Raw genomic sequence first — 71,338 nt, forward strand, 5'->3', positions numbered from 1 at the left:
CTGAAAAAAAAAAAAATGGTGCTTTTGTTTTTGTGTATTGTAAACGTTTTAATTTCAGTTTCATTGATTTAGTTGACTTTGTATTCGGTTTTGAATACCGACACATTTGCACGGGTGATGAGGCATGCCGTTTAAACCGGTACACACTATGTCATGCATGTTTAATTTACAGTTTTACTCAGCATTCTCACATACTCATTTTTTGCACAGCTTTTTGTACTTTGCAGGAGAATTTTTTTTTATGGGGTCACTGTACTGTTAAAAAAAAAAGGATAAAATCCAATGGAAACAATTCTGCTTGCTGTTCATTTGTTTGTTTGTGGGGGGGGGGGGTGTGTGAATGTTTAGTCACGAAGGATTGTACTTTTCCTCTTCGTTAACAGCCTCACGTTGACTTCTTCAAACATGCACTTTGCTGCTAGGCCATCTCACACACACACACACACACACACACACACACACACACCGCAAGAGCCCACCCGCTTTGGGTGATAGGTCAATGCAAAAATGAGGCTTCTGTGCGTATGGTTGTGAAACAGTGGCAGAGAGATTATGAAGATGGATTTTTAGGAGTCGCTGAGGGGGGAAGCGCTCATCCATCGCGAAGGATGAACAGAGGCAATTTATAAACATCAGTGGGAATTTCTTAATGAGATGCTTTCAGATCTTGAGTTCCCCTCTCAAACCAAAAACAACATAACAGGACTGCACAAAATCGTGTGATTTTCTTTAACCCTGTGATATATATTGCAATGTTTAAAAAAAAAAACACCCAAAAAGATACAGGATAACTTACTCTTAAAGTGAAAACCAGCACAAGTTTCTCTTTTTCCCCTCCATAGAAAAACTATGCTCAGTAGAGCCCAAAAGCCGACGGACGCGTTTGTGCGAAGCGTAGCTGTATTGAAAGGCGCGGTAGTATTGAGCGCTCGTCCGGCCGGGCATGAAGTTCAAATCATTTCTTTTCACGTCCACTTATGCTGCCGTTGGAGCTTTCCTAACACTATTCATTTGTTCTTCATCAATCTGTTATTTTACACCTACGTTTTAACACATTTGTTTGTATTTCTATGTTTGAGTGCAGTAGCTCAAGCAAAACACATTGTAGGTGTACAAGCTGAGGTTTGTCCCCTCGATCAAGTGTCATCTGTCACAAGGCGCATTCATTCGTTACATTCTCAAGAGAGATACTTTAAATGCAGACGTACCATTGTGTCCTGTGTCCGCGATAATTCTAATCAAGAAAAATAAGTATCTAACACTCTGGGCTGCTCCATGTGTCGACGGATGGGTGTGTTGTTTACAGTAACGTCGGTGCTCCTCTTATTAGCGTGGCCAAGCTGGTCCCTCTGCCGGTTACATAATATTACAATTTATTGACTGCATATCAATACACCAACATTGCACAAGACGCTGCAATGTGACTATTGTGCACACATACATTGCGATGCTCAAACGATATATTGTGCAGCCCTAATATATACAAACACACGAGTCACTGATGTTGTAGTGGCACACTCGCCTGACTTCGGTGCAGGCAACGTGGATTCAGTTCCCACTCAGTGACGGTGTGACTGTGACTGCGAACGGTTGTCTGGGTCTATATGTGCCCTGCGACTGACTGGTGACCAGTTGCGGGCGTAGTCTACCTTTTGCCCCAAGTCAGCTGGGATAGGCTCCAGCGACCCCAACCAGGATAAGAGGAGTTGAAAATGGATGGAAGGAAATATATATATATATATATACATACAATACAGTGGGTATGGAAAGCTTTCAGACCCCCTTAAACGTTTCACTCTTTGTTATATTACAGCCATTTCTTAAAATCATGTAAGTTCATTTTTTTCCTCATGAATGTACACAAAGCACCCCATATTGACAGAAAAGAAAAACGGAATTGTTGAAATTTCTGCTGATTTATTAAAAAAGAAACACTGAAATATCACACAGCTACAAGTATTCAGAGCCTTTCCTGTGACACTCATATATTTAACTTTTTCCATTTCTTCGGATCATCCTTGAGATGGTTCGACACCTTCATTGGAGTCCAGCTGTGTTTGATGATACTGATTGGATTTCATTAGGAAAGCCACACACCTCACAGCTCACAGTGCATGTCAGAGCAAATGAAGAATCACGAAGGTCAAAGGAACTGCCTGAAGAGAATTGTGGCAAGGCACAGATCTGGCCAAGGTTACAAAAACATTTCTGCTGCACTTAAGGTCCCTAAGAGCACAGAGGCCTCCATAATCCTGAAATGGAAGCCGTTTGGGACCACCAGAACCCTTCCCAGAGCTGGCCGTCCGGCAAACTCAGCAATCGGGGGAGAAGAGCCTTGGTGAGAGAGGTCAAGAAGAACCCAAAGATCATTGTGGCTGAGCTCCAGAGAAGCAGTCGGGAGATGGGAGAAAGTTCTAGAAAGTCAACCATCACGGCAGCCATCCACCAGTCGGGGCTTTATGGCAGAGTGGCCCGACGGAAGCCTCTCCTCGGTGCGAGACACATGAAAGCCCGTGTGGAGTTTGCTAAAAAACACCTGAGGGACTCCGAGATGGTGAGAAATAAGATTCTCTGGTCTGATGAGACCAAGATAGAAATTGTTGGCCTTAATTCTAAGCGACATGTGTGGAGAAAACCGGGCACTGCTCATCACCTGTCCAATACAATCCCAACAGTGAAGCACGGTGGTGGCAGCATCACTCTGTGGGGGTGTTTTTCAGCTGCAGGGACAGGACGACCGGTTGCAATCGAAGAAAAGATGAATGCGGCCAAGTACGTGGATATCCTGGACCAAAACCTTCTCCAGAGCGCTCAAAACCGAAGACCGGTCCGAAGGTTCACCTTCCAACAAGACAATGACCCTAAGCACACAACTAAAATGACAAAGGAGTGGCTTCAGAACAACTCCGTGACTGTTCTTGAATGGCCCGGCCAGAGCCCTGACTTCAACCCAATTGAGCATCTCTGGAAAGACCTGAAAATGGCTGCCCACCAACGTTCACCATCCAACCTGACAGAATTGGAGAGGATCTGCGAGGGTGAATGGCAGATGATCCCCAAATCCAGGTGTGAAAAGCTCGTTGCATCGTTCCCGAAAAGACTCATGGCTGTATTAGCTCAAAAGGGTGCGTCTACTAAATACTGAACAAAGGGTCTGAATACTTTTGGCTGTGTGATTAGTTCAGTTTTTCCTTTTTAATAAATCCGCAAAAATTTCAACAATTCTATTTTTTTTCTGTCAATATGCATTAATTGGAGACTCTAAATTGCCCATAGGCATGACTGTGAGTGCGAATGGTTGTCTGTATGTGCCCTGCGATTGGCTGGCAACCAGTTCAGGGTGTACCCCGCCTCCTGCCCGATGACAGCTGGGATTGGCTCCGGCACGCCCGCGAGAGGAGAAGCGGCTCAGAAAATGGATGCATGGATGTGTATATATATATATATATATATATTTATATGTGTGTGTGTATATCTAAATATATATATATATATATTTATATATATGTGTATATATAAATATATATATATATATATATGTGTGTGTGTGTGTGCATATATATATATATATATATATATATATATATATATATATATATATATATAAGAAAAACAGTGCGGTCTGGTGGATTTGCTGCCCTTGCAGAGTCGCCAGTTGTTTACGTTCCTCCTCCTGCTCAGACAAATTCACATGTTCTGAAATCAATGTTGGACTTAACTTGCTGATGGTGGGTCACGGTTATCGTAATCTTTCCTCACTAAACACTCAAGGCCAACCAGCACTGATAAAAATAAATCTAAACATGACTTAGGCTGTGTTGAATTTATCTTGAGGTTTATGCCACTGAGTGTTTCACAACTGATGCTCGTGTTGTGTCCTCACTCCTCTTTGCTGACTGCAAACTGTTCGACTTTTGGACTAAATCCCGTTCGTAGAGTTTGTGTTGACCGATCCTCTTCCTCCTCCTCCTCCTCCTCGTCATTCTTTTTCATCTCCTGTGGACGAACGCTAGCTGTCGGGTCGGAGTTCAAACAGTGCGAAACCGCTCCAAGATCCATGGCGACGTGCTCCGACCTCCATCTTTTAACTGCTGTCTTGGTTCCTCAGAGGTCAGAGGTCGCCGGAAGAGGGATTCTTTTTCCGCATTTGGCCCAAATTATTGGAACGCTCTTTTTGATGAATCCGTTCATCGCGAAGATGTTGCCTTCGAGTTTTCAAACTTTTACAGCATGTTCCACCTGAAAAATACAGTAGCGCGGTGGGCCCAAGTTTTCATGCAAAAACCAGACAGATATTTGGATTCCTAAAAAGTAGCTTTGATATTATTGTCATCCACCGTAACATTCAATTAAAACGAAAGCATTCAAATTGTGCTTTAATGTAGGACTATCAAAAATTGTGCTTGAACAATGATTCATTTCAAATGTATTGCACATGAATTGAATGCAACGTGAGCAAGGATCAAGAAGCAAACTTTGGCCGAGTCGCCGAAGTCGGAGGCGCTCCGAAACCGCGGTCAGCCTCCCGAACGGGCACGCTCAACGTCGCGCGAGACCTCTCGTGGGCGCGGGGGCCTCGCTGGGCCTCGCTGGGCCTCGCTGGGCCTCGCTGGGCCTTTCTCCCCGCCCGCCGTGGACCTGCGCCCGTCCTCGGGGTCAGGGGGAGGAAGAGGAGGAGGATTTCCTCGAGCCGTTTGAAATCTAACAACTGTCCAATATTAACTGCAGCGCAAACAGACGAGCGATAAACAAAAGGCAAAGTAAACAAACTCCCAAGGTTTTGTCACAACAAACACGTGCGCACACGCAGTCAATAATTAGCAGAGCTCGTGCGTAAAAGCTTCCAGAAATCCATCTGCTTGACTATTTGTTTAAAAGGGGATATATATATATATATATATATATATATATATATATATATATATATATATATATATATATATACACACATATATATTTGCTATGTTTTAACACATACTAATGACAGATTTATGAATCGGTAATAACAGAGTTACAGTTGATAAATTGAATGACACGCAGATGTTTTTTTTCAAAAGTATGTTTATTAGGAGGTAATACATATGTACAGATAAGTATAAGAACGCACTTCGATAATATGTAATGGTAATGTATGTGTACAATAACGTCATTGCCAATTTATCGAACAGCCAAAACATTTTCAAGCGCACACGTAGCAAGGCTTCTTTGTCAAAGCCAGAAAAAAAAAATCAACATTTCTGAAACCTTCGATACCATTTTCACCAAAAGATTTTCTATAAGGAGAAAGCATGCATCAATATTCAGAAATACATAAACCGATGCACGTATACAGACACACACGTACACGCACACTATAAAAAGATGCAGGCAAACACACACACACGCACACACGTTCGACATCCGTCGTGATGTTGCCGACAAGGTCAAAGTTCACCATGTTTCCCTCCAATGTGGACATGTTCTGATCTCTGAAGTCGCAGTCAGTCCCAGCTGTTTGGATCCCAGTGGCATCCCAAGTCCTTCCTGGGTGTCCCCTGTCCGCCTTTTGGTCTTAACCTCTGGGGGGCCGGATTCGGACCTCGTCCAGCGCATCATCTATCACAGAACCCAACAAGCCTCAGCTGGACTTTTCCTCTCCGCTTTAAAAAGGACCGCTAAGAGACCTGCTCCTGGGGGATTGTGGAATGTTATTATTCCCCCCGCCCGCCTCCCCCACCCCCCCTCAGCCTCCCCAACTTCCCAGATACTTGATGAAACTTGACGTGTGTGTGGGGATTGTTGCCTGAGTTGTGTCACTCTTGATGATTTTGTGTGCGTTAGAGCAGTCGCAGTCTCGGCTTCCGATGAGAGAGTGGATCGACTCGGACATGAACTTCTCAGCGGGAGGTTTTCTCGCCTCCTCGGACGCTTACTGCTCCGCGGAGCAGTTTCAGTTCTACGGTGAGTCGAAAACCAAATGTTCTTCTTGTGGGGACGCATACAAGAAGGAAGCTTCGATTTTTCGGGAATTGGAAAAGTCAAAGAGACAAATTGCATTCTGGCACTGACTTGAACGCTTCGGCCTTGTGGAAGTGTAACGTGAAGGCGAGGGTCGCACTGGAGTTTTGTTTCTCCAAAACCTCCGGGAACTTAAATATTATTTTGGAGATGTGGGTTGATGAAGAGATTTGATGCTGTAAGTTCAATGCTATTCTTTCCCAGGTTTGAATTGGTGATTTTGTAGCAGTCCTTTAAACGGTGTGATGTCGTTTTCCGAATATCATGAATATTAATGCTAAAATTGCTGCGCTCTACTGAATGGCGTTCAGGTCAATGTATTCAACCGGTAGCCACGCAGATCAATTGTGTTGTATTCTACGCTTTTTGGGGTCAAACAAATAGTTTATACACCTTGTATCAGCGATTGCTATCACAGTCGCTGCCAGTGCAAACACAGTAACGGCGCAGACCTCCGCCAAAGCACCAGAAATCCTAAACACGTCCATCTAAATTGTCTGACAAAATCAAAATCGATTTTTATTTTACCGTCACAGATGCGTCTGCTGGATCTGGTTAGTCTTGTTTGTCTCTTGGCCTCGATGCAAACAGAGCGTCACAGCCAAAAGGGAAATCAAATTCCTGGACTGGCACCTTTATCCTGAAAATTATTATTACCGTGATCGCTTGTGTATAATACTCCCGAGTATCATATGCACCCCCAAAATCACTCTTGATCTATTCAACTGGATTTTTCTCGTAACCTATGTCTAATACGTAGATTTATCCGCGTAGTCATTTCTATTTTATTAGGATTTTCAAAGACGTTGTCATCATGAGAAACACGCAGCCGGTGCAACGTGGCGAAGAGGTGAGTGTAGCCATTGTTTTCCCCTTCGGAGTGCACGGCGCTAGCTTTAGAATTGAGAGCTAGTTGCGGTAGTAGTAGCGGTGAATGTCCGGCAGCGCACTTGCGCGTGAGGCCCACGGCGTTGGATGAGTCGAGTCGTCGGTGTGTAGTCCACTAGGCGTTGTTAATTCGCCGGCCGGTGTTGTTCCGCGAGTCTGGAGAGGCTGGCGGCTGCGAGCGCTAGCGGCAGGAGCTAGCGGAGTAGCGATCCAAGAAGGGCTACGTTTCCTGAGCGAAATGTTTAAAAGTAGCCAACTGGAGATGGCATTGCGATGGAAAGTAGGGGGAATCATCTGATGAATAGGAAAAGATATGATATGATGACAAATATCAAACATGGCCGCGCCCACAACACTGCTGTGTTTCTTGGCGAGCAGTGAAATTGATCTTATTATATATATGAATTTGTAACATGAGACATATCATGTTGGAATCAAAGTACACTTTTTTCCACAACCTCTAGGTAACCTACCTGCACGAGTCTCTTCAGTGTGACATTTTTTTTCCATTTTCTTTGTACCCATGTATAATACACACCCTCAATTTTTAAGAACATTTTTAGCAAAGAAATGCAAATTGACAGTGCGAAAGAACCACACGCGTTTTATTACATGGACTTGTGAGTTTTCGCTCCAGGGAAGCAGCTCGTATTAATCATATTAATGGAGCCGTATGAATCACATGCACTGCAGGCTGTAAATTAACAATACAGTCCAGTCAGGAGCACATTACATCATTTGATGAATTGTATTTATTTGCTCGCTCATGAGGGTCCGACATGCAGGAAAGCAACACCCCCACCCCCAAGCATTCAGGGTGATGTGGGCGGGGACCGGGGGCAGATTGTTGTTGGCTCCCAAACGTGTGGGATGGAAGGGATGCTGAGGGGTGTTTAGACAGTTTTCTAATGGTTTATAAACACTTTGGTCACATGATACGAGCCCCCCCCCCCCCCCCACACACATACACAAGCACGGTCCGATAATGACAAGAAACATCTGGTAGGAAAGCGAAAGTGAATTGGACAAAGGGAGGTGGTAAGAAGGCTACTGGTACTGTAAATCCGTTGATTTATCAAATGAAAAGCACCGACTGGTGAAACACATCAACGTTATTGATCTTTTTCATCCGTCCATCCACCCAACTATCCGCACATGCCGGAGATCAAGCGGATGGAAGCATACCGGACGCGATATCCTTCCATCTGCTTCAAGTCCAGCATCTGTCTATTCTCCCACCAAATATCTCTCTGTCCATCTGTCAGTCATTGAAATCAATCCATCAAAGTTTAAACAATAAAAGGGAAGAATCTCAAGATGTGTCTCAATCTCTGCTCATTGTCCCACCAAAGGTAGTCACCCATCCATCTGCCATATAGGTCTATCCTTCCATAAAACTATTCATCCATCCATCCATCCATCCATCAGTTTTAAATCCAGCATCTTCCCATTCTTCCACTAAATACGCTAGATCCGTCCTTTCATCCATACTTCATCGTTAAAATAGATCCAACAAACCCTCCATCCGTCTCTCCAATATCTGGCGATTTCTCCACCAAATGTAGTTACCCGTCCATTCGCTCGTCAATCCACCGCTCAGATCCAACCCACAACAAACCTTTCACCCGTCCAATATCATACGTCACTTTGAAGTCCGATATCTGACCATTGTTGCATCCATCCATCCAACTATATACCCATTCAATATCCATCCGTCTGCTTGACGTCCAGCATCTGTCCATTCTTCCTTTCTTCCGCGCATCGGCCAATGAAATGTCGCTGGCCCCTTTCAATGACCGCCTCCCCCATCGGTCCCAGTCGAGATGTTCCAGCTGCACTTCGGGAGGCTGCCAACGGACACAAACGTTTCCTCACCGGAGACAACACTTGAGACGTCTTTAGAATGAGCGTCGCGTCGAACCTAAACGACAAAGGCAGACGCGAAAATGCGGCCGACGTCACTGGGACCTCCTCGGCTGCATCCTGTCTTTGTCACGTTCACAAGCTTTCAGCTTTACAGTGAAGGCGCAGTGAGCCGTGACACAGGAAGAACAACACATTCCGACGACAAATTGTTCTTCATTTGCTAATTACTGTGGAGGCGAAGATGTCTTCACATAGCTATAATGTAGAAATGAATCGTAGAATACCGAGTGACAGCGATGTTATATTTCTCTCACTAGTCAAATGTTCTTTTTCAATCAGACATGTTGGCTGACCCTCTGGGCTACCCACTGCCGGACCCTGACCTCCAGCTGCTCCCTTACAGCCCACAGCAGTACAACCTCGCCGGTCTGTCCTTCCCGCCCTACGGCTCCCCGTCGTCCTCCACGTCCACGTCCTCGTCCTCGTCGCAGCCCCGCCACGCTCTGTATCACTTCGGCTCCGACTTCCCGGAGGGCCCCTGCGATCCCGTCCCCCCCGTGCCCCACTGCGCGGGCCTGCCTCAGGGCCTCGACTTAGCGTGTCTTCCTGCGGTACGCAGACCACGCGTGGCGTCTGTCGGGAGGATCCGGGGTCACGACGAGCTGTGCGTGGTGTGCGGCGATAAAGCGTCGGGGTACCACTACAACGCTCTCACCTGCGAGGGGTGCAAAGGTGACGTCACAGCTCGCGCAATTCCGCCGCCGCCGTTGTCAAGCTATCGAGTCTTTCCTATTTCTCACCTAAATGTCGCAGGTTTCTTCAGGCGGAGCGTCACCAAAAAGGCAGTCTACCAGTGCAAGAGAGGCGGCGGCTGTGAGATGGACATGTACATGCGGAGGAAATGTCAAGACTGTCGCCTCAGGAAATGTCGCGCCGTGGGAATGCTGGCCGAGTGTGAGTGGAGACCGTGCGAAATGATTGTTTCGCTGAAGCCGCACAATGCAACTATAAGACAACGGTTCGATTCCTAAAAGTTATTGTAACATCATGCCGTTTGAACATCCAACCGAAAGACAAGGAAACGAAGAAAGTGCACTGACGTAATGATTCAATTCCAATGTATTGCACATAACAACAAAAACCGTACCGAAATAAAAGTTTAGAAACAAACATTTCCTCAAGATTAAAGGGACATTTATTGCACTTCAAAGTGAAATACAACGGAACTGTACTTATGAGGTGATACATTCACCTACCACTAGAGGGGGCCCACGTCCCACACTTTCCGAATCACCGACGTAGGTCAACCAACGACTTCATGTGGACGACACATAGCGGAAAGGTTTTTATCATTTTTAGGAAGGAGGGAAGGAGAGATGACCTGAAATGTTCTTTATGTCAGTGTCTGTTGGTGAATGTAGGAGAATGTTCCAGACTGATAATTGGAGAAGCGTGTTGGGGAGTTTTGGAAAATGTGTGGGAAAGTTGCCGAGTGTTGAAGAATGCCCTTTAGTTTTTGGGAGAATATCGTAAAATTATGAAGCGTGTCACCAGATTGCAGAATTCTTGACTATGTTAAAAAACACTGCAGAATGTTTAAAATGTTGGTGGACATTGAAAAAGGTTACAGTTGGAGAAAGATTGGACAATGTTGAAGAATACAACAGAATGTTTAAAGTGGTTTGTAGAATATGAAAGAACGTTGACAACTGTTGAAGAATGTTCGATAAAGTCGCACAATTTGAGAAAATATGGTAGAATGTACGACAACGTTTTAAAATGAACACACATTTGTAGAATTTTGGAGAGCGTTGGCGAATGTTGCCGAATTTTGGACAAATGCTGTAGAATGGTGCGGCTTGTTGAAAATGTTGGGGAACCTTGAAGAACGTGACAGTTAGAGAATGTTTGCAAATGTTCTAGAAGTATGGGGAATGTTAAAGAATGTTGTCAAGTAGAAGAAAGTTCATGCAACATAAAGGTGGCCATTTTTTGGGAATATTGTAAAATGATGTACAATTTACTTTGGACAACGTTGCGAATGTAGGAAAACGTTACAGAATTCTATACATTTGTAGAAATTTGGAATGTCGAACATGGTTGAGAGCGTAGAATTTTGGAGGATCTTTAAAATGATGATAGATGTTGGTAAACATTGAGGGATTTTGACAATTTTGGTCACTGTTGAAGAATGTTGGCCAAAAATATTAGACAGTGTTGAAGCACGCCGGAGAACGTCGAAGAACATTATGGAATTCTGGAGTCTGTTGTGGCGGTCGGGTCGAAGAATGCTTAAGAAGGTTAGAGAATGTTGGCAAGTTGAAGAACATTGAAAATGTTTGCAGAATGTTAGATATCATTCTGCAATTAAAACAATATTGTACAATGTCAAAGAAGTTTGAAGAATGTTGGCAAATGCGGGGGAATGTTGCAAAACATAACACGAGGTTACTGAATTTTTGTTGAGGAATGTTATTTAATATTTGCGAATGTATAGTGTTTGGCCCCTGGGCCTTCAGTGGGGGCTTAGCCGACTTAGTGCGCTCGTTAAACCCACCACCATCACGTTGCAATTAAAGAATCGACCAGTAGGCCTACGATACAAAAACGCAACGTAACGGCACACAACTGTGCCACGTAAATCACCTGCAGGAGTTCAGAATCAATAATATAGCTAATAACAGGATACAAACATAGAAAATGTCAATAAAATGACCAGAGATTCTCATTGTTCAAATGTATGAATGTGTGCAGATCTAGACACGTGTTTTGCTCGTCGAACTTGGCTTGCTCTGACCAACCAATCGGAACCTTCTGCAAAGTATCATTTTAAATAGGGTTAGGGTTGACTTTTTACAATTTTGGGGGGGAGGAAATGCGCATTATACACGAGAAATTACAATCGTTATCCAGCTGTTGTGTGTGTGTAATATGAAGTGATCATACATTGAAATGGGTTCACAGTCATAGCGGCCCTCCGATGGAAACCACAACTCCAATGTGGCCCGTAACAAAAAACGAGTTTGACACTCCTGTTTTAGATCAAGTGCACTTGGTCCGATCCTGCAACAACAACAACAACAACAGGAATCCTGCGATGGCGAGTTTTAGACGCCTTCCTTCGTCTTCTCCGCAGGTCTTCTGACGGATGTTCAGTGTCAGTCCAAACGACTGAGGAAAGGAGGACGGGGAAGAAGACAGGAGGAAGAGGAGAGTGTGGCCAGCAAGCAGGTCAGCTCCACCGGCAGACTTCATGGACAGGTACGGACCGGCTTCTTCATTTACCACACAGTACGAATTCTTTGTGACTGCGCTTCAGTAGAAGTTTCACATATCTGTACTTCTACTCGACTGCAGTTCCCAACTACCGGCTTTTCACGACCACAAGGCGCACCGTATTAAAAGGCGCAGTCTCAGTTACGGGGTCTATTTCTGTATTGAACGCATACATAAGGCGCACCGCATTATTGGGCGCAGGCATGGTAAAACATACGCTAGCTAAAAACGTATGCACGCTAAAACAATGTTTTTAAAAAGGCAGCCAGCGGGAGCAAAACGGAGTACGGTTGTACTTTATTGACGTATTTAACAATGTACTCACGTTATTTTTGGATCAATCCTCATCCACAAATCCATCAAAGTCCTCATCTTCTGTATCCGAAATGAACAACTGGGCAAGTTCTCCAACAAACACGCCAGGTTCCCTTTCGTCAAAGTCCGTCTCGTCGCCGTGCGGCTCCTCAGAAATGAAGCCGGCTTTTACGAAAGCTCCAACAACAGTGCAAGCAGACACGCTAGCCCAAGCGTCCACAATCCATTCACATACGGTGGCGTAACTCGCCCGGCGCTGCCTCCTAGTCTTAGTAAAGCTGTGTTCGTCATTTGTCATCCATCGCTTCCACGCCGCTCGCAACTTCACTTTGAACCTCCTTGTTTACACCGATGTCCAGCGGTTGGCGTTCCTTCGACGAGCCTCCCGGAATGATGGCAAGCTCCGAGTTATTGCACTAGAGGAATGGTGACTGTAGAGACGCTTCTCCCGGCTGTTCTTTGCCCATTAATCCATCGCCCGAGTTGGTCTTCCAACTCGGGCCACGTCGCCTTGTTTCCGCGGAAACTCCGCTTCGTCTTCTTGACTCGGCGAAGCTCGTTTTCCCGCTTCCTCCACTCCCGAAGCACGGTTTCGTCGATCTCGAATTCTCTCGCGGCTGCTCGATTCCCATGTTCCTCCGCGTAACTGATAGCTTGCAGTTTAAACTGTGCTTCGTAAGCGTGTCTCTTCGTAGGTGCACATACCGGAACTATATACCTACCGGGGGCGTTCCTTTAGCATCCGCTCTGTCACGCGTACCCTTCCCCCTTTAACGTCCGCACGCTGTCCTCAGTCACGTCCGCCTTTCCTCCATATGAGCAGCGTGTCGGCAGGAAATGCTCCCAGTCAGTCAAGCGGAGCGCTCATCAAAGTCACACAACAACATTTACAGATTTTGGAACACATAAGGCTCGCCGCATTATAAGGCGCCCCGTCCATTTTGGAGAAAATGTAAGACTTTTAAGTGCGCCTTGTGGTCGTGAAAATACGGTAATATGTATTCTTTTACTCCGCTACACTTCCTGTAACCATCATTACTCGTTACTACAAATATCGAAAGAAATTGGAGCACAAAGCAGAAGAATAGTCCTGCCTATCCAGAGCGAAACACACATTTTTAAAATTCATATGAATCCCTTATGGACAAAATGTGAATGTTCTTTTAGTTAGCATGAGCTTGTTCAGGCATACGGCTAATGTGGTGGCCAGGCTAACCTGTGCGAGCTAACTTTGCTCATTAGCCAACATGCAGACCTTTAGCTAGTTCAGGAAACTACATAAATAAAAATACAATTCAAATATATAAAAACAATTCTTCCCAATTCTAATCGCTTTTCCAATACTTTTCTTTTTGCTTTCAATAATTAAGTACCTTTCATATCAGGAAATTGCAATATGTACCACAAATGTCAGATACATAAATTCTACAAGGTGAATTTCATTTCTACCAAAATCATTTTCTGTTAAGAGACTTGTACTTTTACCCCTGTATTGACTTCCATATTTATTTCCGTAATTGGTTTTTGTAACGTGAATGAATGTATAGAAATATTGGATTTAACATAAAGAAATAAATACGTAAATAAATAAACCTGAATTGGGCATGACGCCGTGCTGTGTCAACGCTGCTTTACCGAAGTTGAGTGAAACTCTTCTTCGTTTGTCTGCACGACTGTAAGGCCCTGCGATGAATTCATCACGATGCACACATTGTTGAATTCTTTACTTTTGATAAAGTACAAAATTGGAGTGCTGTTTTTCTCATTTAAAAACATTTTTTAAAATTGGGGAGGGGGAGGGGGGGGGGAATGCTGGAACGGATTCATGGCATTTCCATTCAATTCAATGGGGAAAGATGATTTGAGCTATGTTTTGAGTTAAGAGTGTGGTGATGGCATGAATTAAACTCAGCTCTCAAGACACCACTGTTCTTTATACAAGGCAGCTGAGGACCCAGTAGTAGTCAGTATCAAACGGTTCGATGATTGTGTGCCATACCAGGTGGTTACGTCCACTTTAAGCCGGGAACAGAAGCACACCGTGGACAAGATGGCGGAGGCTCATCGGGTGTGCCGAGCTCAGTACAGCGACCGCTGCAGGGTGACGACATAACCGTCCGACCGAATGCATCGTTTTTGTGTGTGTGTGTGTCGTTCTCACCTTGTATTTGTGTGCAGATGTTTGATTGGCCGTGTGCAGAGGAAGGGGCGGAGCTTTCGGAGGTTACGTCACCTCACCTGCAACGAGTGCTGCAGTTTGCCAGGACGCTGCCCGGTAAGATGCCAACCGCCAACCTTTGACCTGCTATGAGTGAAGAAGAAACCTTACGCTTTAGTTTGAAGATCGATTTAAAAACACAATTTTTAAAGAATACGTAAAAGCTCCCAACGTGTTGATAAATCGCTGCTTTGACAGCGTACTGTGCACTGTAAAAGGGCACGATGTCTTTGGAAACGTCTGCACTCAGGTTTTGACTTGTTGGACCTGTCAGACCAGCGCTGCCTCCTGTCAGCGTCTTCACTGGACCTCATGTTCCTGCTGTCCGCCCAAAACTTCGCCAGTAACCCGACTGCAAAGCCTGCCGCAGGTGAGAACGCAAGTTGAGGCCAGCTGGACTCCAGGGGCGGAGCCAGGAGGTGGCCACACCCTCCGTGTGTCGTTGTCTCAAATGGTGTATATTTGAGGGGCAGAACATTTCTAAAAAAAATAATAATAATAAATTGTTGTTGACGATTGGTTTTCAAGGGCACCTCCCAAAACGTTGGCCAGCCTACAGAATATTTTCTGGCTGCGACACGGGAGCTGTCAAACAAACATTTAATTGCGGGCCGCTTTGTTGTTAGGATTTAAATACTGTACACGACAAAATGATGGAGAGCTAGTTTTGAAATCAGACATCAAGGAAAAAAGTCACTTCAATTATTATTTTTTAAAAAAAAAGGGGTTGATTAAAAAATGCTGGCAATATTCCAATGTTATTAAAATTGTAGACTATTTGCAATTTTTGTTCAGATTCTTAGCAAGAAACATGACTTAGATGCAAATAATGTGCTTCATTGGGCCACATAATGTGATGTTGAGGGCCAGATCAGGCCCCCGGGCCTTGAGTTTGTCTAGTACGAGACCAATGATTCTTAGTCTGGGAGGAGTACCACTAGTGGTACAAGGGCTCCCTCTAGTTGTGTGCGAGAGAATCACTGAATCAAAATTTCAAACTGTGCATCATGTTACCGTGGCTTAAACTTCATTTTAATCCAGTCCAGTACGTTTGTTAAGAACAGTTCAGTTGTATTTAACTTTTAAGTACAATATATTTGCATTTCATCTTGATGATCAAACACCGATTTAGGTTAACTTTTGATTTAACTCTTTGTGCACCACATTTTATTTGAATAATTATTGAAATGCATGTTTTCTAATTTGAGTCTCAGTGCAGTGTTAATGTTCAAACTGTGCATGATGTTACAGTGGCCTGTGACAATCTTAAACATACATTTTGGTCACAAAACTTCCGGCCCGATGTTTGACGTACACTTACCGTGCTATACGGTTTTATATTGTCGATCGTTACGTTGCAACATCGCACTCAGTCCCAGTTGTCTCTTTATCAGCATTGCAGCTTTTCAGCACCTCAACGCACGACTGCCTGAGATGCGTCGCCTCAAAGGACGATGTGCAACGTGGGTACCGTTCGCAAGTGATATTCATAGTGGCAAGCTGTCAAAAAAAAAAAAAAGGAAATAAGCGCGTACGTGTGTACGTTGGACAGGACGTAGCGAGGAGCTCCTGAGCCCCGTGCTCAACTTCTTTCACAGCATGATGGCGCTGCAGGTGACCGAGGCCGAGTACGCCCTGCTGGGCGCCACCGCCCTGCTCTGCTCAGGTCAGAATTTGAAGAATCAGATGAATATCTTCCATGCAAAAACATGATTAGAGCATACCGGACCCCCGCATATTCGCGGTGCGGCACCCGCGGATTCACCTATTTGGGGAATTTTATTTTACATTTTTTTTCAATATATTTTTTCCCTTTTTCTTTTGGAGGGGTGGAACCAACCCCGAAGTTATCCCAGTTTATTCAAGAATTTTGGGGGTAAAAATAAATAAATAAAAATCAAACATATATATATATATAAAATATATAATTTTATATATAAAATATTTATATATAATTATTATATATTTATATATATATATATTTTATATATAAAATATATAAAAGCCTGACCCGAAACAATATCATCACCACAGTACAAGCGGGATCGGTGCTTAATCCGGGTGCGGGTGCGCTTGCGCTTGCGCTTGTGCTGTGTCCGTCCCGCAGACAGCGCGTCGCTGATGGCTGCCAGTTTCGTGGAAAAAATGCAGGAGCTGATCCTGGACCTGCTGTCTCGCACGTGCGGGACCCGGGCCGGAGCGGCGAGAGGCGGGCCGCGGAGGTTTGGTCATCTTCTGGGCCGGCTGACGGAGCTTCGGACCCTCCGTCACAACTACCTCCTCGTGACCCGACAGAACCGTGGACCCTGAACGTCTCATTTGCGTCCTGTATGCTCCGACACTGGCAGCGTTTCGACCTGCTCTCGCGTCAGTTGTGTCGGCTTGTGCATCTTTTGTCGTTCGTGGCTTTGACGCGTTTCTTCCCGCGCACCGGTGGGCAAAGTATGGCCCGTGGGCCACATGCGGCCCACCTCATTCTTTATTCTGAACCACATTACATTATCCAAAGTCCTGTGATATTTGTTGAATTAATTTGGCTATTTTACCTCCTTAACTTTTGGTTGGTTGAAATGTATGTATTTCATTAATTCGTTGAATTCAATATTTGTTAATTCAGTGATTTGCAACGTGCGGTACGTGTGCTTCCGCTGGAGCACGGGTGTCAAACTGGTGGCCCGGTGGCCGGATCCGGCCCGCCACGTCCTTTTATGTGGCCCGCGAAAGCAAATCAAAATTGCTCATTGTGTTCTGGTGTAATACCAGAGATATTGGCAAGCATTTTTTTGTTACCAATCCCCCTTTGAAAACAGGTAATAGTTGAAAAACATGTTTTTACAGGCTTCTGATTTCAAAACTGACTATTCATCAATCTGTTGCGTATACTGTGTGCCATTACAGTATAGGAGGTCATCTTTCATTGATATGGCTTCACAGTTGTCGCGGCCCTCCGAGGGAAGTCGGAAGTACGATGTGGCCCGTGACAAAAATGAGTTTGACTCCCCTGCTCGAGTGCTACACAAAAATCACTGCCTACGTACAGTTCAGTCGGTCAGTTACTTTTGAGTTAATACATTTGAATTTAATCTAAAAGAGCAGTCCCACCCCCACCCCCCGAAACTTTTATTTAGGTACAATTTATTTGATTCATGCACAGTTTAATGAATCACTATTTAAGTGCAGTTTTTTTCCTCACATATTCCTATATTTAGGTGCAGTGCTAATGCGAGTATTTTTATGGTGGTACTTTGTGTAAAAAGTTTGAGAATCATTGGTTAATTTAGTCATTGATAATGTAAAAAAAATAAAATAAAAAAATACAAAATTGGCTAAAATAATTTTTTTTACCACATTTAAAATGTGAAATTTAAATACGTTATCACTGCAATAAACCATTTTACATAGACTGTACATTTAAAGTATGTAAATTGAAAAAGTATTCCAAAATTGGTTATTTATAACTAAATATAGAAACTACAATTAAAAATAAGGGTTATTTTCTCACTCCAAAAAATGTATCTGTACTGAACATTGTTTTTTATTACTTGGTTGATTAAGTATAACCAAATTATTTCAAAATACACTTCAAAATACTATTTTTATTAAACATTTTTCAAAGTTGTTCTAATTTGTAAATACAATAAAAAATAAACATTTTTTAGCATTGAAATAAACCATTTTACATATACCATACCTCATTTTTACATGCATTAAATAATTGATTAATGACTAATATAATTAAGACAATTACTTTTATCTTTAAATATTTTGTACTTTTTCCCCACCTCACGTGCGAATGAATGACTGATCTAATCCGTTAATTTTAAAACTCAAACGTGGTCTCGAGCACAAGTTTGCCCACCCTTGTTCGAGAACAATCATTTAAATACCGTACCTCCTCAAACTGTCGCCACTGAAACAGAATAAACGCCTCCATTTCATTCCAAAAGATAACAAGCCACTTATATATTGCAAAAGGTTTTAATGGAGCATTTCTTTCCCGAATGAGGAACTATGGATTGAACGTATTTGGTGAGTAGTGAAAGTATGCACAAGCTTATGAAGGTGTAGGTTGTTATATTTCATAATACTAATAATAAATATTTGGGTTGGTATGGATCTGTCTTGTTGGGAGCAACAAACCAAATGTGTGAATTTACCTGTTAAAAATGTTTTTTAGACCTCACAATTTGTTTTTAAATACAATTGTTGCTTTTACCAATATAATTTTATTTCTATAGTTGTGTCTTCCATAAATAAATTATTTCTCTCATATCAAAAAAGAGAATTCATAATTAGAACAATGGCTCATTCATTGTGTTCACTGACATCAACACGCACACACACGCACGCACACAAAATGCAGCATGTCAGGAATTAATTCTCGACAAAAATAAACAGCCTCACGTTGCCCCTTGTGGATTGATTAAAAAGAGCAACACAAAGTGACCAAGACTTCGTCTTACAAACATAATGCACACAGAGTGTACCTTTGAACTGTACAAGCGTATTTCATAAAAGATTAAAATGTAAAAAGCTATTGTATAAAAGATGGCAGTGATCCATGCATAGGTCCTCTGCACTTGGTATAAATATTGTTTGAAGTTCGTCATCGCACACAAACACGCCGCAACTGATTTGCATGACATACAGTAGAAGCGGACCACAAAAGGAACCGGGCGGAGACAACCGCGACCTCTACAGGAAGTTGGAGGTCACAAAGCCTTGGCTGTGGCTCACTCTGCTCTGGTGGATCATGGCGCGGTCGTACGCCACCTGCACAGACTTGCGGAGGCTGGGCTTGCGGCCCTCCATGATGCGCAACTTGTCCGCAGTGTTGTCCACTCCCAAGGGGGTCACCTTGTCACGTGTGAGCCACTGCCTGCGGGAACAAGGACGGCTGTGTGAGAAGAGGGGAAAGGTGGCGCCATCTGGTGGTCTGAAGTGCAACAACTAGAGGACGTTCTGACAAAAACACACAACTAAGCAAACTTACAATCATACGTACAGACAAGGTGACTTGAACCCCAGAACCCTAAAACTGCGACCTAGGGTGTCCTGTTGCCAAGTGCACGTGTGGACACCCTTATGCTTGAACATGGTGTTCGTTATGGACAATCCGTGATGACAGAAGTCCAATAACAGAACACCGCTCAGGTTCTGATCGGGGGGGGGTCGTTCCTCCCAATCACTCACTGTCATTGCCCACATGAGCATTGAAGTCCCCCAGCAGAACGACGGAATCCCCATCGCAGCTCCCCTCCACACGCAGCTTGGGCTCTGGTACCAGTCCTCTCCAGAGGGGTTGGACTCTCTTCCACTCTGGAGTTGCCCACGGTGAGAGGCGGCGAACAGGGGTGGGTATACTTATTGCCCCACGCGGCTCGGCGCCTGAACATTGGGGTTCACCCTGGTGTACGAGAGGGTAGCCTCCCCCCGCCTTCGGGTCCCCACCATTTTTGGAGTCCTTGGAGGGGTTGCTGGAGACCGATCCCATCTGGGGACTCCATCGTTCTGCTGGGGGACTCCAATGCTCACGTGGGCAATGACCGTGAGACCTGGAAAGGCGTGATTGGGAGGAACGGCTCCCCACGATCGGAACCCGAGCGGTGTTCTGTTATTGGACTTCTGTGCTCATCACGGATTGTCCATAACGAACACCATGTTCAAGCATAAGGGTGTCCACATGTGCACTTGGCACCAGGAGCTGTGGTAAGGTGGTTGGTGCCTGTCGTGGCGGCAATCCCCGACGGATGCCGTCAAGATGAAGGAGTCTTATCGGGCCTGTAGAACTCCTGAGGCAGCTGATGGGTACCGGCTGGCCAAGCGGAATGCAGCTTTGGTGGTCGCTGAAGCAAAAACTCGAGCATGGGAGGAGTTCGGTGAGGCCATGGAGAAAGACGTCCGGACGGCTTCGAAGAAATTCTGGTCCACCATCCGGCGTCTCAGGAGGGGGAAACCGTGCACCATCAACACTGTGTATAGTGGGGATGGGGCGCTGCTGACCTCGACTCGCGGACGTTGTGAGCCGACGGGGAGAATACTTTGAAGACCTCCTCAATTCCGACACGCCTTACCATGAGGGAGCAGAGTCTGGGTTCTCTCCTATCTCTGGGGTTGAGGTCACCGAGGTGGTTAAAAAGCTCCTCGGTGGCAAGGCCCGGGGGTGGATGAGATTCGCCCGCAGTTCCTTAAGGCTCTAGATGTTGTAGGGCGTGGACATCGGGGACAGTACCTCTGGATTGACAGACTGGGGTGGTGGTCCCCCTTTTTAAGAAAGGGGACCGGAGTGTGTGTTGCAACTACAGGGGGATCTACAACTACAGATGTTCTGTTGACTTCATCAAGCAGTGACCTCCAACTCTCACTGGAGCAGTTCGCAGCGGAGTGTGAAGCGGCTGGGATGAGAATCAGCACCTCTAAATCTGAGACCATGGTCCTCAGTCGGAAAAGGGTGGCGTGCCCTCCCCAGGTCGGGGATGAGCTCCTGCTCCAAATGGAGTATCTTGGGGTCACGAGTCTGCAGTGATGCGGACTTTGTATCGATCTGTTGTGGTAAAGAAGGAGCTAAGCCGAAAGCCGAAGCTCTCGATTTACCGGTCGATCTACGTTCCTCCCCTCACGAGCTGTGGGTCGTGACCGAAAGAACGAGATCCCGGATACGAGCGGCCATAAATGAGTTACCTCCACAGGGTGTCCGGGCTCTCCCTTAGAGATAGGGCGAGAAGTTCGGTCATCTGGGAGGATCTCAGAGTAGAGACGCTGCTCCTTCACATCGAGAGGAGCCAGATGAGGTGGCCGGGGCATCTGATTCGGATGCCTCCCGGACGCAGCCCCGGTGAGGTGTTCCGGGCACGTCCCACCGGGAGGAGACCCCGGGGACGACCCGGGTCACGCTGGAGAGACTACATCCTTCGGCTGGCCTGGGAACGCCTGGGGATCCCCATGGAAGAGCTGGATGAAGTGCCTGGGGTGAGGGAAGTCTGGGCGTCCCCGCTAAAGCTACTGCCCCCGTGACCCAACCTTGGATAAGCGGTAGAAAATGGATGGATGGATGCATGGACAACGTCCCAACTTCATTGGAATTGGGGTTGTAATACGATACGGCTCGCAAGCAGGCAACAAAATGTTCTGTAGCCTAGCAAGCTAGTGCTAGCACTAACGGTTGTGCGTAAACATGCCAGGGTTCTGTCGAATCATGCTCTTAAGTTTCGGTGTGTGTGAAGTAAGTTACTTACACCAAGTTAGGACTCATTATTTCTGTCATGTTGTAATGTTGGTTTGACCCGATTGAAAACTTAAATTTATGTCAGTGGCCAATCCTTGAATGCCCCCTACAGGTTATTAATGTTTTACGTTTTGTCTAAAATGCGAGAGAATACTTTTGAAGATACTCAGGACACAAGTATATACAGTAAATGTCATTTCAATGGACACATTGCTCCATCTTGTGATCAGATCGGTGATTGTTTTTTTTAAACTCGCTGATCGGCCACAAAAATCCTGATCGTGTAAAGCCTACCTATTAATCTCTACTGAGTGCTCTTGTATATATGAGCGCAACATTTCTTGAAGACCAGAACGCGCGTCCCACCATGTTCGTTTGTTGTCGAAGAAGAGCACCAAGTAGAGCCTCTGGCTGCTCTCCTCCTGCCTCCGCTCCCCCAGTCGGAGGACATCTTTGGGCGGGACCGGGATGGGCACTCCGTTGAGCAGCAGACCCTCTTCCGGCATCTCCGGGTCGATGATCTGGAACAAACTTACTGATGATCTAGCACAGACCTGAGATGGTGCTTGATGAATGTTTACAAAGAAATTAGAGGCTCTATTACCAGGGCGGGATAAGAGGGATATCCTCGACACTTGGCCCAAACCAGGTCTAGAGGCTCAAGCTCAGTCTCATCCTCAGATGTTTGGCTGCCGTTACCTACGGTTAATTATAAAGCACATAATTTTAATGTGCAGGGGCGGAAAAGATGAGAGCGAAGAAAATAAACACATACCGGTGTAATCAGCATCTCCATTGACGAACTCCAGGAAGGGAACTTTGGAAAGAGCAGGTTTCCCCAGGCTTCGTTTGGGTGCTGCAGCACTATAAAACATCATGTCATATTAGTGGAACAAGCAGACAAATACGACGCGCAATGTTTTTACATTTCTTTGCGGAGGACCGGACAGGGGCTGTATTCGCCGTCGGACCCGCCGTCTTTGCGCTTGTCGAAGCCATTGGTGAGCCCTGAAAGCAAAGGACAGCAATGTCTCGAGAGTTGGAAGCAGGCAGCGGGGATCGCCAAAACACATTCAACTTGCACTGATCAAGAGTTAAAAAAAAAAAAGCGACTTTAACAATAATTTTAACGATAAAATGTATATCGATCATGTAGTTTAAGCGTCACTCTTGCCAACAGACCCCTTCAAGCAACACAAAACTATATAGAACACAAAAATGTGTGTACCATTACCAGCACATAACCAATATCGTTACTACTTTTCTCATGGTGTGAACTTGTTCATGGCTTGTTTGTGAGTAAGTCAAGTCGCCTTGCTGGGCCATTCATCGATTGTCCATCGTCAAAGATGCTACCATCCACGCACACCCTCTCTTCCAACCTCTCCCCTCAGGCATGAGGCGACAGAGCATCTGCTGCAGGACCACCAGCCTGAGGAACAGCTTCTTTCCGGAAGCTGTCGGACTGTTAAAACCCGAACAGTGCCAAGTAGCCTCGAAATCAGCCCCTGCCCCCTAGCCTATTCATCCCTGCACGATGAACACTTTATTCCTTTTCAAGTTCAAATGATCATGTCAATATCATGTGCAATTCCAGCCTATTAAATTTCCGCGAATATCCGCATCCTTGCTCCATTTGCATCTTTGCACGCACCCACATCTCTAGATAAGTATTATCTTGTCAGTCTTATTTAATTTTTTCCTTATTTTCGTATTGTATTTATATTTCACCATTCTCAGGCCTTATTGGACTAATCTGGGACATTGGGTATCATATTTCGTGACATATCACGTGTAAATGTGTGTTGGTATGACAAATAAACTCCTTGAATCTTATCCCCCAGCCCTATCGCTAGATGTTAGGTGCTTTACAGCGTCGATCGCAACGATCTACTGCGGTCGAGAAACGCAAAGTGAATAAGAATACCAATGACACTGTCCATGTATGATTGACATGCTGTATACACCTACCAGCTACATTATGAGGCACACCTGTATTTATACACAGTAGCATGAGATCCAATACAAGCGCTGCATGCTTCCCATTAAAATGAACGGAAATATAATTAATCCATTCCAGCCCCAGAACAGTTATATTTACTTTAAATTTAACGGTGTGTGGTTAAAAACAAATACTGTACAATATAGAAATAAGAGAAGGACCGTTGATTATGGCAAAATAATACAGTGTGTTTGCCAGCAAATCACTTTGGAACGTCTTGGCCTTTACGCATACACTACTGTTTGCATTTAACATGAATACAGCTAGCACAAAATGGCCACCAAATCCCACAATGCAACATGAAAGCCGCATTGCAATGTGACCCGGCTTGAGCTAGCAACTGCGGAGGGACTGCTTCACCCGCCCCCACTGCGATCCACCAAGGTTCAAGTTTTATTTACTTGTTTCTTTGTGTGTACCCATGTTTAGAGTCTTTGGGTGCTGAGAAATGTGCGATACAAAATTGATTTATTATTGGTAGACTTTAACTAATCAAACTGCGCAGCACGATCACAAGCAGGAACACCATTCTCATGGTCAGCTACTATTTTCTTTTCTTTCTTTTTTTTTTTTTTTTTAACCAGTAATACGTTTAGGCTTCCTAATAATATCGCTACATGCTAGCGGTTTAAATTTTCTTTGGGGCCATACTGAGGGTTAATTTAGAGCAAAGACCCAACAAGATACCTGCAATGTGTGATGCACAGCCAGGAATAGTGCACGAACCAAAATAATTTTTCTTAGAAAATTTAGACATTCTTAAACAGGGGTTCCACAGTACTTTGTATGGGAAAATTATTTCAAATCTGACACTAAGCAATTACTGAATCGACAACACTAAAGGTCCACTGTATAACAGCATTTCTAGCGGCCTGAAAAAATCTAAAATTGGTAGTTTATCTCCCAAACATTTACAAAATGTTAAAGCCTAATTTTGATACAATCAAAAGCCCCGTGACACAAAGAGAGATCGACACACAAACTGCCCTGCATCCAGATCACAATCTCAAGAGAGTCATCCAAATCTGTACAGGTACATTCTGCTGTACGTGACAATTATGAATGTAATTTTATAACAAAACGAAGGTAAAGCTACTTTATTATGTACATTGTACAGCAAAATGTGTTACCTTCATTTGGCCAATGTGTAGTTTCAGCGGACTAAGTCTGAATCTTGTGTCAGCAACTGTCACGTGAACTGACTAGTATTGTAGCTTACATGTTTTTGCTGGTGTGTGGGGAAAAGTAAATCTTACCACTTTTCAGACTTTGATTCAGTGCTTTGTCCAGTTCTCCATCTGAGCTCATGTCTCGCCTGGGGGTCCATGGGTCATTCAGGCAGGGGGGTTCTATGGCTTTTTGAGGGCTTTTGGTAGGAGTGGATAAAGGTGTACTAGAGGGGGTGCTGGACGGGGAAAGTGAGGAGCTTGTACTGTCGTCCTGCGACCCCTTGCCATCGGGCAAAGGATTGTCTCTGAACATCTTTGCACCATTTTTTGCCTTTTTGAATAACACAGAGGTCCTTCGTCCAACGCCCGCAGCGTGCGGACTCGTGGGGGTGCTGAGGTCGGGGAGGCCGTTGGACACCACCTGCCCCTCGCTGTGAAAACTTTCCGGCGGCGACGTCTCCTGAGCTTTAGTGCAACCGATGTGCTCTGCGTCGCTGTCAGCGAGGCCGCCGACTATCTTTCGGCGTTTGCAGGGCCAGCCTGAGAGCGGCGGCTCCTTGGATATCGGCCGCAGCGTGGGAGGCTCCAGGGGTGCGTCTCCCAGTCGTGGAGGAGGGACCGGCCCGGTGGGTTCCAGTGTTGGGGGCGAGGTGGATTTGAGGTCTTCTGGAAGAGGGGAGGAAACGTGAAATTCACTTTCACTCTGCATGCAGTTCCATGAAATGGCCATTGAGTATGTAGTGTGATGTGGTGGTGTTGTAGTCACACTGGAAAATGGTGTCTTGTCTGTGATCCAAAATTCTACCTGTCTAACCACAGGCCAACGAGACTTGAACTTCAGTGGAACCTCTAAAGTCAAACACAACCAGCTCCAGGACGCCGGTCAACTTCATATTTGTTCAAATTTAAAATCGATTTTTCTCCATAGAAAATAATTTACGTAGATTGTTTATTAGGGAAATAATAAGTTCTTCAATTCCTTGCAATGCAGATGGAAACAATTTGGAATGAGTGAAGATTGCAATAATTCAATATTAAATAACGTAATGTTGATGGAAAGAAAAATGTAGAACTTGGAAGTGCATAAGTGCAGCGCCAACTGATTAGCCAAGGTGGCTCACACAGCAGGATGCGCTGCAGTGCCCGTAAACAACAGGACTGTGCCATCTCATACCAGCACCAATAATACCAGTACTTTTTTAGTGGGTTTTAGTGGTGGCAGGACACACAATAAAATACCAATACATCCTTGAGATGCTCAGTGAGCTGAACTCACATGAGCTAAGCATGACAGCGGTTCAAATTTTCACCCAAATTTTGTTCAAATTCCAAATTGTATGACCACAGAGGTGTTTGATTTTATGGAGGCTCCACTGTATTCTGGGGGACGTAACATCATACACACACAATATTAAGACGAGCGAGGAATAATCATTGCTCTCACAACTGTACACCAGCACCATGGTACCAGGGCTGGATTGAAATGGTGCCACTGACACAAATCAGTATCCTCCCGCCCTCCTCTAGACGGCAAGAGCCTGCCCGAACCAGACAATCCCGGAGTCAGAAGTGGGATGATATGGCATGACTGTACAGTATGCGGCCGATGGAGAGTGGTGAGTCCATGAGAGTGATGTGTAGAAGAGGTGCAGAGTGCACTTGGAAAGAGGAGTTGTGAGGCAGCCATGGCTAACGAGACTCTGTGGGCCCCTACTTACTAGACTGGAGACAGTGGGGTGGTTGGGGTTGGTGCGTGGGGGGGACACTGGCTCAATAACCTGAGGACAATTTGCTGTTAGCTCATGTTCACAACCGGTCTCATCAAAACAAAAGTGGGTTTAAAGGGGAAGAAAAAGGACATGCACTGGCAATTTCTCTTACGCGACAGCTTTTCATCACTCACCTTTGTCGGAAGTTAAAAGGCAGGTTTCTGCCTTTGAGCCTTCGGCCTTGTCTTCGTCGTCTTCCTCCTCTTCATCATCTTCATCGCTGTCTTCTTTTAGACGACCGTTGCGAAGGCCTTGGCGGTGCGGACCCTGCCGGAACCGAATGTTGTGGATCTCGCGGCGGAGCTGGCGCATACGTCGCGTGCGAGCACCGCTGCATCGCATGGAACTGACGAAGTCCAGCTTGTCCAGCAGCTCCTTCAGCTGCTCCTCCACACTCATATGAAGCCGGTTTTCAGGGTTCAGCACACTGTCCACTGAACAAGGAGGAAAGGCCACGTTAGGTTCTCCGTGACATGCTCATTATAGTTTTGACATCGAAAATGTATCATATTGCGTGACTTCAGCGTGCCTCACTAGACCCAACTCTAGATTTTCCACTTTCCTTTGGCTTTTTGACAACCCATTCTGAATGAGGAAATGTGAGAAGAGAAGACGACTGTGCACTGGAAGTTACTGTGACCCAAGTGGACTGAATCTAAAGCAGTTAAGACTCTTGAGTTAACCTACTTTTGTTCAGGGTAACCGTGTTTCAGTGCCATGCAAATGGCCGCAGAGTCATTTCTGGTTTTATTTGGGTAGGTTTCTACTTCCTATTCCCATGTGCGCCACAGGACTCTTAATCAAAGCCAAAATGTATCAACTTTTTGTGAGCCAAGGAGAAAACTGGCATTGCGCACAACCCCCGGGCAAGTGGAAGGAAACGGATGTATAGATGCTTGTGCTGTTTGAACGAAGAGTACTGAGTGACAGTGTCGACTGCTATCTTAGCTTCTCACGCTAGCCACTAGCTAGTTGGTAATAGACGGGATAGCGGCCATATCGTGAGCCTAATAGCATAATTGTCCAAGTCATTTTAACTTCCTATCACAACATCAATGAAAAATACCAATGTGCTTGCTAAAAATTGTGGTTTTTTTTCTTTTTGTGTGTAGACAGTCTGAGTCATCCAGGTCATGGTCATCTGCAAAAGTTGAATCGAGGAAACTGGACTCTTCTTGTTTGTTAAATTTATTTTATTTATTTTTTAACTTTGTTTCACAAAAAATTCGAAAAGGATCGAGGCAATGCCCGCGCAGGTCTGAGGTTTACTGGCAGCCGATCCCGGTCCGATGGAACCATGCTCTGCGCATGAGTGCAATCTAAGTGTCGTTGATCAATAAGTCTTGGAATTGACATAAATTCTCAACATTTTTTATTACTATTTTAATATTGGGCAATTAACGTTCGCCCCCAGCTACATCCCGCCAAGTGGGGTTTTGTCCACATTACTTCCTCATCAAACGCAGCATTTTGGTCATGTGGTCCAGTCAGCCAATCAGTGTATTTCTTGTGACGCACTCACATGGTCACATGGGTTACACGTCCGATTGGGTGCGTCTATACTGTAATCAGGAAGTGGAGCGCTGTCGTGCCTGGCTAAGCGACATGCCTGACCCAAAACTACATTTCAAGCATAACGGCTCATTGTTTTATATCGAGACAAGCCCATGACAGGAAGCCATGACTTAATCTGTTGTATGAACGGAAAGGTGGTGGACACACAGGTTTATTGTACCTAAGAGTTATGTTTCGAAACTGCACAGGTTGTGCTTCAAGGAGAAGTAGTGACTGGTTTCAAGGACAATGACAACCACTCAAGATCCCATTCACCGCCACCAAAGAATAAAATACAGAAGTGGATCAAAGATTGCTAGATTTTATGCGCAAGTTCATAAAAACTTCGACTATTGAGCAAACAGTAGATGAGAATTTGGAAGAAAAGAGTACAAGTGTCGGACCATGCATTTCTTTCATGCATTTTTGTCTAATGTAAATTCTGTAGTTATAAAATACAAAAAAATTCTGTCAAAAGTACTTCTTCAATCTTGTTTTATTTTCAGATGTTTGAGATTTTCACTAAAGAAAATAAATATTGGTGTCAAAGTCATTGTTCTGCTTGATGCATCTGCTTTCACAAAAAGGCTGTTTTCTGTTTTTTTTCTTCCAGAAAAAGATTTGGCTGAAAGTAGCCTATATTTGACTGCTGATTACTAAAGAATGGTTAGCGAGGTAAGCTAGAGACAAACTTTTTTTTTTTCTGATGAAAGAAGCGAGTCTGATCTTTCTTTTGGTGGCTCTGGTGTTTACATAGTCACAGTACATGAAATTCTGTGGGGCTTGAAAAATTAGTGAAATTGCTCGAAAATGCCTGGCAGTCTCGGGTTTCCTGCTCAAGAAACGGCTGGCAGTGAATGAGTTAAATATTCTGTCTTTCACTATGTTGCCGGCATAGATGAACAAAGGTATATTTGTCGGTAATACATAATCTTTGGACAAATTAAGTGAAACTGGATAAATTGCCGCAGCACCCTGGTGGAGGTGAGATAATTTTATACTTGTGTGAGTTTATATTTATAAAAAAGACGACATTAAGAATGTTTTATGTTATTGATGTATTAGTATGTATGTGTAGTAGTATGTATTAATGTTCATTGTTTATTTTGAACATCACCTGTACAGTGAATCAAATTATGGGCTCTGTAATTATATCAAACACAATTGATCGGAGGTCGACAAGCGTCATGGAATGTATTGGTTGATTTTTGAGGGAGCACAGTACGCAAAAAAAGAAAAACTTCCCATATCATACCATCCTCCCATGTGCAGCTGTAAAATTTGCGCTTCTGCGGTGACTCAGGTAGGTGCATGCCTGTCTCCAGCTCCAGGCCCATGTTGGTGGCTTGTCGTTGGGCATGGCGCAACACGGCTCCCCCAAGGTCCCGAAGACGCAGTGCAGCGCGGTGGAAGATGGTGTCCTTGCTGTTGTACAGGAGGCAGTTGGACACCATCAGGTTGAAGTCATCTTCCAGGTCAGCCACAGAACGATAGATATGATTTTCTAGCTTGGAGCGCATAGTTGTAAAGTCCATTGGACGATTTATGAACTCCATGTAGTCTGGTACCTGGGGAGAACACACAGAGATTAATGACAACAATAAGCAAGATCTGCATGATTCTTGGGATACACCTCTTCACCAATTAACTAACTAGACCCCTTAGTTCCTCATGAACCATATTCCTTAATCTCACCAAAACATCTGGGATATGTGCTTCCTACTTGATGTGAATGATGGGAGAACTTGGCATTTTAGGACGTCTAACCTCCTTGATGTTGACTGGCTCTGCAAAGATCTCAGCTGTGTCCTTCTCCTGCAGTTGGTCCATAGTGGAGCGGAGCAACAACAACATCGGGGTCAACTCCAGCTCCAGAGCTGCTTGATGGACTTTGATCTACAATTATAAAAGGGCATGCAGGTGACTGGCAAAGTCAGATAGAGTACATTTATAAAGAACCTGTCTTACAAGAGAGGAAAAGGCAGAGCCAATTCAGGAGAATTCAACATTGACATATTGGTTTTCTTTATTAAATAGTTTAACTCAACTCGACTCAACTTTACAAGTCAAATATATTTAAAAAATAACCCATTCAATCAACTCCAAGATAAACTTGCAACCATTTCCAGCCACCAGCAGCTGTCATAAATTACAAAAATTACACAAATGTATTCTAATATCCTATCTTATTTATATACAAGCCCAATTCCAATGAAGTTGGGACGTTGTGTTAAATATAAATAAAAACAGAATATAATGATTTGCAAATCAATGTTTGGGAACTGAGGCGACTAATTGTTGAAGCTTTGTAGGTGGAATTCTTTCCCATTCTTGCTTGATGTACAGCTTCAGCTGTTCAACAGTCCGGGGTCTCCGTTGTTGTATTTTACGCTTCATAATGCGCCACACATTTTCAATGGGAAACAGGTCTGGACTGCAGGCAGGCCAGTTTAGTACCCGCACACTTTTACTACGAATCAGAATCATCTTTATTTGCCAAGCATGTCCAAAAAACACACAAGGAATTTGTCTCCGGTAGTTGGAGCCGCTCTAGTACGACAACAGACAGTCAATTGACAGAGAACACTTTCGAGACATAAAGACATTGACAAAAAAACAGTCACTGAGCAATAAAGGGTTAATAGTTTTCTGGTAATGCCGGTAAAGAAATTCTTTTTTTGACAATTGTGCAAAAGATGCAGAGTCCTCTAGCACTTAGAGCAGTTCGAATGACTAATATTGCAATAGTCCGGTGCAATGACCATTGTGCAAAGGGTGCCGAGACTTCAAGGAGTGTATGCCGTTTAAAGTGACGAGTAGCGCGATAATCTGGGACAATGTTGATTGTGCAAATGTTGCAGATACTCCTCAATCAGTGTGTAAATGGAGCAGATGCTACTCAGAATCAGAATCATCTTTGGCATGAGTGGCCAGCATTGGTCAACAACAGATATGCAAATAGTGCAGCGTGGCGAGACTACTACAGTGAGTGCACGAGTAGTATATAATTGGCCCCACAGAAATGCGACAACGAACTCAAGTAAAAAAAAATGCCAGCATGTTGTAATGGAATTGTAGGTTAAGTGTTTAAGAAGTTGATCGCAAGAGGGAAGAAGCTGTTGGAATGTCTGCTAGTTCTAGTTTGCGTTGATCGGTAGTGCCGACCTGACGGAAGGAGCCGGAAGAGCCGGTGACCGGGATGCGGAGGGTCCGAGAGGATTTTGCACGCTCTTGTCTTAGTTCTGGCAGCGTGAAAGTCCTCAAGGGCGGGTAGGGGGTTACCGACAATCCTTTCAGCAGTTTTGATTGTGGCTACTACTATGCAAAGCAAAATGGCTTTTGCTTTGCATAGTAGACTTACGGATGTAGCGCTGAACTGTATTTACTGACATTGGTTTTCTGAAGTGTTCCTGAGCTCATGTGGTGATATCCTTTACACATTGATGTCGGTTTATGATGCAGCGCCGCCCGAGGGATCGAAGGTCACGGGCATTCAATGTTGGTTTTCGGCCTTGCCGCTTACATGCAGTGATTTCTCCAGATTCTCTGAACCTTTTGATTATATTATGGACCGTAAATGATGAAATCCCTAAATTCCTTGCAATTATACGTTGAGGAACATTGTCCTTAAACTGTTCGACTATTTTCTCACCCACTTGTTCACAAAGAGGTGAACCTCGCCCCATCTTTGCTTGTGAATGACTGAGCAATTCAGGGAAGCTCCTTTTATACCCAATCGTGGCACCCACCTGTTCCCAATTAGCCTTTTCACCTGTGGGATGTTCCAAACAGGTGTTTGATGAGCATTCCTCAACTTTTTTGCCACCTGTCCCAGCTTTTTTGGAGCGTGTTGCAAACATAAAATTCTAAGTTAATGATTATTTGCTAAAAACAATCAAGTTGATCAGTTTGAACATTAAATATCTTGTCTTTGTAATGTATTCAATTAAATATAGGTTGAACATGATTTTCAAATCATTGTATTCTGTTTTTATTTATGTTTAACACAACGTCCCAACTTCATTGAAATTGGGTTTGTACATCCCTCCATTTTCTATACTGCTTTTCCTCATTAGGGTGAGCTGGAGTCTAACCCATCTGACTTTGGGTGAGAAGTGAGGTATGCCTAAGTGGTTGCCAGCCAATCGCACGACACATACAGACAAACAACCATTCACACCCACAATCAATATATTTACAAGAGAGAAGTAAAAAAAAAAAAGGATGGAACAGGTTTTGTCTGATTTCTGTTCAGCAATAAATTTCTGTGAGCAATAAATGGAAGCTCCAATATTTTTTGCTCAATAAATATGTCCAATAATGGCTTCCATAAACTGTACTTTGACAACATAAACACTCATTTACTTTGTACTTTGACAACATAAACACTCATTTAGGCGGGATTTACACTAGATGGTTCGGGTGACACAATTGTGCATCACTGCAGCGTCGATTAAAATAAATAAATTAATAAATAAATGGGATTTGATCTCCTCAGATCAGAACGGGCCTCTCCATGAATCTGATTGGACAAACTCTGATATGAATCCGATATTTGCCATAGCAACTGCAGTGTAAACAAAAAGATCTGATATAGTGCATCACTGTGCGCCCAACGTTAGGAATATACTGATGTATAAACATCTGCGTCGACCCAAACACAAATAAACACATTCAAAAACACCGCCTGCCACCGTGACCTAGGGACCTAGGTTCAAGACCCCGACCGGACCATCCGCCAACATCCCCCGGACTCACGACTGTGGTCTCCTTGAGCAGGACACTGATATCCCGAAATGCTCACTTCAGCTGCCCCCTGCTCCAGTGTGTTCCACTAACATGTGTATGTGTTCACTGTCATGGGTAAAATTCAGAGAACAAATTTCGTGTGCATGCATGCATGTTCATGACAATAAAAGGTGATTCTTCTTCTTCTTCTTCACACATCACTGGCCAAACTGGCTCGTACGTTGTTATTACTACCCACCAAAATGAATTTTAACCCGCATTTGACAGCTTGGCGGGTGTTAATTTAGAACCCTGCAAGTAATGTTTTATAGTTGTATTGTTATTTATTATTGCTTACTTCTGTAATGTGTCTGCCCGGTGTTTACCTTTTAACTGCATTTTGGACATCTGCGCATGCAAATTTTTTTCTTACGTGTTCAATAGATGTAAATGGTGATATCTGAAATGATCACTTAAAAAAGCATGTAAATAGACACCAATATGCATAACATCGGAAATTGGCACTTCGACCTGCAGTGTAAATCCAGCGTTACGTAGCCTTACTTGATGTTACCTGTTCTCGTTTGAGTTTCTCCCTTTTACGGATGAGCTCCACCAGCAGCCTGGCCTTTTCAAGGTCATGTCGAAGCTTCTGCCAATATCTCAGAGCCCCTCTGGCTGCAGATACTTGTTCATCAACCACCTCAGGCTACAAAGAAAAATATTTACAAAATATATATAGTTTAAAAATCCCCATTTGATAAACTTTACATCTCAGAAATATCCAATTAATTTTAGAAAATTGCCTGGAAAAAATAAATAAAATAAAATGTAATCTTGAGTCCCGGCCTGACCTCTTCAGTATTCCGTTGGGATTGGACATTCGAGTGCAAATGGCGGACCAGTGGCACGCCGTTCCTGGACTGACGCTTCAGTAACCAGTAGCTATGCAGCCTTTGCATGAACTGGTTCTTCTTTTGAAAGAGAATACCTTTGCAGATGGCATTCAACCTGGACAGCAGTAACAGATTCAAGTTGACAGTTAAAAATGTACATTTTTACAGTTTTGACCATGATAGCTTTACAGAAACTTTGATGGACACATACCCTACTTCATTTATTAAATATTTCTTCCTCGGTACAAAACAAAATTATAATATTTCTTCCTCGGTACAATTTTTTTTTATATTTATACAGTGATATAGTATCGTCACCAGCTGATGGATAGGTGCATCCCTGGTTAAAAAAAAATAAAAAAAAAAATAAAAAAGACTAAAAAACAAAAAAGATTTATTACAATATAACATACATACGACATAGCATCCTGTTATAATAACTGCGGCGGAAAAATTCCAGTTTGAAGTGAATACGCCAAGCAAATTCAAATCTATTGTAGGATCACCGTGTCTTAGATTAAAGCTTTATGCCAGATTTACAACACTTGCTGTAATGTAACTCACATATGTTGCTCGTACACATACAGACAAAGAATGAAACACAATAAAATATACCTGCTTGTGGGTATTTCAGGCACTATCACTTTTGGCGAAGCATTCTTCAGTGTTGGGGAGCCTGTGTCCTTCTTCCCTTTCTTTTTATCCATCTTGCCATCACTCTCAGACTTTCTGCCTTTTTTTGGTGTCGCGGGACCATCTGTGTAGGCACTCCGCCCTCGACTGGCCCTCCCTTTGCTGCCCACCACGCGCCCTTCACCCTCCTCGTCAGAGATGCCGTCTTGGCCTGCAGGTGAATGACTCTCACAGAATGCCGTCTTCCTGACCGAGAATGTGGTCCCGTTGACGCTTGTCTCTCGCACTGGGTCGATTTTCATGAACAGGCCAGCCCGCTGTGCGCAAGTGACGTGAAACGCAGTGTAACAGTTGGCCTTGTGGCACTGGATGGATGCCCCGCGGCCTTTCTGCTTACACAGGTAGCAGGTAAGTTTCCAGCGTGCTGGGGGAATGTTACTGACACCTTCCACTGGTTCCAAAAAGACTGTATTAGCAAAACAGACTTCGGGGATCCAGATAGCGCAAACTACATGCGCCCAGCGGCCATCGCTGGTTTGCTTAAAGGCTCCGCCTCTGTTGGGGCAAAGCACACAGTCAACGGGTTTCTGAGGGGACTGAAGGCAGCAGCGGCACAGCCACTGGCCCTCTGGGATATAGGGAACGCCGTAGCATTCCTGGTGCACGGCTAAGTTGCACGCGTCACAGAAGAGGATGACGTTGCTGTTGAGGCACTCGTCGTCCAGGCACACGCAGCAGAAGGCGTCGTCGTCATCAATGGCGTTCTGAGAGGGCACCCGGGTGCGTGCCTCCCGGTAAGCCTCGTCTTCGAGGCGGTCTACCAGCAGCTCAAAGATGTCTGCGGATAGCGCAGCGCAGCCCTCCTCTGTCCGGCCAGCATTGATCATCTCCAACCAGGCCGAGTCTTCCTCGTCCATGTCGTATTCAGCCAGAGCTTCCGTCTCCTCGGCAGAACGTTCGATGTACCGGTAGTATGCCGTGGGCAGAGGCGGTGCCTCGACTAGGGTGAAAGTGTCTACAAAGTGAAACGAAGGCTCAGGGAGGGGTATTAGGTGATTGTGTGTTGCATTTAACTTTTCAGGCGTTTGCGATTGAACACGGGCGCAGTGGTTTTTCGACGGTGCCGCAGACTTGAAAGACTTAGAGTCTTTTCGGCGGCCACGGGGCGTGATGGCTTTGCCGACAGCTTGCGTAGCACTGACAGTAGGCGACGGCTGCTCGCTGTTTTCTTTGTTGCTGTTACACTCACTAATGTCCTGCGCCATCATTTCGTCTTCGGTGATGACGGCCAAGGGCTCCAAAACGGAGATGCGGTGAAGCCGGCCATCCAGCTCCACTTCCACAACCTTCTGAGCCTGTGCATAGCTCAGTGTTTCTCTGCTCGGAGATGCTTTGAGACTGTACGGGGATGGGGATCGCTGGCGGGCACCAACACCGCAACCACCAACTGGTGTGGCCTTGTACTTCCTGTCATCTGTGCCACTTCCTGGGCTCACCAGGCCTTTTCGGCGTGGCTTCCTCATAGGCCACCAATCACACGTTCCTGCCTGTTTAATCCAAATTTAGCAAAATAACACAATGAGGCATCTAGAAACAAATAAGAGCACATATAATTGGATCAATAAATGAATGGCGGTGCAAGACAACCTGAAACATCTGTTTTTCAAACGCAGGGGTGTCAAACTCATTTTTGTCACAGGCCACACTGTCGTTATGAATTCCCTTGGAGGGCCATTATGACTGTGAAACCATATAAATGTATAATTGCCTTATCCTCACAAAAACATTATGGCTAACAAGTTTTGAAACACAAAGGAAAGTTTTCTAATTATTTTAATGAGTGGTTTGTAAAAAAAAAAAAAAAAAAAAAAATGCTAGCAATCGTGAAGACAATTTGGGAATTTCTTTTAGCAAAAAACATGAAGATGTCCATGTTTTGCTTTTGTGAGCCAGACGAAATGATGTGGTGAGCCAACATAACCTATTTTCTGTCAAATAAATTTTGTTTTTGACGAAAGGAAGGCATTTAGTTTCATCCATCACTCTATGCCGGCCTGTGGATGACATACAAGCTGACAATAAATACAACAAAAACAATAAAATTATAAAAATACATAAAATATTAAACCATACAAAACAAATCATCCATATTGTGTTACGTGTAACTGAATTGAATTAAAAACACTTAAAAATATCGATAAAATAGGTAATATATAGAATGTATTATATACTGTACTACAGTAAATGGAGAAATATTTTTAGATGGAATGGCAACAGCTATGTTATTATTAACATTATTATTTACAATGAATTACCTATGTCATACTACTTACTTTTTTCTTTGGTCAAGGTCGACCGAGGACCACAACATGTAACGTTAGACTTATTTTCTTAACTTAATTAACTCCTTTCCGGGCTAGTCACAACACGTGAGCGGCGAGCCTATCAGCTTTCAGGACTACATGACTGATGCGCTCCTGAGCCAATCACCTCGAAGAACGCCGCAGCCTCAATAGCTCTGTGTCCTTATTCCAGGAGTACACGGTCAGCCATATTTACAGTTTTAAAACACCATAATAAGCACTTTATATCTTACTTTCGCCGTTGTCATTTCGAGGCATGGGCACACGTCCATTTTGAGTGACAAACGCGTTATGACAGTTCTTCGGAGAGGTCGTGTCACAATTTTGATTTACAGCTAGCTCAGCCGCTAACTTCGAAAGATACCCGAGGTCTTGTTTTTTTTTTACGCAGACACGGAAAGAACAAAACACATCGTCGCTGTTTGGTAGACGTTTAAAGTGTGTAAGTAATACCCGGTTAAATAGAACTAAAACATTACCTATTATTGCAATTGGGTGACACAAGTAGCTCCACAGCCGGCAGTCTGAGGCGTTTCTTCAGAAATGGTTGCCACCTAGCCTGTGGTCTTACTTGGTGAACTCCCGTAGCTAAACGCTAACTTGCTCTTAGCCAGCTACAGTTTGTTGCTACAGCCGGCCGGTATGTGTCGTCATTTATTAACGCGTCCGTCCCTGGGTAAAACGGCAATTAAGGAGTTGGGGACTAAAGCCCATACATCCAACGGGGATACGAGTTACATGTCTGCAATTATACTGAAAGAGACTATCTAATGTCGACCTAGTTTTGTGGGTTAGCCTCCTGCGGCTAGCTTTGCGAAGCCAGGCTAACTCCATTTGTATTGACATGCAACATCCGAGCATGTCTTTCAAAATAAAATGTATTGTTTTTATTAACGCTAATCTCTGCCTTCATTACGCTTTTTCTGTCATCGTTATTCATGAAATCGTTATTATTTGACGTTACAGCTTTATTTTAACTGTCATAAATCGGGTAGTATATCAGCGTCAATTTGAATCATCTTAACTGTGTTTTAATATGATCACGGTGTTTCATTTCCGGTTTGTGTGTAGTACTTAGAATTGATGCACGTGTAGCCTGACCCCTTGACGTCACTGCATGATTTTGGCGCCCAGGCTAATAACAAGAGTCAAACGTGACACTTGCCCTGCCTGCCATTGCACAACACAAAACACACGTAGACAGTCAAACTCACTCAAAGAATGATATATTTTGTTGGTTCACACAAGGCAACCACGTGGCCACATTATCATCCGAAATATAAACCAAAGGGCTACAATCAAACAATGTTAACACCAATCTACAAGCTGGGAGCAATAATCTAGCATTCTACAGCCTTGAAATGGAAAATATGTGTCAGCTCATTGAAATGAATAACTAAAATGTTAATTGATATATTCATAAATGCGTAAAAGATCATCTGAAACAATTATAGAAATTATTTTATGACCAGTGTATAAATGCCTGTTAACGTATTTGTAAATAAATACATAATTTTAAGATATTTCGCACTTAAATACAATGACTGACAATTTAATACATTTCAGAATTTAGTTCATTTGTTCCAGCTTTTATCATTGAATTTACTTAATATGTATTGAATTTTGGAACAAAAACATGCAAATGCACCTGTTCATTTCACTTAAAAAAATAGCAACATTGAGCAGGGACGTGTTTGTCTTAAAATTAAGTCATAAAGTGCAAACAGAAAGCACAATGAAATAACAAATGACCAAAAATAAAATACAAACAATCATCATACCAAGATCCAAGGTCATATCATGTGCTTGACAATTAGATTTCATGTACTCACTACATTTGTGATGTGGTGAATTCCCTTATAAAGTTAAAACAGTAATAACACTATAATTACCTGGTTACGCACAAGTACAGTTGTTATACTGGGGGGGGGGGGGGGGGGGGGGGGGGGGGGTTACAAGGCAATTCACCGAAAGGAAATTGAATGAGTAACATGAAATGTCTCTTTCACAAACACCTACACTTGACTCAAAATAGTTTTTAAAAAAATGATTTGAAATGTAAAAATGATCAGGTTGAAAGCAATAAAAGGAATGCTTAATTGTAATATACAAGGGCACAATTGGCTGTGCAGTAGTTAGGACATGAGCATACATGTATGTTTCCACAAGACATTTATCAAGTCAGGGAGTCATAGTCAATGTGTTTTTCCTCTTGGAGTCTCGCCGGGGGAAAGGCACAAAGCTCTTCACCCCTCGGAAACATAACCCTGTAGACCAGAAGAGAACATTTTCATACAGAACACCGTCAAAAAGCATTTGAACATCAATTATTCACTAACAATTCTACTACAGCGTGATCCAATAGCTTTAAGCACAGAGAGAGAATGTCCAATTTGGGCAGTGGTTAATTATTTATTAGCTTATTGTACCCAGTACAAGACAGAGATGTTTTCCCACTGCCTTCACTCTTCTTTAAAATTTGGGGAGGAAAAAAAATAAATCTTAATTGCAAATATTAAACAGTGAGCAAACTAGGAAAAAAGTTCAATTCCCCAAGAAATTGCGTGTGAATGCTGAGAAATGCTGTGTCACGGCCAAAATGACACACACATAAAAGAAAGGACTTAAGCACTACGGTTACACCCAAACAGATTTGTTCGAACACTGAGTTTCTTTTCAGATTTTTTAAATAGCATACTGCTTCAAAATGCCCACAAATTCAGACTTTGATTGCAAATTACAAAAGTTTCTTAAACATGGCACTGTTGCAAAAATGAGTAAGTACGCACCAATTAAAGTCAACCGGAGCTAAATTTGGGATGAAACTATTCGGATTCACAAGAATTTCACAATTCTGACTCTTACAATTGTTTTCGTGTTCAGAGATAAACAATACAATACTGTACTTTAGCTTTAAAGGGGGCTCATCTCAATACCCAGACGTCGTACAAATATACACCCGACTGACTGTGAGCCCCATACGGACGACACGAGTGCAATCTGACTGGGAGCTTTCTTTGCAAGTTGTTTGCTGCCATGACATCAAAGGCGTATCATTTCCTCCACCAAGTATAAAGCACCGTTTGTTGGATAGTTTGTCTCATCGTTAAGAGTTGATTAAATTAGCAGGATTATATAAAAAAAAAAAAAAAAAATCCCCTTCGTTAAAACTGGCACCGCCTGTCCGTTGGTTATGTCTTACATCATCCTCGACTCAGATGGAGAACAAACAAATCCGATTTTGTCCCCTTCGCTCAAACATCTTGGATTTACAGGAGCTCTGCGCTAAATAATGTTTTTGTCCATTGGACCTGTTGCAGATAAAGTTCCATATTTTGAAAGCTATAAGGAAGGTTAAAACACCACTCGCTAACGTATTCACATTTTGCTCATCTACTTGAGTTGAGCCACAAGCGTATTTAAAATGTATAATAGAATAGTAGCACGTATTGAGTACTATAAGGCCAATGTAAGTTTTTCTATGCATTTGTTGTCACATTAAAAAAAAAACAAAAGAAGAAATGTAGAATAACGTGCGTTCATTTTGCTGATTTTAAACATGCTAAAGAGAACACTTGGAAAGCTATCAAAATATGTGACTCAAACTGCTGCGGTTGCTTTATCAGGCTTCAATTGGCTAAATATCACTTGACTTGAGGTATACATTTCCTTTTGAACAATACTCGTCTCAATTGTGAATGACAAGTAGAACAATTGTGGAGTCCTCTTCTAAACATTCCTATTTCCAGATCTTGTCGTTTAAAAATGATGCACGCTAACTGTTTATACTTACGCTTCCACTCCTCGAGAGATAACTTGGCATTGTCGTGGCTGTCATCGTACGGTTCGGGCTCAGGGAGGTCATCTGGGTCCCTGAGGCTGTCAAAGTACGGGTGCTCCAGCGCCAGTTCAGCTGTGGGCCTCTCGTCAGCGTCCAGGACCAGCATCTTCTCCAGCAGGTCAATGCCTGCGAACAATCAAATTGTCCACGACGTGCACGGAACACAAAGTTTGACTTTAAATTCAACCCACCGTTTGCGCTGGCTAGGGGAAACAACGTCGAGAAGTCTTTTCGAGGATAGTGAGGAAGAGCCTTCACATATTTCTTTGCCTGTGTTTTTAATAGAAGAAATAATGGAAAAACAGCAACAATAAATTCACCACATTTGTACATTTATCTGGGTAAATATGCACCGTGATTACCATTCGTGATGAATTATTGAAGCAGAAAAAGATGAAAGGCACGCTAGGTCGGGAAATTGTCTCCGAATATCAAGTCAGTGCTATTATCTCGTGAACACACCAAAGAAATTGGTAAGCGCCCTCATCCCGTCCCGCAATGATGAGCCTGGCCTTCAGAAAACGGAGAAACAATGGGCCGTCTACTTAGTTTTTCGCTTCCGTCTACTAACGGAAGCAGAGCCCGGCGTGTGGAAGAAAAGCATTTGATCTTGTTTCTATGTGGTGCATGGACATATCGGTGGTGCACATGACAAACTCAAATATCCCCCACTCTCACGTCGCCAATTTAGCTGAAAAACATTCTTTTCAGAAGCTAATCCTAGTCCCGCTGTTAGCTAACGCTAAGCGGTGCCAACAATGCAGCTCCTTTGTTTTTGACACGACTGCGCTGTCAGCTGCCACTTCAAAGTGTTTCTTTCTCTGCGGAACTTCGTCCAACCTAACTGGAAACTCGGCGTGAAGACCGGTTCGCTCGTATACACATTTTCAGAAATAAGCAAGTTATTCAAAGATTTACTTGCTAAGAACTGTGGCGCTTCATCTCATCAAGTGGACCCTTATGCCGTTTTAACTAACGTGATAAGCGATACATTTTTCCAACTCGACATCCATTGCAGCCTGGTTATCCTGAAAGATGGAGCCCTCCATCTGTGGTCCCTTCCCAAGGTTTCTTCTTTTTGGAGTTTCTCCCTGCCCGATTTGGGGCGGTTTAGATCAGGAGATGTTGCGGATCTTTGTCAACGTGACACTCTTCTGTGATTACGGGCTATACAAATAAACTTTACTTAACGTGGTTCACACACAACTATGTGTATACTGTAGTACACATTCAAATCCATTTCTCCCCCCGCCCCAGTATGTCCCATTTAATATTCAATTGTGTAACCGGTTGCACCTCCGCGCTGTCCAGCTTCTGGATGAACTCTGGTCCAGGCACTCCGGTCACTTTCATGATTTGTGTCAGCTGGTCCATGTCTGGTAGGGTTTACAGTCAAGACTTGATCAGGCGGCTGAATGTTTGCGAGCAGCCGATAAATATATCTAGCAGGTACGTGCAACTTGTTAAAATTATGGCACTATTCGTTACCCAGGAATGGCTTGCGGGGGAACAAAAGAACATTGGACAAAGCTGAAGTGGCTGTCTATTAGCCCTGATCCAAATTCTGTTGAATGTTTTTTGAAGAAGCTGAAACACGCAGTCAGGACGAGGAACCCTTCGGGCCGAGACAGCAGTTACAGGATTGTAGTGACTGCCTCAAAAGGTTCTGCGATAAAATGTTACGTCAAGGGCACCATCATTTTTGTCAAGGCCAGTGTGACTTGTTTGTTTTATGATATACAATATAGTAATACATAAGGCTGTTGAACCGCAGCAAATGGCAATGCAGGATTTTATTCCTTTGTTTTATGATATACAATATCATAATACATAAGGCTGTTGAACCGCAGAAAATGGCAATGCAGGATTTTATTTGGAGTAGATTTTTATTTATTATTACGTTTGCGAGTTTCAGTTGATTTCAGTGACTTGTGGCGTTTACATTCTTTAATGGAAGGGTACCAAAGTTTGTGAGTTTTTTATGTGTCGTCATTGTGAATAGAAGGAAAATCTAAATCCCTTTTTCAGTAAACAACCGTGCCAAAACAAAACAAATCTGTTACCCACACTAAAATATAACGGATACTTTCTCGGCTCAGCCGCACTTATCCACAATGTTTTGTGAAAATCAGCTAAGGCAGGGTTAGATACAGTATAACGAGATCTTGTCATTTGAACTGCGCATATGGCAGCAGCATGGTCTGACTAGAAAACTACAAATCTGCCCGCTGCTCCAGTGTGTCACTCTTGTTCGCGACTGAAATTGCTTCAAGAGCGGAGGTGAAATGTGTTTGTTTGTACATGGTCGCTGTCAGTGTGCTTGGCAGTAAATACGATCTTAAGTTCTGTTCTAAGTTCTATTATAAATAATACAAAGGTACAATTAAGTGTAGCGTGTAGTGGTTGACTTTAAGCGCAAAAGGGGTGACGTCATGCGTGACAGTCAAACTCCGTGACCCTCGACCCCAAAAACGCAGAAATCATTTGAGTATTTCGGTGTACTACGATCATCATTTGGATGGCGGAGCTGCCAACGCAGACGAAAGGATACAGTCTTTCCCTTTGAAAAGGGTTTTTCCGTTGATCATTTCGGCCATGATGCAGCCCACTGACCAGATGTCCACTAGAATCAACAACACAGGAGACAAGTGCGAGTGAGGAACGACACATCTGTGACAACACTTCATCATTGACTCAGTGCTCCAAAAATGGAGAAAAGGATTATGTACAAGAAAACAAACAAACAAAAACAGTTTTCAGTGTTGAGAGGAACCTATTGTGCTCCTGCTCATAGCGAGGCAGGATAACAATATGATACGATAAAGGCTTAGAAGAAAAAGCTATTGCTCGGAGAAGCCTAAATCCTTCGGAAAGTTATTGAATTGAAATTGGCAGCACAGCGACAGTCTCAACATTATCACTTGTCAACAGTCTGCTGTCAGGAGCATCTATCGCCAAAACTGACGGAACAAAGGGAGACAAGTTTCACTGTCAGTGTGACACTAAAGCCGCCTCAAAAGCATTTCCCATTTTCAAAAGAGCCATAATGACGTCATGGCTGAAAGACACGTCATTCTTTGCGAGGAAAGCCACAATGTTTGCACATCATCAACTCAAAAATCACAGGCAAGCCGATCTGAGCACTGAGACAATAACAAGGACAGAGGTGAGAGAGAATGTTAGGCTATGTTCACACTGCAGGTCAATTGCTTTTTTGTTTTTGCCCAATGTGAGATGTATTTAACTTTTTCATGTCAATGTGAACAGCACAATTCTCGGTTTTTCCCCCCACATCACCCAGGCCTCCTTCGTACGTAGATCTAAATCGGATGCGTATCCCACGCGAGCGAAGCTTGGACGCGCAAGGTCACGGTCATTCAACTTATACGTCATCCAAAAGTAAAAAAAAAAAAACGCCAAAATAGACGTGTGACAAAAGGAGCAGAAAACGGTCAATGGTGAAAAGAGGCTTTCGAACTGAGAAAATGTTGGCTCCGGTCGCACCGAATTCTTCAACTTGCCACAAATCCGTCAGGATCGAGACCGTCACGCTGGGCCATATTTACTCCCGTAAACACAGGGCGCCTCGTGTTTGTGCGCACGTGACGCCCTGTTTCGTGCACATGCGAGACACTTCGTGGAGACATTTTGTTCACAGTAGAAGTGGCATTTGTTTTTGGAAACGACCATATAAAAAGATCAGATTTAACAAACAAATCTGAATTGGGCATCATGCCCTGGAGTGTGAACGTATCCTTAATAGCTAGGATTGTCTTGCCAGTCTGTGTGTAGTGCATCCAGTTCAGAATGACCTCAGGCGCCCGGTACCAACGGGTCACCACATAGCCTGTCATCTCAGCGTCGGTACTCCGAGCTAGCCCAAAGTCTAGGATCTGCATTGGGAGAACACCTCAATTATAGGAAAAAATGATAATAAAACCCCTTAACAAGTACTAATATTGATTAATTTCTCTAAATGTACACAGATATTCTTCTTTACTTTGACTATTGTTCATTGGTGTTAGCAACATGGAGCTCCGCGGCCGACATCCCGCTGTGTGACCCGATGCTACAATATGGCATTCTTTGGCATTTCAAATAACACCATCGCACAATCAAGAGGCTCCTGCACGGGCGGGTGTGCAGTAAGACCACCATCGCTGTTCTTCCCATAGTCAACTTGGGTTACTTCCTTTCGTGGTCTGCGAGGGGGTGGAGCAAATATACTGTAGAAATGATACCATTTACCTCACTGAATCTGTTTTCATAGTCGATAATCTTTTGTTCGCTTGATGTTTTTATATAACCATAAAAAAAGTTTCCTTTTCGCTATCACACGACAATAGATTGATCACACAACTTTTCCGCATTAAATCAACTATGCAAAAAAACAACAACAACAGCATAAAACCATTCACTGTTTTCTGTAGCAAATACTATTTTCACTCCAGTTTGATATATATATTATATTGTACTCAAATGCATTGACTGCCAGCAAAATACAAACCTTCAGCTCACAGTCTTGGTTTACAGCCAAGTTTCCAGGTTTGAGATCCTGCAGTAGAGGACGACATGAGTGAAGGGGACTTATTGCGCATGGAGAGTTTTTTGTACTGTCATCTTTGGTATTTTCTCCAATGCCTACCTCAGTATGAGGAGACAAAGGAGACAAATATTAGCTGACCACTTGCATTTCCATGGTTACCCATAAAATTCCCTGACGTGTGTCGAGCTTTGGACTTTGTAATTGTTAGAAACTTTACTGTGACGAGAGCGACAGCAGCAAGAGATAAATCAGACAGTGGGGGGCAGAGGTTTGAATGCAATTCCAGCTATATAAATACAAAAAGATGCAGATGAAATGAAAAAAAAAACATGCTAGCATGGGGAGAACATACAAACCCCCCCCCCACACACACACACACACAAAAAAGCCTTAACCCAGATTAAACCCTGAAGCTCAGAACTGTTAGCCGCCGTGCTGCCTGCCTTCCAAACTACTCGAAGTAAATAACAAGTGCAAATAGCCGCCGGTAAAGCACGCATTCATTTACTGAAAGTGGTGCAACACCAGCTATTCAGGTTTACACTAAGAAGCGGAATTGGTTCAAGTACATTGGACTTGGGTGGAGCTGAACTCGGAAAGGCAGAATTGCATCACCTTACGTAACGTGAAGTAACAGTGTACTGTACGGTATTCATGTTAAGAAAACTCAATGAAAATACTTGAACTGCTGCAGCGCATTCAGAAAGAACTCTCCGTCTCTGATTCTGACCAGAACAAAGAAAGCAGAGCATATTATTCGGATTCTAAAGTCTCTACACTGGCTCCCTGCCAGCTACAGAATTGACTTGCGACGTTCCGCTACTGGTCTATAAATCGTGATCGTGATCGTGGTGGCTCATTTGCGGAAGAGAGCCAGTAGTAGGCCGATATTGGTATACAGAATAGTGGTTCTGAAGTCATGATATATGTCATCTTTAGATTGAGATTTTTTTGTGCTGTGCATACTTTGTTGTGCAACTAGCAGTCATTTTGCTGCTTCTCTGTTTCTTTGTGCTATTTCCACTTGTTTGGTTCTTGCAGTAAGGTGAGCAGTTTGTTTTCTTTCATATTTGGGTTTGTAATATGTGGCTTACATGCGGGAAGAAATTTTTTTTATTTTATTTTTTTCTTCTTTGCGCTGAGTAGACTGAATTTTCGAGAGTTGGAATTTTAGGCACTATTGCGTGCACAACGCGGCTGCAACCAGCAAAGTTGATTCAGTCTCAGCTAATCGGAGGTCTAAAGTACAAGAACATAACATCAGCTAAGGCCTACATCCATGGACCTGTTCGCTACGGCAAAGTCTCCGAGCAAAAAAAAAACCCAAAACAAAACAAAATGAATTGCTTATTGATTTTCCCCATAGTCGATCAAGGAAATTCTTAAACGGTCATACAGGTGCAAAAACGCAAACCTGTGATAACCTTGACTTTGATGACAAGTGACACTTGCGGTTGACACCCATGCTTCTTGTTTAATAAATGCCACAAAATAAGATATATAAGGCAAAGAAAAAGCTCGGTGGGCATTAGTTATTCATTTGACGTTTGCTGAACGGAGCAGCCATCGTCAAGTGCTGTTATGTTATGTTGATGTCTCGTGTGACTTCGTGCATAACAGTGGCTGAAGCTCCAGCAACTTTGGAGGCATATTCCCACCCCCACCGCCCCAGATTCCGCTCAAACTCGGAATTGCACAACCTCTGTGCCATTCAACTGCAGCATTTCCACTGTATTTACTGTGTGAAATATATGACAAACATAATTGACCTTTCCTTTAGTAAAACAAATTAAGTGTGCATGCTCTTACCTGTATAAGGGAAATAACAAAGGAAGCCCACACAAATATCTGATTGAGAAACGATTTTAGGACGATTTGGAGTGAGTTGAGTAACCCCATTGTGGCCAATTGACTTCTCTCCCACCAAAGAGCCGACATCCATTTTTGAGACAGTCTTCGCTCCACACGTGCACCCGCAGGTGTCGGAAATGGAGGCGAAGGGTGTGGCCTGACAACTCCAGACATGCAGTCAGAGTTAGCTCATCCTACCTGTTGGTGCAGGTGCAGTTTGATCTGACTCAAACACAATGAATTCAATCAACCTTCCCATTTGTTTTTGCAAGTCAGAAAAATGAGCAACGCAACGCAACGCGCTATCCTGTAATGCTACCAATTAGTTTCGACCCAATACTCGAAACACAAGACAACTATCTTTACATTTGAATGTGTGTGCACTTACCCTGTGAATAATTCCTGCCTTGTGAATGTACTGCAGAGAGAGAGATGACGACAGGGCGGATAACACAATCACAACCCACACTCACTGACATTTTTGGAAATCTTACAATTTATCTTCTGTATACAACGCTTTAAAAATCAATCAATCTTCATATAGTTATCGTAACAAAACATAACCTCTAAAGTCAAAGAAAAGCATGTCTCCAAACTACAAAAAAAGGGAAACAGAGAAAAGTATGAACTGACATTTTCATAGAAGGAAGACATTTTGAAACGGTGCCGAGCTTACCCTGAGTCCACACAGCATTTGGTAGACAAGAAACTGGACTTTGTCTTCGGAGAGATGACCTCGCACCTTTGACAGGTCAGTAAACATGTAAGGCATCACCAGGTAGCTGAAAAAGGATCAAAGGTAAATCATTTTGAGGATCCCGAGGCAGATGGGAAGGCAATGACCTCATCAGGCCAGCCGCCAGACTATGCGCATCTTTGCTGACTCACTCATCCACACAATGAAGCTGTTTCAGCCCATCGCAATTTTGGACTTTTGCATGCTTTCATTAAGGAGATCAGTGTTTGATTATGAAACACGGTTATGTGAATGTGCTCGTTTCCATCCTTTGTTCATAGCGTAAAGGTGCTTTGAGGTTGTTTTCCCCATCTGCTTTATCTGATCAGAAGCAGATTTTCTATAGCGTTGGTTGTCATTTGGGTCCTGCGTGAGGTGGAGTCTATGCCGGTACCCCACTGGGCGAAAGGTGGCGTTCAACAACTATTTACATTCACACCTATGGGCAATTTAGTGCCTTTAATTAACCAACCGTGTGTGTTTTGGACACCAGAGTCAGGGCCTCGTGAAAACCCGAAACAAGCACAGGGAGAACGTGAAAACTCCACACATAGAGGCCCGAACCGAGATTCGAACAGAGGACGGTGTGCCAACTCCATTAACGTGCTGCTTAATTCAAATAATAACATTTTCGGACGTCTCTCTCACATCTCATCACATAAGGTTATCATTTACGAGTTGGACTGCGTTACACTTCACCGAGCTATTAAAATTAAGAATGAACATTTGGCTAAATGTCATAAATAAATACATCAACAACGGGGAACAATTCAACTGAGTAGATTTTAGTTTGATTGTTTCAAAAGTGTTTTGCCATAGTGGAGGTCTGTGTGGACATACAGTAGCTCCCATAGTCAATGTCATGTTTTTGTTGTTCTTTAAGCAGCAAACCAATTGTTTTATTTTTAAACAGTAATCAATTCCACACGACGACCAAATCCTCAACAAAACGATTTGTTTAATACTACGCCCGCCGCTAATTAAGCTCCTAGATTGTAGCCACCCTCTGTGACCTTTTCGGGAAAACACATTCGCGATACTGGTAGACATAAAAGCCGAGCAGTGGGAGAAGAACTGGCACCACCACACGTTGGGAGCAAACCAGTGCCGCAACATCCGAACTTGGCTTTGATGGACTTCGCTTTAATGGAAATGAACAGATTTTGTACGCCTGTCCTTGTCCCAGCTCTTCTGCGGGCTTTACATGCCGCTTGTCTGACTATAAAAAGAAAACACTGAAATCAACAAATACGCACAACACCACACGATCGTTCCGAGATAAAATGTTCTTTTCAGACCTTGTCGTTACCAGAGCCAGACCAAACTGCACTGTAACCTTCCGTTAAGCCGAGGAGAACACATAAACCGCGAATCCTTGCTGTGAAGTAATATTGCCAGCATTTGGCTAACATTCCGGCCATGTAGGGACGGGGGCTTGGAATACACGCAGCCATGCAACTGACTAAGTGCACCGAACATGAATTACAATGTGCCGAGTTTTCATCCATCCAACCAATCGCTCTCCCTCTGTGTGCGTGTGTATGAATTCAATATTTCGTCAGGCCCAGAACCTCTTGACTACAACAAGGCTTTGGCGCTAACCACCATCGTGCCGCTGTGTGAATTAGGCTTAAAATGCTCTGTAAAACAAGTCTAAGACAGTTATATGAATTGACATAGTCGAGCCTTCGTTGAACCGAACAGAACCATTCATTTCGAGACGTCAGCGCTCCAACGCGTCGCTAACAAACATCAAATAAGAAGACGACGACGAATGAGCTCTGGCCTGTGAGTATTTAGCAGCGCAATACCGAACGCAGAAAATACTCACAAGTCCTGGAAGTCATCGAGGCTTGAAACGGGTGTAAACACATCAAGAAGTCCTATCACCTAGTTGGAATGAGACAATGATGAGCAACGGCGGACTGGGAACACAAATGTCTGGTACGTTCGTTCTTCGTGGTGCTTAACAAGCCTCTTCCAGAGTTAGTAAACATAGGGTTTCAACTTTCAAAGTATCACGTTGTTAAACGCTGAAACACTGATTTGATTTGTGGAAAAACGACATACTGCTGCATACAACGGCTTCAACGATAACCTTCCTCTTTTTTGTCTTTAAAATGTTCATTGTTTCATGCCGTGCAACAAATCGATTCAGCGGGTGAAATAGGATATTTTATCGTAAATGTCTGCTATTGTGCTGGTCATAATGAAATCAGTCGTTCCTGGGTAAACCCTACAAATAAAATGTCAACCCCTACGTCAAATTGCAATTAGATTAGATTCTAAATCGTTTGTCCTGCATACTATTCAGAATGGTAATCGATCATTTGTTACTACTACTAATAATATCATTTTTAACGCCATAGTTTCCCGTCTCTCTAAATGATCTGAATTGCCAGCGTCTTATGAAGCAAAACATACAAAGTAGTAGAGACCGACTCGCTCCATTTCGCCTCGGTTGCTCGACGGCGCCATTAATCAAGAATCAATGCCGCCCGATAGACCGAATTCAGAATGAATTATTGATTCACCAATCATGATGTCCAACCGTAAATACAGTACCACTTTTTTGGCACTCTTCTGTTGGGGAACTTTTTGTACGGTGGAGCTAGACACACTGCTGCCTGTTCATTGGACAGAAAACTACGGCTTCTGTGCAACAATGGGAATGAACTGGGAACAATACAAAACGCCTAAGAGGGATGGGAGCAGTATTTACATTGCGGACGCAGCTCTTAACATCACGACACTGCACTGAAAAAAACATTTGAAACCATGCCGTGGCCAATGAAACTGCAATTGCTTTGCGGGAATGTTTCTTTCATGTCTAACGTTCACATAGTCAAAAGGAATGACCAGCGCGACTCAATGTCAATACGCAGGCTCCAATCGTTGAAAAACAACGGGCATACTATTTGGAGTACCACGAAACATCGCAGCTTGGTCGAGGAAGTGTGTTGGCTTTATTCGACTCACATTTTCATGCTTCATGTGTTTGAGCAACCGCAGTTCCCGATATGCCCTTTTAGCGAAGATCTCTGATTGGAAGGGCCTGTGGAGCTTCTTGATGGCCACTCTCTCCTTAATCTTCTCATTTGTTGCTGAGCTGTGGTGGATAATAGAACAAGACATCATTCGATTGCATTCTGAGTGTACATTTGCCGGTGCCCAGTGGTCAGCACTTTGGGAGCGAGCCTTGACTTCAGTCCTGGCTGTGGGCCTTCGCAGCAGCATTGGACACTTTGTATGATCTCCCTGTGCTTGAGTGTGTTCTGCCTGGGAATTCCAGCTTCCACCCGCAGCCTAAAAACATGTCTTAGGTTCACCGAAGACTCAAAATTACCCATTGGTGTGGATGGTTGTTTGGCATATTTGTATTTTTTTTTATATATTCTATATTTTCTATTTCCTGCATGCTTGTCCCTCACGATACATAAATGTGTATATATATATATATATATATATATATATATATATATATGTATATAGCAAGCAAACTGTATACAGTGCAACTATGGCACTTCCCTCTGTTAGATGCTCCAGTATTTGGACGCCTCTTGAGTCTTGAGGTCGCAGCAGGGGGGGGGAAATTTGCAAGTGTCGTCGTAGTGTGTATGTGTTTGTGTGTGTGTGCGTGTGCGTGTGTGTGCGTGTGTAATGTAGCTAAGCTACTGCTCTCCAATGACCCGACCCAAGCCAGTCAGTCAGTCAGTCGTCTTCATACGACCCCACGGTGATGTAATGGCAAAGGACTCACCAAACACAACCGTACGCCCCGGTTCCGATCTGCTTGAGATGGGTGTACTTCTCCGGAACCTCCCACACGGTGCTGTTGATTTCCTCGCGGCAGAAGGTCGCCCGAGCCTCCATGACGAAGAGGAGAAGGCGAAGGTTGGAGAGGCGAGTTCTCCCTCCTCATGAACGAACGCCTGCCTGCCTGCCTGCCGCTTGCCAGGAAGTAAGGGCAAGCCAAAACATTGGTCAAGCGTCAGCGAATGCGCGCCTAACATCATTTCCGGCTACGGCCGTTCACAAAATAAAAGCGTTCCGCAATAAACCGGAAATGGAATGCTCAGCGCAACAGAAAACAACACGATTTGATCGTTGGGTGTACTTTGCATATGAACCATTTTACAGCGTGAGTGGAAAAGAAGCAAACTTAAAGCTCACAGTCAAAAGGTGACAAAAATAAAACATGAGCAAACAAACGATACTGCTGTCTGCAGAACAAACACCTTGGCTAACTTGGAATATGGAGTGGAGAATGTGGAAGGTCCTATAAAAGAAAAGAAAAGGGAAAAAAAGGACCTAGTGGCCAAATTGGGGACTATAACGTGTTAAAGGACACGTTTTGCGTATTTTTCAGAATTTAAAACAGTTCCCAGGGGTCTTCATAACACGACACCCCCTATTTCTTGCCTTGCTGAATTCATCAAATAATAATAATAATAATAATAATAAATAAATTGGATTTATATTGCACCTTATGGCCTGCCTACCAACTCGCAGTCATAGAACAACATAAACGACGAAATAGGACAACAGATATGACAAAATATGTTGAGTTGAGTGGTTAGCAGCGCGTCCGTCCGCCTCACAGTTCTGAGGTTCAGGTTTGAATCTCTGCCCCATGTGTGGAGTTTGTATGTTCTACCCGTGCCGGCGTGAGCTTTGTGCAGGTACTCGGGCTTCCTCACATTTCAAAAACACGCTCGTTGCGTTCACTGACAACTAAATCAGGCCTCACCAGCGTTTTTTAAACTGAGCGCTACTTCATGGCTCCTGGTTAATGCGAAAGGCCGGTACACACTTCTGACATAACATAACACATTTGCAAATGATCACTGATGCAACATTCCTAGATAATCCCAATGTCCCATCACGAGTGAGCACTTTTGAGAAGAGGCCGGTGGGTTACTCAAGGGGCGCTACCACGTTGGAAACCCCTGCTCTGAATTGTCCATAGGTGTGAATGTGAGTGTGAATGCTTTTCGGTCCATACAGTATGTGTCCTGTGATTGGCTGACAACCAGTCCTCAGTGTAATCCCAACTCCCGCCCAAAGTCAGCTGGGATAGGCTCCGCAGCTCACCCGCAAACCTCACGTGGACAACCGAGGAAAATGGCTGAACGGATAATTGAATAACGTGTGTGCAATACTTGCGTATATTTAATCATATATATTTAACAAAGGGCTAACACTTAGCTGTGCGATGAGTTCCAGTGTGCTTGTTGGTTTTGGTTGTTTGGGCTGTCATGTCTGCAGATTTTAATTTCAAGAACAATCAATGACTGCAGCCAGTGATCTTTAAAGAACAATTGAATACCCGGCCCCAAAAACGATGAGCTCAGTGAAAGAATGAACCAAATGATATGATAGCTCACTTAGTTCTTGATCTTAACAACAACAACAACAAGAGTGTTTACCTCACAAGCTAAAAGCAAAGCATGAAAACCTACTTATTTGAGTTATTGATACTATTGTTATATTGTAATGTATATTATTGTTCCACGTGATCGGCTGGTAATCAGTCCAGGATCTCAGTTTGCCAAATGTTTGCATTTTTCGATTTCCTTAGTCCTGTGTGAAAGCAGACAAATTGTCCTTGTTTTGAATTCACTGCCAGCCTTCCCAGTGAACAGTTCCCAGTTTGACTTCCAAAGCCGTCAATGGCAGTGAATGTGTTAAGCAAAACAAGACATTCGTGCACATCAGCTTGGATTAAGGAAAATGGATAAACATGGGGGTATGTACCGTTTCCATGCCCTCCCCCCCCCCCCCCCCCCCCCTTTTCACGGCACTGTAACGTGTAACACCTTGACATCATTCACATTGTTTGTTTGGAAAAAATCCACTCAACATTTTTTTTCAGCACAAACGTCTCATCTGCCGTATTTGATTGGTCGTCTGCAACACGACTTGATGCGTTCAAAGGCAGCTCGGTACCGTTCTACGGTTTTACGAACTGGAATTTAGGGTCCGCCACTGAATTTGACCACATCATAGATTTCCCCCTGTGGTGTCGAGCTTCATATATCATGTAAGATAAACCACAGACTGTCAGCACCAGTTCCAACAACACAGCAATGTTCCAGTACACACCAGGAGATGGAGCTGGCGTTTTACTGGATTTTTATTTTATTTTATTTTATTTGTGTATGTGTGTGTGTGCGCCATTTCAGTGTCAAGGTAGATATTCAAGCATGCTTGTGTGTCCGTGCTGTATTACTGATTGTCTTCACGTGGTGTCCTATTACGATCACTAATGTCGTCCAAAAAGTCTCATGTTTTTCAATTACATTGAGTGACTTTGTGAAAGGCAAAAGTAAAATAACAATAATAATAATAAATCACATCCTGTGTGCAGAAGTATTATTCCCAGGCTTATCGTTTGAACCATTTCTCCTGTTCTCTAAAACAAATGGAGATAAAAGCCGGAGTGATAGTTTCATGTTGTGCCACATTTATTAAGGTGAACACGTCACAGAATAACATTACTGAAGCAAAGACTCTGGGCGGTCCAATGCGCCCACCCCCTTTCCATCATACGACACAGATTGTCAGATCGTAAAACGTTATGACATGTCCTTTGAATTTGCCTTTGGTCCAAAGTCCACGGCGTGACTGGTGGTATGCGTGCGTCTCAAGACAAATTCACGTAAACACACGAACGCGTGCGTAAGTCACAACCCCGCCTGTGTGTCTTGCTCCGTCGTTCCCTGCGCTTTAACCCCATCTACCGAAATCCTCTCGAGCGAAATTTGACCTGACATTTTCCGACACTGAATCGGCACACAAAGTGGGCCGGGGCGACCGCGGGCCCCGCCGGATCTTTTCGAACGGGAAAACACGGATTCCCAAAAGGCCAAAGCCAGAAGAAGATGTCCCTTTGCCTCCGCAGCCCACAATAGCATTAACCTAATGAGTCTTTCGGTGGTAATTGAAGGTCCTCAACCTAATGACACTCTCTGCCCATCTGTTCCGGCGGACCGTGAATTATTACTATCAATGAATCACGTTATCTGTTGCTGGGTTAAGGACAGAGATGGGCAGCCATTGGCATTTGGCTTTGATTAATGAAGCGACCTTCCCTCCAGCCTTGGCTGGGATGGAGAAAAGAAATCTATTCCATTTAAACGCTGCCTCCGGGGACAACGTCTGCTGCTCTCGAACACCCATACGCTCAGCCTCCGAGAGACGGCGCGTGCGCTCTCGCGTACTGTATCACCTTCACCACCGGGACAGGACAAGGGCTGCGCTTCCACAAAGACAATCTTTCTTGAAAATGCAGTGATTCAATTGCAAAACGTACGTGCGTATCAAAACTTGTCTGTCTTCCCTCGTCCTGTTCAGTAATTACTAAAACATATTTATGCATCACAGACAAAACTCCTCCATCCACTTTGTATACTGTTTGTCCTGTTCAGGGTCATTCAGAGCTGGCGCTCTTCTCAGGCGACTTCAGGCAAAAGGCGGACTCCTCCCTGGACTGCTCGCCAGCCAATCGTAGGGCGCGCGAAGAGACCGGCCGCCATTCGCACTCAAAGAATGAAAGTTAAGCAAATGAAAGATTAGCCCTCGAGTGACTACAGACACGACTGTAATTCAAAAAAAGACGAACAAAACCATGCAATCGCGTCAAACGGTAAGCTAAGAGCACCGCGCTTTTTCGACGGCAGTCGTTGGTCTCCCTAAATGGATGTCGCCCCTCAGAGCTTCAGAGCGCCCTACCCTGGAATGCAAATGGAAGTGTCCTTATAAGGACAATAGTGGGAGCCCAGAGACTTATCTGAAGAAATGTCCATTTGTTTTTTCTCCCCTGGGCCTCCGGTAGTAGAACATGGCATGAACATTTGCCCATTGGTCCCGTTTCCACTATGTCAACTTTCAACTTTGTCCAACAAATGACAGAATATTTGTGTACGTTTTGGGTATTTAAGACTGTCAGATGCCGATACTGGGGTGGCCCTCGCTCTAATGACCTGAAGTTTTACAAATGATTCCAAACATTTACGAGTGCTTTGTGTGAAAACGCATGAATAATGAGCATCATCCAGATTTGCGTCAGTAATAATATTCGTCCATCCATCCATCCATTTTCTACCGCTTATTCGAGGGGCCCCGGTGACCCGCGTCCACGCAAGTAATGGTATTGGTACGACATAATGTTCATTTGTAATTGGAATGCATTCAATGTGGCTTAAATTGTCATTTTATTGCAACCATTTTTACATTCATATGAAATGAAAAGTGCAGCTTTGTCTAATCGATAATCGTCTCGCCGTGAAAGTAAAACTAAATTGGAGTATTAGACTTGCTTTTCCAACTTCCACAATCTTAGACAAACAGCAGTCAGTCGTGAATAGTCACCAAATGCTGACCTTTCTTCGAGAAGAATCATTCATGTTTGTCAGGCTTTTCATCTCCATTTTATGCCTTTCTTCATTGTGTGGCTAGATGTCAGGCGGAGAAGCGTGATCTTGAGTCTTAAGTGTTCATGGACAACAGGGGCCCTCAAACATCATCATTTCAATTTGCGGTATTGAAAAGGTGGGCGTCAAAGTGCTATTTTGTTCGTGAGGCCACATAGCCCGTAGCGTGCTTATTTGCATCAACTGCAGTGGCGGTCTATCAGCGGGAAAGTTTTCTTTTTCCCTTTCTCCATCTTTCCGATCAACGTTAAAAAGGGTCGGAAGCTGTTGCGGAATGCGTCGCGCCGAAGACAGCAGCTCTCGCTTTGAATTCCACCGTTATAACGTCAGCTTTACAGACGGCGTGTCTGCTCTGCGCTAAGGACGTCTCCCGCGTCGCATGAGGGCATCTGTCACGGTGAAGGAATTTGCATCGATTTGAGGTGCGATATTTATTGACGTGGATGACTCGCCTGGGCAGCAAAGCAGAGGCCACTATTTTGAGGCGATGCTCTGTTTGCTTCGGCCAGCGCCGTATTTACAAGAGGCTGCTCAACTCATAATTCCTTCGAATTGTGAACAAAAAGTAACAGTACAGTAGGTCCACGTTTTACGACGGCGTTCTGTTCCTCCAACAGCCAGGAGTTTCTACCGGCAACCTATGCTAATGCAGTAGCGTGAGTCGTAATTACAGTATGAGAAGGACTTCAAGTCCAAGTATAAAACAATGACATGAAAATCCGTAACCAAAACGAACAAACGCGCTTGTGCAAACTGCTTCGTTACGTCACTACCAAACATCGCAGGTCCGCAGACCCGCAGACAATCGCAGACCGAGTACCCCTGTAATAACTCGTGAAGACTTATTTTGGGCTTTTATGATGAACAGTAAATAAATGAATTCAAACAATGCAAATGATATGACCTGACCCTTTGAAATGACGAAAACACATTTTGTAAAATTTGTAGCTTGAAACAAACGGAATTTGGCTTTGCTGCATTTGTCGCAGCTTTTCTCAGCTCTGTGCGGGTGAACAATGAAAGCGCAAGCCCATCAAGGCGTTCTGGAGCAAAACGTGTTGCCGAGTGAAAGAAAGCTCGGTCGAAGTGCTAGGTTGTGCTTCGTCCGACAGAATAATGGAAACAGAATAAAACACGCAGCTAACGATAGCCACGAATGGCAAAGAACAAAACTTTGGACTATTCTGAAAAGCGCTGATCTAAATCATTTGGAATATCTGCGGAAGGAGCTGAACAACGATGTGTGGAGAAAGCACCCTTAAAGCACACAAATACCCGTCCATTGCGTCAAATATAGATCCATTTTCTTGTTTTTCCAAAAAACGATTCCATTTGTCAATTTCCAATGATTGCAGCGACCGTCGTGGGGTCTTTTTCTTGAACAGAAGACTTTCCCCAAACTGTCCACGTGTGCAGGTGCTTGTAGTCAGCCCGGAAAACACGGCCCAGTTCGACTTTACCTTTCTTTTCGAGTTGATGCGCTTCGGCGATGGTAGCCCATCAAATTTGCATCTTTGTGGCTGCCTGTTTCTTGACCAGCTGCTTAGATTTCGGTCCCGCAAAGAGTTTGTTTCTTCTTTTCCTTGGAAGGGGGGGGGGGTTAATATTCTGTTCGTCACTGAAGTCCGGTTTACTTGGGATAGTCCGATTGACTCCGGTCTTCATTTTAGCTCGAGTTATTAATTTATCTCGTGTTAGCCAGCTACAGGATGTAGCAGGTACATTTTGTCTGGCAAAATTGTCTGATACTTCCCTCAAGCAGGATTGTGTCCTCCGGCAAAGCGGGTCACAACTCAAGGAAGACAATTGGCCCCAATCCAATCGGCTGGAGGTCGCCGGGACAGGTAACCATCGGGGGGTCCTCGGCTGTAATAAACCGGACTTATGCCAGTGGTTAATTTGCGTCCGTGCGTGCTCCCTTAGGTTGATTTTCCAACACCAGCTCATGCTACCAAAAAGCCCGTTTAGCATTTTGCATTTGAGGAAACCAAACAAAACAGCGAAGGAAAGACAGTAAAATACCAAAGAAAATGACAATTTGTGTCTTTCAACTGAACCAAGAAGGCTGGCTGTCCTGCATTTTGTTTTGTTTGTTTCTTGCAGAAAGCGATAGATGGCATTCTTTTACTTTTGTTACCGTGCCGTTCATTGTTCTTAATATGGAAGTAATTAGCGCATGAATCTCAACGGCGAGTTTCCAACACGTTGAGGAGGCAGGGATCAATGAAGGTGTGCAAATTTGTGCTGATCTCAAATGAAGATGGTTCATTGCGTTCATTCAAGGTGGCGTGTCATTCAAGGTGGCGCTCCAAACACATTAACAGTACATCCTGTAGAAACTCCCGAACTAAGAGGTATCGCCACCAAGTCCACGGAAAACAAGACGCGGTGCCTTTGATGAGTGCGGCAAGCCGGCATGCGTGCGTCGAAGGTTGTTTGTGTCGAGGCTAAAACGCGTTACTTACGCCTGTCATGGTCGCTCTGGCCGCGTGTCAGACCGATGCGACTCGTCTGTCGAGCTCGGTGGCCCAGAAGATCTGCCACCTGTCAATTCGCACACCCGCGCACGCGGCCTATCGCCGTTGCAACGGGACGCACACACAAACACGTGCTTTTGGCCATTCGTATGGCATACAGCGCTGCACACATTCATTAGACTGCCTGCCAGAAAGAAAGAAAGAAAGAAAGAAAAACATTGAGCTTCTATGTTGGCTCACAATGTTTTACCATTTGGAACTGGAATGAGGAATTCCAAATTAATTAGACCTTTTTATTCTTAAATTGAAGACAGCTCACCTTAGAAAACGCGAATTAATCAAGCATTGAGTTTCGACCACGGACATAGGTTTTTATATATAAGTGCTGTCACTTGATATCTAAATCCAGATGCGCTTACGATTTTTCAGATTGTTTTCTAAACCGAAAATTGAGTTTGAATTCACTTTGGATTTTCTTGAATCCAACATTATCCACATTACACGGCGCCACTAATATCGGGTTACGTGTCTTTTAGCAAGACGGCTGATGCTTGAACCAGTCTTCTTTCCAGAATATCGGCGGAGTTCATCGAAACCCCCGGCACGGATGTCCGATAAGGTCGCAGGTGGGGCTCGGAGCCAACCGGCGAGCGGCTTTTACACTGCGCTGACAGCGTCGCAGCTGCGTTTGAGGCGTCACGGTAGAGCTGAGGCGGTTTAGCTTGGCAATTTCCGACAGAAGTCGCTGATACTCGACTTTGCCACGTCTGAAGTGCATTTAACACAAAGGGGGCAGGAAGTCTCAGGTGTTAAACTTCAGTGTCGCGGTAGCGCCTCAGAAGCTAACATATCCTCGGGTCGCCTTCGTTACCGTATCTCTGCCTTACAGACAGACAGACGGACAGCGAGGGGAGAAAAACTGGCTTCGACGGCCAGCGCGTAATGACACGGATTTTCCGTTTCCGCTGCTGCACGCGCTCCTATGGAAATTGCGACTTCCTGTTCTCCATTCTCCAGAATGGGCCCGCAGCACACCCACCGCGCTCGACCTCTTTCCCCCCCGCAAACACACACACACGCACAGTGCAGTGGCCCTTGTCTAAGTATGTTGCTCTCTGAGGCCCAGCGTGTTAGTGCCACATGACCCAAAGTCACCCACGGCCAGTGGCCCAAAGCCAAAACGATACGGACGGAGACTCCTTTACTCACCGCCGCACTTTTTGTCATGAACTTTTCCGTTCCAAAAGCCAACGTGTCATTTTCCGTTGCGTTTATTGCCGTTAGTTCGGTGGGTGAGCCGGAGCCTATCCCAGGCGACGTTCGGTGAGAGATGAGTTTAGTTGAGTTCCGAGTGCAGGCGATCCTTATTGACAGAGCAAATGGTGGCGGCCCACTGACTTAGATAGACTTCTTTTTGTGACGGTGAAGGCAAAAGTGCATCATGAGATATCAACAGCTTCCAAATAATGGTGCGAGTTGCATTATTTACATGTGTTGCCCTTCAAACTCTGAATAAATGATCCTAACTACCATTTAAACCCATTCATCTCTTGTCTTTATACAATCGTAATAATCATTGATAACCAATATGTACAAACCCGAGTTCCGACGAAGTGGGGACGCTGTGTCAAACCTAAATTAAAACAGAACACTATGATTTGCAAATCCTTTCCAACCTATATTCAATTGAATACATTACAAAGACGAGCTATTGAATGTTCAAACTGAAAAACCTCAGAGTGTTTTGTTTGTTTTTTTCCCCAAAAGTCGCTCATTTTGAATGATTTTGAACGCCTGCAACCCGTTTGGACATGAGCATATTTGACGTCACCGTTCCTTTGAACGACACTCGCAAAGCGTTTGGGACGCGAGCGCACTAATTGCTGAAATGCGCCGGTGGAATTCTTTCCCATCCTTGCTTGATGTACAACTTCGCTTGGTCAGTCCGGCGTTTCCGGCGTCGTGCACCACATTTAAGAAGGAATCCGGGCGTGCGCACAGTGAGGGAATTGGGCCCATTGTCGGTAGAATTGTTCAATGATTTAAATGGTACTTGTTTGAACCGAAACAGATTATTTCTATTTCCGAACGGAAAATTGTTTTCAAAAGCTGATCAAAAATATATGTGTTTCTCTCTGAATGGAACCATAGTGCAGAGATAAGGGGTCGAATAAAAGAGCAATATATCATCTAAAATAAAAACAACAATGTTGTTAATCCAAGAGCAATGGTGTCGACTGAATTAGGTTGACACGATAGCATACAAGAAAACAACAACCGTTGCTCCATGAATGAGGCAGATATGACATCCACATTATACAGGCAATGACATTGCTGAGTGTTGTTATCGATATGATTTAATATTGTCTTCTACATATTGTAATGTAAAACAGGTTCGACTTGCCACATGGCCCCAGTCTGTCGACATTCATCACCGCGTCAACGCTTTGATCATAATACGGACCGCCCTTCAAATCGAAAACACGACTGAAGGCTTCCTGCAATCTCACAAGTGCGCAAGTGAGACTCACATGCAATAGAAAGTCAGATTAATGGCGCTCATCTCAGTCTCCCGAGGCTGTCCAAATGTAAACAAAGGACTCGACTGTTGGCTTGCAGTGTAATTAGTTAGCGGTGGCAGTTTGTGTCTTCCCCGCTCGTCACGTCTACAGGAGGACACATACGCAGCTCGCCGTCGACGGGCCTGACGGGCGGCGCTGGCGGAAAGGTTCACATTTACATAAAATACAGCAATCTGCGTCCACACACATCGTGTTCGTGCCCCGCACTCGCTCCTTCCATGATTGCAATTTACCATTGACGATTGCCGCACAGATTGGCTGACGCCTCGCACGTCGAAAGCCAGAAACGCTTCTCGTTGTTGAGCAGGTAGACAACGGAGTCATCCGTCATAGTCAAGGTAATGCGTGTTGTCCTACAGAATGCTGTTCGGTGTACCGCGTACCATACGTTCCCCAATGCATCGTGGCGCTGCCATTGACTCACAAAACCACAGAGAGAGTACCGTTTGACTGAAAAACGTGCATTTTCCCGACAGTGGAGTGAGGATGCATGTATAGCGGTACTATCGCAGCATCATAGAGCGAGGGGAAGAATCGAGACGAGTAAATCGATGTGAGATCACCATTTTGCCAGTGGAATGCGTGCGTACCTGTCGGGACGTCGTCGTTTGGGGGTCTGCAGTGAGATTGGCCTCATACAGGTTGGGAAACGATGATTTATGCTGGGGAAACAACGCTGACAGTGTCAATTCATTTTTCAATCTGAATGGATCAAATCCGACATAAAATGTAAATACGAAGGCTAGAATATTTCATCACACAGAGAGTTGCGTCCAGGCGCCAAACTGTTTTGCATGCGAAATGTCAGCTCCTCCGTACGTGTGAGCACGGCGAGTTCTATTTCACGTTAAGACCAGCTTGCCCTTGACATTTTGCACTATGCTGAGTGTCTCCTTTAATAGGCGCACCAGCATTTCGTGGAAAGGCCTCTTCCAGACACATGCTAAATAAAGAAGTACAAACTGTGCATGCTGTTGAGGAGTTCCTGAACAGTGAGCATGCCATTTGTAAAAATGTGACATTCATGGTGAGCTGTTAATTACTGCTTTTGGTAGAACATTCGCAACAGTTTGAAAAACAAAAAGTGAACTGCTGTACAATAAAATGCAATAAAAGACAAGACATTGGGCACTCAACCTTTTTGCTGAGTTTTGGGGACTTCAGAGGTATATTTCCGCCTCAAAATATCTGGTCAAACCTCTACGGTGCTTGTTACTTGCTGAGTCTCCCTTCTTCCGGAAAGGTGGACAGAGCAAATGACAATTTCGTCAAGGAAAAGTGCAGTGGAATGCCTGTCAAAGTTGGAGTTGCCATTTGATGTAGCATGACCTCAGCAAGCTAAAGTAGTTTGACATCAGGCATAAGTGGTGACACTCACAAAGAGCTATATATGTTGATCTGCCTGCGCTTCTCTTGTTTTCTTCATTTCAACGACGCAATATTTGACTGCAGTTGATCTACCATTTATTTTTCGGGCCACCAGCTCACGCTACAATTGAGCACATACTTTCTTGCGAGTGAGCTTTGTGTTCCAACCTCTTACGTGAGCCTCAATAACACAGAATACCGTACATAACACTTGGGAATTTAAATAATGACACTGAATTGTTCTGTAAACTGAAGGCATCCGGGGAAGGTGCATGTTCGGGGTGGAGCTAGCTAGCTAACTGCAGTTATAATGAAATAATGGATAACTTCGGATGCAAATGTGCTCCTTATATAGTGGGGGATGGGGGATGCACTCCCGATCTGAAGTCCTTCACTCAGCGCCGTTTTGGCCATGCCCCCCAAAAATCTGGAAGATTTAAACAGTGAAAAACGCTACATCTCCATAATTCAGTGCTACATTCACTTCAGCACTACTTAGTTCTGTCTTTGCAGGTTGTCTGCAATTATCCTCAAACATGTATAATGTATAGCAGAAGAATTCGCCGAATTCACTTTACAGGTTCTTTAAATGTTGATGAATGTTCTTATCAATTGCGGTAAAAGTGTTGAGCTTGTTCACGTGTTTGATAGAAGAATTCTCATGACTTTAAGGACTGACTCGCCCAGGAAATATGAGAATTTTCTCAAATGGACATAAATATTCATATTCAGAATTGTTGCAGTACACAGATGTGGAGGGCCCCACGACTCGGTTTGGGCCCTCAAATGGTGAAATAGGCCCGAGGGCTCAGGAGGAACTGTACATCCTTCTGACACGTTTTGCATCAAATACATATTTTTGTCTTTTTTTTGAGTCCAATGAATATGTTTTTGAAAGTCATATGTCATATTGTACCAAAGATGAAAGGTAGCGTATATGAGCCGCCTGTGAGAAAATGTGTCCATGCAATATCTCATCCTAACTAATTTTATTGTTCATTGTCACCGAAAGGATAAATGAGAAAATCTTGCAGTGAAAAGTCATTTTTCAAGTCAGTCTTTCGCACCAACCCCCCCCCCCCCCCCCCCCCCCCCCCCCCCCCCCCCCCCCGCCCCCCCCCCCTGTTTTTCTTTCACTTTGCCAGAGTGGGGCTTCTCACTTCATCTTTTCAATATTGTTTCCCCCCCATCATTTCTCCTCCCACTATCCTGCCCACCACTCAATCTCTGTCATCATCTCATCCCTCCTGTTCCAGCGCCCCCCCCCCCCCCTTCTTTCTCGGCAGGAGCTGTGTTGCTCATTAGTTTGCTCGCCACACTCTCTCACGTCAGTCTGTCCTTCACATCTCGCTGCTCTCCTAAGAAGTCATTTTCAATCCACCCGTCCTCCTTTCCTCCTGCTTCTCCACCTTTTTTCTCCCGCTACAAAGTCTCCATATGGTTTCATGACCATTTTACAGGAGCTCCCCCTTCTCTTACGCCCTAAAAGACACAAGTATTTGAAGGGTGAGGCTGAGCAGGGGCAAGGGAATCGGGATTATCTCTGGCATAACGATTCAGCACTTTGACATATCAGAAGGAAGAAGAAAGAGAGGAAAGGAAAAGGCGGGGAGATGCTGGAGAACGGAAAACTGAAGAAATTCAGCCTAAATTGTTTCCTACAAAATGATGTAAAAAGAGGCTGGCAATCGAAGGACTGGCTGCTTGGCATTCATGGGGGATATGCGTGGTACATCATCGCGGCGAGGTCTTGACGGATGCAAGCCTCCCATGTTTAAGAAGCAGTGGACAAATTTGAACGGAAGGTGGCTTGTGATAGTAGCAATTAATGAATACAAAAGTCAAAGAAGGATACATTTGACACATTTGCACACACACCTACAATACAGCCAATACAAGCTTATTAAATGTGATGCATTACTTTACACACGAAAGCCAATTCCAGTCACGTTTGAAACTGTTTTCCCGAAAAAAAATCAATATTATTTCGCAAAAATAAAGAAGAAAAAAAGAAAAAAAAAGTAATACACTGAAAAGAAGACAAAACATCCCATGGCATTGGGTTTCAGATTGATTTATTTACTTATTCATTATTATTATTATTTTTTTTAACTCACGTGTTTGTGGATTGTTTTAACTACCAGGAGAACAGACCCACCACAGAGCATTCGTCTCACCAATGAATCTATTATTATCGTCATATACTGCCATGGTGCAGATGGGGAGAGAAATGGAGTCGGGGTTATTTTACAAGAAGGGTTGGCTAAGAATGTCGCGGAGGTGAAAAGAGTATCGGATCGAGTGATGAGGCTGAAACTTGAACTTGAGGGTGTTATGTATAATGTGATTAGTGGCTATGCCCCACAGGTGATGAAGAAGTGATGGGTAAGTACGGCATCCAGGAAAGGAACTCGGAGGGGCAGATGGTGGTCGACTTTGCAAAAAGGATGCAAATGGCTGTAGTGAACACTTTTTTTCCAGAAGAGGCAGGAACATAGGGTGACCTACAAGAGCGGAGGTAGAAGCACGCAGGTGGATTACATCTTGCGCAGACGATGTCATCTGAAGGAGGTTACCGACTGTGAGGTTGTGGTAGGGGACAGGGTGGCTAGACAGCATAGGATGGTGGTGTGTAAGATGACTCTGGTGGTGGGGAGGAAGATTAGGAAGACAAAGGCAGAGCAGACAACCATGTGGTGGAAGCTGAGACAGGACGAGTGTTGTGCGGCTTTTCGGGAAGAAGTGAGACAGGCTCTCGGTGGACGGGAGGAGCTTCCGGAAGACTGGACCGCTGCAGCCAAGGTGATCAGAGAGGCAGGCAGGAGAGTACTTGGTGTATCTTCTGACAGGAAAGGAGAGAAGGAGACTTGGTGGTGGAACCTCACAGTACAGGAAATCATACAAGGAAAAAGGTTAGCTCAGAAGAAGTGGGACACCGAGAGGCGAAAGGAATACATTGAGATGCGACACAGGGCAAAGGTAGAGGTGGCAAAGGCCAAACGAGAGGCATATGAGGACATGTATGGCAGGTTGGACACTAAAGAAGGAGAAAAGGATCTCTACAGGTTGGCCAGACAGAGGGATAGAGATGGGAAGGATGTGCAGCAGGTTAGGGTGATTAAGGATAAAGATGGAAATATGTTGACTGGTGCCAGTAGTGTGCTAGCTAGATGGAAAGAATACTTCGAGGAGTTGATGAATGAGGAAAATGAGAGGGGAGGGAGAGTAGAAGAGGCAAGTGTGGTGGACCAGGAAGTGGCAATGATTAGTAAGGGGGAAGTTAGAAAGGCATTAAAGAGGATGAAAAATGGAAAGGCAGTTGGTCCTGATGACATTCATGTGGATGTATGGAAGCATCTAGGAGAGGCGAGAGAGATGACAACTTCATTCATGAAGCAATAATTCACCAGCTCCAAATCCCTCTCCAACCACTTCCATCCCAGTAGAAAGTCACAGCCCTGGATGGCCGAATCATCTCCCCCGTTACCCGCCAAACAGTGCCATTCACCTTGCTCATTTCACCGTGAGTACATCTCACTTTTTGTTATCCCTTCCCCTGATAGCCCATTAGTCCTCGCAATTCCCTGCTCAAAAAACACAACCCCACCATCGACTGGACACACTTAGTCATCACCGGATGGAGCCCTCGCTGCCATTCCCACTGCCTGCTCTCAGCTATACCGCCCTCTGATAAATTGCCACCCTCTTCCACGCCCGTTGACCTCTCCGATTCCCTGAAGAAGACCATGAGCTCTCTTTGGTGTTCAGCAAAGACCTGGCCATTGCTCCCCCCCCCCCACTACCGTGGTCTCAATGACATCACCGTCAAAAATAAATCTCTGCTTCCCCTCATCAACCCCTCGTTGGAACCCCTCTGCGACGCCCGGATATTCACCAAGTTGGATCTACGGAACGCCTACCACCTCATCCGTATCCGAGAGGGGTATGAATGGAAAAACGCTTTCAACACCCCTCTCGGACACTTTGAATACCAGCTCATGCCGTTTGGATTGACTAATGCCCCCGCTGTCTTCCAGACCTTCATTAACGACGTCCTCCGTGATATGCTGAACCAGTTTGTTTTTGTCTATTTGGATGACATTCTCATTTTCTCCCGCTCCCTTGAAGAACATCACCGTCATGTACGCCAAGTCCTCCAACGCCTCCTTGAAAACCGCCTGTATGTTAAACCCGAAAAATGTGAATTCCACCTCTCCTCTGTCCACTTCCTGGGCTACGTTATCTCTAAAGGACAACTACAACCCGACCCCGCCAAGATCCAAGCCGTCGTTAACCGGCCCACTCCCACCACCCGCAAAGAACGGCAACATTTCCTTGGATTCGCCAATTTCTACCGTTGATTCATCCGTAATTACAGCAAGGTCGCAATTCCCCTCACAAGCCTCTCATCCACCAGCTCCCCCTTTCAGTGGACCCCGGCAGCATCCCAAGCATTTAGTCAACTCAAGAGCCTGTTCACCAGTGCGCCCATTCTTCTTCGTAAAACCCACCCGTGATCTAATGCTAATTCTAGCTAGCCTACAAATGGGGGTTTCCATTAACTGCTAGCATTAAGCTGGCGATTTCCAAAACGATCATGCGTGTTAAACATACAGTGTGTGTAATTATTTTGTTGCCTCTTTAGTTTAACAGTAAACTACACCTTGGGTATCATTATAACAATTTTATAGCACGCTCATTGAGGGTGTTTGTGTGTGCGTGTCGCTCACACACACATAGGAGTCCGCGTCTCACTATGAGTCACTTATATCAGTACTAGAAATACCTCCAAAACTTACAGAGTTCAATATAAAACAGAGTTATCACTGTTACATCTGCCAAGATATTTGCACCTTTGGATTATTTTGTCACTTTGTGACATTTAAGATGTCAGAAAGTGAATGAAATGATCTTTTTCACCTGATGTCGATCAGCTGACGATGGATCCCGATTTTCGATCACGTGATCGGATTGGGTCATCCCTCGTGGTAACTGATGTATGCTCGCCGTGTGTGTGGCGAGTGAGTACTCAGGCACGCGCACTACTTCAAGCTTTGAATGAAAGAGTGTTTCACTTATCCTGCGGCTGACTACTAAATTCGTTCGAGGGCGACGTGGCGGCATGCTTCAGAGGAAAAGTGTCTTGTCTTGTATTTCGAACCAGGAGCCAGGCTGCCGTCCTCGAGGGAGAATATGAAAGTATGCTCGAGCGTGCCATTGTACCCTCGGCTGCTCCGATAATGAACCGCTTGGCTTCTCCTTTCCATCATGACCGGATGAATGTGTGCGAACGGAAAGGGAGTATTGTTAAGTGCCACGTACGAAGGGGCAGACGTATACTGTAAGTACAGTACACTTGTATTGCACTGCCACCCAATATACTGGATGTAATTAACGAGGAGCGCCCGAGAGCCTCCCTTTCTGGTTATGGATGAGGCAACGACTCATCAGCAAAAATTCAGACGAACCAAACTGATGTTGAAAGCAGTCTCATGTAAACGTCCCCCAAATTTGGGTTTGAAAAGACAAATATTGCTTTTCTATAATATCGGACATAGATATTTGATATTATAGAACGTACTGTACATCATGCCATGTTGGCATGTTTTGTTTCAACTCTCACTAAAGCTAAAGATAACCTTTTTGTGGACATAAACGATGTGATTATTTTCTTCTGACTGAATAATCCGTTGCAGTCGCCACCACAGTAGACACATTACAGCAGAGTTATTCATTAGCAATCAATACACAATACAATACGCAAATTCTACACTTTCAGATATGGCGCACCAATAAAACAAACCTATAAAGCGACGATTCCTTCCTACCAGCTTCGGGCCAACAAAAAGCTCTCATATGACTGTGACGTATCATCACATAAATCTGCAATGCTAATCTGACAAGAGAACGCTGTCCTTCCCTTGTTGTACCCGCTTTCTTCATCCATATGTCCTCTGGTCTCATTTTCCTCTCGTTCCCCCTCCTTGCACTCTGCTAATCACCGCCTCTCCCTTGCTGCTCCTCTCTCTTTCTTCGCCGTCAACGTATTGTACAACGCCGGACGCGAGCCAAGCCTCTAAGACAGCCGGACGATGATGAAGGAGGGCGAAGAAAACCAGAGCTCTCTCTTTCTCTCTTGTTCCTCTTTTCCTTCACACGACCCTGAAGCTAATGAGAAAGCCTCTTTCCACCGGGTGGGAGATGACAAGCTTCACATGATTAAGGCTAAAACGACTTCCTCGGTCAGAATCGGAATCAGAATCATCTTTATTTGCCAAGTCGGTCCAAAAAACACACAAGGAATTTGTCTCCGGTAGCTGGAGCCGCTCTAGTACGACAACAGATACTTTGGAGACATAAAGACATTTGGAAAAACAGTCACTAAGCAGTGAAGGGTTGCTAGTCATCTGGTAATGCCGGTACATGTTTTAAATGTATTATTTTTTATGATTAGAATTGTGCAAAAAGATGCAGAGTCCTCTAGCACTTAGAGCAGTTCGAATGGTCATCAGACATCAATTGAGCAAAGGCACTTGGACACAAGCAGAGTTGCTCAAAACATTGGATGGCGGAGAACACTCATGAGGAAAATATGTCACTGCCTGTCATCATCTTGTAAGAACCTCCACCCCTCAGGCCTTCTGTTCTTCCGTGTTCTAATGATGTGATAAAGAGAGCATCTCGATCAGAATCGAGGGCTGCGGATGATCAAGTTCTGTGAGCGGAGTGCTATTTAAGGTAGCTGCTGCTCTTTGAAGAAGACCAGATGAGGCCTTTTGGGATGAAGCCCCCAGGACCTTTGAAGGACTCCCCTCGGTCTCAATTACACCAGGCACCGCTTGCTAATACTGCATTTCCTGATCACATATTCCCTCGCCTGCGCTCTTCTCGCACCCCAGGACAGTTCTGTCCTTCCACCGTTTGATCCAGTCCAGATCACACAACGGCTGCACTTGACGATAGCAGAGATGATGGTAGTGCTCAGCGTCCTGGGGCGTCACGGTCCCCTTACGGGTTATCACCAAAGACCAGGAAACGTGTGGCAGTGGAGCTGCAGTGCTGTTGCGGACACCCTCTGAAGCCCGCCGCTCGATGTGGCCGAACCCGAATGGACCGTCGCAAAAAGAACAAAAGAAATTCAGCAATTTGATCTACAGACGCCCTGCGACGTTAAACCGCCAACCTGTCGAAGCCTTTGAGGCTACGCATACAGTATATTGTACTGTATCACTTTTATTAAACCATAAAAAGATCAAGGGTACGCTACAGAGAGAGGACCAGGGTGAAAATGAATAGAGCGTGGGGATGTACCGTGTACACAGTGGGAGGCTATACTGAACTTCATGGAGGGTCCCCTCTGGAAAAAGCCAGAAGTCCTCTAACGATGTTTAAAACAAACTATCAAATCCAAAGTAAAACTGTCTCACAGGAGGAAATAGCGTTTAAAAAAGAAAAATATGTCAACATTTCATTTTCCAGCACAGATCTAGACGCGAGATGTGCCCTTCGCATGGAAGAAAATGACATTGCGAGTCCACAGGCGGCTGAAATGTCTCATCTTTACTTTGTTGACAGTCTACTCCATTTGAGCACTTTAGCACAGTTGTTACGCTTTTACTTTCCATTAGAGGTGATTTCTGTGTGCAATGTGGGTTAGATTTAAAAACAACACTTTTAAAATCTGAGAGTGCATCCGCAGCCATCTTTTAAATTATTGTGTGTAGCGTTGAGGCCTCCGAAAGCTGCCAAATATTAAAGTCAAATTTCCCGTACCGCTTATCCTCACTCGGGTCTCAGGCGCGCTGGAGCCTATCCCAGCAGTACAGCAATTTTGAAAACAAAAACACCGTATTTCATTTGATTCTTCACTTTGGCGTATACGATATCTCGGTAAGTAAGTTTTGCTTTCATCGAGGTTTGTTTGCCAGTAGAATTCCGCATAAACAAATGAATGCAATTCCAGCTGTGTGGAGATGAAGGTCAGTGCCCAACGAAGAACCCATTACATTTTTGTGTGTATCCAAGATTTTGTTAACTGAATTGAGTTGAATTTTCCAACATCCATTTTAAAGGATTATTCAGCCTTGGTGTGCACTCAAATTAAGCATATATTGGAGTGAACCATTAATATATGTCTATGTGTATATATGTATGCCGAAAGCCGCTTTCATTTCCCCCCCCGAAGGCTAAAATCGAAGCACTTGAACAAAGTAAAGCACTAACAGGGTATCGTCTCATTTCAATGTATTGAACCCACAGCCAAGCTCAGAATGTCTTTCTCTGACAACACCTTGGGCGATATATCTCCATAAAAGTCATCTACTTAGACCTTTTCACCGCCTCGGCCGCATACCTGCTCGAGCCTTGACTAATGAACATCTGGAAGCCGATATAAAAGGATTACGGTTGATGTGGACATTTACGATGCCCACATCCAAACACAGACCGGACACAGATACCTGAAGGTCAAGTGGAAGGGAGGGGGGACATTTTCAAAGGATCTTTTGTCAAGTTCTCATTGAAATTCATCAGTAAAATAGGCTGGCCTAAGCCTTTTCAGAAATAAAATTGTCATGTTAATTCATTCTGATTGCCACATTGGG

General features: G+C 44.2%; 4 protein-coding genes across 17 annotated transcripts in view; 2 read left to right on the forward strand and 2 right to left on the reverse strand.

Moving 5' to 3' along the window:
• The window catches only part of slc66a1 (solute carrier family 66 member 1), a 12,314-nt gene extending 12,022 nt beyond the window's left edge, over positions 1–292 (forward strand). For all 7 annotated transcript variants that reach the window (XM_061671696.1, XM_061671669.1, XM_061671713.1 and 4 more), the window contains one exon: positions 1–292. This exon is cut by the window's left edge and continues 454 nt beyond it. The gene's annotated coding sequence lies outside the window, so the exon portion shown is untranslated.
• Positions 293–5,776: 5,484 nt separating this feature from the next.
• nr1h5 (nuclear receptor subfamily 1, group H, member 5) lies at positions 5,777–19,062 on the forward strand. Its single transcript, XM_061671792.1, has 10 exons — positions 5,777–5,940; positions 9,091–9,483; positions 9,565–9,705; positions 11,888–12,012; positions 14,345–14,443; positions 14,521–14,617; positions 14,811–14,930; positions 15,955–16,023; positions 16,113–16,226; positions 16,668–19,062. Exons 1-10 carry the CDS (start codon positions 5,802–5,804, stop codon positions 16,868–16,870), a joined length of 1,500 nt encoding a protein of 499 aa, XP_061527776.1. The 5' UTR covers positions 5,777–5,801; the 3' UTR covers positions 16,871–19,062.
• brpf3b (bromodomain and PHD finger containing, 3b) lies at positions 18,241–38,015 on the reverse strand. 6 transcript variants are annotated; one of them, XM_061671743.1, is made up of 14 exons: positions 37,379–38,015; positions 36,184–36,276; positions 34,519–36,083; positions 33,862–34,018; positions 33,582–33,716; positions 30,047–30,175; positions 29,535–29,847; positions 26,860–27,159; positions 25,044–25,619; positions 22,712–22,793; positions 22,561–22,649; positions 22,390–22,484; positions 22,152–22,306; positions 18,241–19,439 (listed from the first exon to the last, which is right to left on the reverse strand). In XM_061671743.1, exons 2-14 carry the CDS (start codon positions 36,190–36,192, stop codon positions 19,256–19,258), a joined length of 3,789 nt encoding a protein of 1,262 aa, XP_061527727.1. In that variant the 5' UTR covers positions 36,193–36,276; positions 37,379–38,015; the 3' UTR covers positions 18,241–19,255. The 6 variants fall into 6 exon arrangements, with proteins under 6 accessions (XP_061527727.1, XP_061527719.1, XP_061527745.1 ...); XM_061671735.1 differs by having other exon boundaries at positions 18,242–19,439; positions 25,044–25,622; positions 37,379–37,783; XM_061671779.1 differs by having other exon boundaries at positions 19,327–19,435; positions 25,044–25,622.
• An 83-nt stretch (positions 38,016–38,098) lies between these two features.
• mapk13 (mitogen-activated protein kinase 13) lies at positions 38,099–51,825 on the reverse strand. Of its 3 annotated transcripts, XM_061671805.1 has the most exons (12): positions 51,634–51,825; positions 50,853–50,982; positions 49,705–49,763; positions 47,814–47,919; positions 47,526–47,555; positions 45,248–45,295; positions 44,519–44,633; positions 43,292–43,363; positions 42,037–42,116; positions 40,932–41,010; positions 40,693–40,866; positions 38,099–39,166 (listed from the first exon to the last, which is right to left on the reverse strand). In XM_061671805.1, exons 1-12 carry the CDS (start codon positions 51,744–51,746, stop codon positions 39,081–39,083), a joined length of 1,092 nt encoding a protein of 363 aa, XP_061527789.1. In that variant the 5' UTR covers positions 51,747–51,825; the 3' UTR covers positions 38,099–39,080. The 3 variants fall into 3 exon arrangements, with proteins under 3 accessions (XP_061527789.1, XP_061527799.1, XP_061527808.1); XM_061671815.1 differs by lacking the exon at positions 47,526–47,555; XM_061671824.1 differs by lacking the exons at positions 49,705–49,763; positions 50,853–50,982.
• Positions 51,826–71,338: the final 19,513 nt, after the last annotated feature.

This window comes from Phycodurus eques, chromosome 1, assembly GCF_024500275.1.
Source record: "Phycodurus eques isolate BA_2022a chromosome 1, UOR_Pequ_1.1, whole genome shotgun sequence".
Taxonomy (NCBI): domain Eukaryota; kingdom Metazoa; phylum Chordata; class Actinopteri; order Syngnathiformes; family Syngnathidae; genus Phycodurus; species Phycodurus eques.

Excerpts from the sequence above, each read along its gene's own strand:
- nr1h5 (XM_061671792.1), top strand. The coding sequence starts at position 5,802 with ATGATTTTGTGTGCGTTAGAGCAGTCGCAGTCTCGGCTTCCGATGAGA. Across the intron at positions 9,706-11,887 it reads CGTGGGAATGCTGGCCGAGT|GTCTTCTGACGGATGTTCAG; the intron begins GTGAGTGGAGAC and ends TCTTCTCCGCAG. Across the intron at positions 16,024-16,112 it reads CTCAAAGGACGATGTGCAAC|GACGTAGCGAGGAGCTCCTG; the intron begins GTGGGTACCGTT and ends TACGTTGGACAG.
- mapk13 (XM_061671805.1), bottom strand. The coding sequence starts at position 51,746 with ATGGAGGCTCGGGCGACCTTCTGCCGCGAGGAAATCAACAGCACCGTG. Across the intron at positions 43,364-44,518 it reads GATGCACTACACACAGACTG|TGGACATCTGGTCAGTGGGC; the intron begins GCAAGACAATCC and ends TGTTGATTCTAG. Across the intron at positions 41,011-42,036 it reads AGAAGCTGGACAGCGCGGAG|GCAAAGAAATATGTGAAGGC; the intron begins GTGCAACCGGTT and ends TTAAAAACACAG.
- brpf3b (XM_061671735.1), bottom strand. Across the intron at positions 29,848-30,046 it reads AGCCAGTCAACATCAAGGAG|GTACCAGACTACATGGAGTT; the intron begins GTTAGACGTCCT and ends TGTTCTCCCCAG. Across the intron at positions 27,160-29,534 it reads CAGCTGCACATGGGAGGATG|TGGACAGTGTGCTGAACCCT; the intron begins GTATGATATGGG and ends CTCCTTGTTCAG.